Source organism: Indicator indicator, chromosome 14 (assembly GCF_027791375.1).
Source record: "Indicator indicator isolate 239-I01 chromosome 14, UM_Iind_1.1, whole genome shotgun sequence".
In the NCBI taxonomy this organism is placed as follows: Eukaryota; Metazoa; Chordata; class Aves; order Piciformes; family Indicatoridae; genus Indicator; species Indicator indicator.
Genome location: NC_072023.1, coordinates 17,854,448 through 17,920,955, shown reverse-complemented (window position 1 = coordinate 17,920,955; position 66,508 = coordinate 17,854,448). Strand labels below are relative to the sequence as shown.

At 52.6% G+C, this 66,508-nt stretch overlaps 6 protein-coding genes across 10 annotated transcripts; 5 read left to right on the top strand and 1 right to left on the bottom strand.

Moving 5' to 3' along the window:
* The first annotated feature begins 6,788 nt into the window (after positions 1-6,788).
* Positions 6,789-10,033, top strand: GPR162 (G protein-coupled receptor 162). Its single transcript, XM_054386983.1, has 4 exons — positions 6,789-7,628; positions 8,420-8,609; positions 9,186-9,337; positions 9,506-10,033. The coding sequence occupies exons 1-4, from the start codon at positions 6,789-6,791 to the stop codon at positions 10,031-10,033; spliced, it is 1,710 nt and encodes a 569-aa protein (XP_054242958.1).
* A 4,142-nt stretch (positions 10,034-14,175) lies between these two features.
* Positions 14,176-24,414, top strand: P3H3 (prolyl 3-hydroxylase 3). The gene is made up of 15 exons (XM_054386688.1): positions 14,176-14,589; positions 14,932-15,084; positions 16,306-16,492; positions 16,618-16,749; positions 17,611-17,744; positions 18,031-18,120; positions 18,467-18,519; positions 18,713-18,771; positions 19,883-20,007; positions 20,131-20,226; positions 21,843-21,993; positions 22,158-22,275; positions 23,281-23,356; positions 23,768-23,908; positions 24,199-24,414. Exons 1-15 carry the CDS (start codon positions 14,176-14,178, stop codon positions 24,412-24,414), a joined length of 2,145 nt encoding a protein of 714 aa, XP_054242663.1.
* An 8,967-nt stretch (positions 24,415-33,381) lies between these two features.
* Positions 33,382-38,819, top strand: GNB3 (G protein subunit beta 3). Its single transcript, XM_054386485.1, has 9 exons — positions 33,382-33,438; positions 33,961-33,999; positions 34,153-34,259; positions 34,368-34,431; positions 34,527-34,689; positions 34,791-34,857; positions 36,427-36,628; positions 37,686-37,902; positions 38,713-38,819. The coding sequence occupies exons 1-9, from the start codon at positions 33,382-33,384 to the stop codon at positions 38,817-38,819; spliced, it is 1,023 nt and encodes a 340-aa protein (XP_054242460.1).
* A 2,152-nt stretch (positions 38,820-40,971) lies between these two features.
* CDCA3 (cell division cycle associated 3) lies at positions 40,972-43,152 on the bottom strand. The gene is made up of 5 exons (XM_054386486.1): positions 43,039-43,152; positions 42,843-42,972; positions 42,499-42,738; positions 41,477-41,598; positions 40,972-41,109 (listed from the first exon to the last, which is right to left on the bottom strand). The coding sequence occupies exons 1-5, from the start codon at positions 43,150-43,152 to the stop codon at positions 40,972-40,974; spliced, it is 744 nt and encodes a 247-aa protein (XP_054242461.1).
* A 409-nt stretch (positions 43,153-43,561) lies between these two features.
* Positions 43,562-62,184, top strand: USP5 (ubiquitin specific peptidase 5). Of its 5 annotated transcripts, none has more exons than XM_054387126.1 (20): positions 43,562-43,669; positions 45,130-45,255; positions 46,013-46,079; positions 50,138-50,271; positions 50,508-50,653; positions 51,310-51,494; positions 52,529-52,623; positions 53,463-53,656; positions 53,808-53,879; positions 54,910-54,991; positions 55,192-55,317; positions 56,256-56,409; positions 57,245-57,419; positions 58,556-58,644; positions 59,296-59,418; positions 60,033-60,176; positions 60,323-60,468; positions 60,551-60,704; positions 61,359-61,443; positions 61,603-62,184. In XM_054387126.1, exons 1-20 carry the CDS (start codon positions 43,562-43,564, stop codon positions 61,694-61,696), a joined length of 2,499 nt encoding a protein of 832 aa, XP_054243101.1. In that variant the 3' UTR covers positions 61,697-62,184. The 5 variants fall into 5 exon arrangements, with proteins under 5 accessions (XP_054243101.1, XP_054243099.1, XP_054243104.1 ...); XM_054387124.1 differs by having other exon boundaries at positions 59,296-59,487; XM_054387129.1 differs by lacking the exon at positions 45,130-45,255.
* Positions 62,185-62,443: 259 nt separating this feature from the next.
* Positions 62,444-65,405, top strand: TPI1 (triosephosphate isomerase 1). The gene is made up of 7 exons (XM_054386691.1): positions 62,444-62,613; positions 63,432-63,555; positions 63,641-63,725; positions 63,853-63,985; positions 64,237-64,322; positions 64,490-64,577; positions 64,847-65,405. Exons 1-7 carry the CDS (start codon positions 62,502-62,504, stop codon positions 64,963-64,965), a joined length of 747 nt encoding a protein of 248 aa, XP_054242666.1. The 5' UTR covers positions 62,444-62,501; the 3' UTR covers positions 64,966-65,405.
* Positions 65,406-66,508: the final 1,103 nt, after the last annotated feature.

The window sequence follows — 66,508 nt, the reverse complement described above, 5'->3', positions numbered from 1 at the left end:
TTTCAGCTCCTTCCAGGTATCTTACAGAGCCCAGATTAATGATTCAAGAGCTCCTAATTACCCTGTCTGTGCATGAGAACAAACAAGTAGGTGTTCAGTAATCCTGAGAAGTGGCATCATTAAATTCTGGAATGACATTTTTACATCCTTTACTGACTGCAACTCATTGTGCTGGGATATCAGTGAGGCCACAAGGGCAGGAGAGAAGAAAAAGGGGTTGGAGAAAAGCACAAGAGCATTACATTGGATGTCGTGGGGGAAACAGGAGGACACACACAGCTCTGCTGAATGGCATGGAGTGTCCTAACAACCAGATGACTGACAAGCATGCCCTGGGATCACAGAATCACAGAATGTTAGGGGTGGGAAGAGATCTCCAAAGATCATCCAGTCCAATCCCCTGCCAGAGCAGCATCACCTAGGGCAGGTCACACAGGAACACATCCAGGTGGGCTTGCAATGTCTCCAGAGAAGGAGACTCCACAACCTCTCTGGGCAGCCTGCACCAGGGCTCTGGCACCCTCACAATGAAAAACTTTCTCCTTCTGTTCCCATGGAACCTCCTCTGCTCCAGCTTGCACCCACTGCCCCTTGTCCTGTCATTGGACATCCCTGAGCAGAGCCTGGCCCCATCCTCCCCACACTGCCCTTCACATCTTGATCAACATGGATGAGGTCACCCCTCAGGCTCCTCTGCTCTGCCCCAGCTCCCTCAGCCTTTCCTCAGCAGGGAGATCTTCCACTGCCTTCAGCATCTTTGTGGCTCTGTGCTGGACTCTCTCAAGCACTTCCCTGAGGTTCTTCTCGAACTCAGGGACCCAGAACTGGACACAATATTCCAGATGTGGCCTCACCAGGGCAGAGTAGAGGGGCAGGAGAACCTCTCTGGACCTACTCACCACAGCCCTTCTAATCCACCCCAGGATGCCCTTGGCCTTCTTGGCCACAAGGGCACATTGCTGGCTCATGGGCATCCTTCTGTCCACCAGGACCCCCAGGTCCCTTTTCCCAGGGCTGCTCTCTAACAGGTCAGTCCCCAACCTTTCCCAAATGCAGACTCTGCACTTGGCCTTGTTGGATTTCACTCAGATTTCATTCAATTTCTCCTCAGGCAGCTCTCCAGCCTGTCCAGGCCTGGATGAATAGCAGCACAGCCTGAGGGGGTGTCAGCCACTGCTCACAGTTTGATGTCATCAGCAAACTTGCTTCCTTTCCTCAAGGAAAATCTCATACACAAATATTTATGTGACAGAGGAGAAAAAATTGTCTAGAAGGTGCCCAGCTGTGTAAGGAAAAACATCCAGATATAAACAAGCATCCACAAGTTCAAATGCTAGGTCTCACATTGCAAGCCCTTCATATTTCTGCATAGCTCATGACCAGCAGTGGTCCTTTGTCCCCTGATGTAAGCCATTGTCACTTGCCCATTCTGCAGATGAGTTATCTAAGGAATCTCTCTAAATCTTTCCGTCTGCTTCTAGAAATAGAATCCAAGGTTTGGCTATGACAAATCCTCACTGCAGTCACTGCCTCTGCTGAAGGAATGTGCTAACATATATGCTTGGCTGGGTTCTTCTCAGCCATTAACCATACGCTGCTCAGAGAGCTAGGGAAGGATGCCAGGAAGCCTGATTGAAAGCACATCACTGTAGCCTCACAAGAGGATGTGTAAAGTCATGTTGGGGCTCTGAGGCTGGATTTAATTGCATCCATGATCTGTGAGAAACGTGTGAAACCTCCCACAGTCACTACCAAAGTCCTGAGCACAAGCTGCAAACCATCATAGAATGGTTTGGGTTGGAAAAGACCTCCAAAGGTCATCCAGTCCCACCCCCTGCAGGTAGCAGGGACATCCTTCACTAGAGCAGCTTGTTCAGAGACTTGTCCAGCCTGACCTCGAAGACCTCCAAGGATGGGGCCTCAACCACCTCCCTGGGCAACCTGTTGCTGTGTTCCAGCACCCTCATGGTGCAGAACTTGTTCCTAATATCCAATCTCAATCAACTCTTCTCTCATTTCAAACCATTGCCCTTTGTCCTATCACTGGAGGCCTTTACAAACAGTCCCTCTGCAGCCTTCTTGTAGCCTTCCCTCTGTACCCTTCTGTAGCCTTCAGGTACTGGAAGGCTGCTGTTAGGTCTCCCTGGAGCCTTCTCTTCTCCAGGCTGAACAGCCCCAGCTCCCTCAGCCTGTCCTCATAGCAGAGATGCTCCAGCCCCTGTGAAGTGGTTATTCTGTTAATGCTTTGCTTGTAGGTTACTGGTGTTTGTTTCTTGATTAATGAGCTTAAGAATCCAGGGCACCTCTGGGAAGAGCATTTCCCTAGACCTGCAGAGCTGCTGTCCAGAAACAACTGACCCTTATGCAATGAACTTTTCCAGAAAACGTTTCTTACCCTGGCAGTGTAGCAGTGGAATTCCTTTGGGCCTGGGTGCCTAAGGACATTTTAGTGAGCTGCTGATCCTTTAGAAGGCTGGTCAGAGTCTGGCCTGTCTCTGTAGGAATTAAAAATCACTCCCACCTCCTTGAAGCCTTCCAAATGATGAGTCTGTGGGAGGTCTCACATCTAGCTTGGACTTCCTAGATACATGGGAACCCTGCACCATGGAGCTTCAGGATTCCTAGATCCAACCACTGGCACTCCTCTGCATGTGTACTGCAAATATGCAGCACATGCACAGTCGTGACCCAGTTCTCACCAAAACCAGTGAAACCAAGTGTCTAGAAATCAGGCAAATGAAGAGAGTCTTTGAAATCCATTTAGATGAGATGGATGGATGGATGGATGGATGGATGGATGGATGGATGGATGGATGGATGGATGGGCATTTGCCTGGGAGTATGACAGCCCTAGGGTAAAAGCCCTCCTTCCCACAAAGCTCATTCTGCTTCACAGTAAATCCTGTATGTTGTGCTTTCAAACTAAGAACCCAGCCACATCTGCAAACACAAGAAGCCTCCTCAAGATAGGAGGACCTGTCTCCATCCAGCTTTGCTCACCAGCCTCGGTCAGGTGTAGCCCAAACCACGAAGGGGTGCTGGGATGCAGCATGCTCCTACCTGAGCAGAGCTCAGGCAGGCAGGCAGCATGGAAAGTGCAGGAAGCTTGGTTTGCTGTTTCCCTGAGATAACAAAGAGGATTTATTCACCCACGCAGGTAGACTAACAGCTCACATGAAGGAGACTCAACTTCTGAATCAGAAGAGACTGGTAATGTGGAAGTTATCACATCAAGTAACTCATACAAATGACACAATTGGAGCAGTGCAGAAGTTTACATTTGTGGATGCAGACCTTCTCACTTCAAGGCATAAACCTTGTCCACATAGAGATTTTGGCAGACATCAGTTCCTGAAAGGAACAAGGGCAGGGAAGGTATTGGTGCCTTCGTTTCAGTAGCAAGATGGTACCAGCAAAATGAGATGTCTCTTGTAAAGGCATTTGAGCCAGGATTGCTCCAGAGGTGACACAGCTGGAGGTGTAGCTTTACCCCTCTAACACGACCAAGCCATTCCATTGAGAACTACTCCTACTCTGTCTCCTTCTTTCCTTGTTTGTGGGACCATATTGCTAGCTGGTGATGGAAGAGGCCATGACAGCTGCATCAGCCAGCTCTGCTACCACGGCTCACCCTGAGAGCAGGTGTCCTGGACACCCTACTCTCCACACATCCCTGCCGGCCCCTCTGCCAGCACCAACTCTTTGCCTTTCCCCTGCTGTCAGCACCATATTCCCGACACCTTTTACAGCCTGGGCGCCAACTGATAACCTGCTTCCTTTGGGAATGGAGAGCCCAGCACCATCTTTGTTCTGCATCTCCTACTCGCCATGCCACAGGAGGGGATGCACACCGAGGGGCACCGGCCGGGACCCAGAAGCAGCAGCAACGGGAGCCGCGCGTATTCCGAGGGCTGAGGCTGGGGCCGGGGCTGAAGCCGAGGTCGGGGCCGAAACTGGTGCCGGGGTCGGGGCCGTGTTTGGGGCCGGCGCGGCGGCTGCTGCGTCCCTCCGTCCGTCCCGCCCCCTGGCTGCTCGGCCCGGTGGTGCTCCCGCCGCCGTCGCCGTCTCCCGTCGCCGCTCCCCGCCCCTCGCCCCTCACCGTCGCGCCGCCTGACGGATGGCCGGAGCGCGGGGCCGGGGCGGCTGCCTGCGGCGCGGGCTGCGGCGCGGCGGCCGCAGGGGAGCGGGGAGCGGGCAGCAGCGGGGCAGCGGCGCGCACAGCCGCGCGGGGCGCCCGTCGCCATGGCAGCGCCGGCTTCGGCGAGAGGTAAGATGGGTCCCCCCGGGCCCCCGCCGCCACCGCTGCGACGCGGCCGGCCCCCGCCGCCGCCGGGCACGGGGCGCGCCCCGAGCAGCCCCGCGGGTTCCGCGGCCCCCGCCCGACGCAGCCCTGCACCGCCCCGGGCTGCCGAACCGCTTCCCTGCGCTCCGCCGGGCGAGGCTCGGAGCGACCCGGCCCAGCCCGCCGCCGCCCCACCGGCCGCCGCGGGAGCCGCAGCCTTGCCCGGAGAAGCGGCGGCACTCATCTCCGAGGCGGCCGGCGTCCCCATTTTTAATACTCTTGCTCGCGGTGATTCGGGGTCATCGCTCGCTCGGATCCCCCGCCCTTGCCGCCCTGAGGCACCAGCCCCAGGAGTCTCTGGCTGCAGGTGGGGTGGGCGGCAGGATGGAATGGGGGGGCTGTGGCCGGGGAGCAGGGCCAGGTGAGAATGGCTTTTCCCGAACTGGCTGACCTGCATCACCGCCGGGTCTCTCCCATCTCCGAGAGCGGGAGGACCACAGCTCAGAGCAGAATTGGTCCCCAAATCCAGCAGAGGCGGGAGGATCCTTGCCTCATGCAGGGAGCAGCGTGGGCCACCAGAACAAGCTGGGTGGGAAGGGCAGCAGAAGCAGATGCTACAAGGAAAATCGTTCCCATGGGATCATCAGGGCTGGCTAGCTTGGTAACTGTTTCAAAAGGCCACAGGCCTAAGTGTGACAGTGATGGCTCTGGGGTGGCAAAAAAACCCATGAACTAGGGCAGAACGAAGCACTACAATCAAGGAGGAAAAGCTTCAGGTGGCTACAGAGAAGGTGAGAAGAACTGGAGAAGCAGAAGGGGAGGGGTAGGGGTAAGAGTTCAGCCACAAACTCAGCCTAGGGAGGCACTGATCCATCCACAGACAGATTGTTACATCTGCTCCAGTCAAGGTGTGGAGCGGGCATATACCTTCCTGGAATACACTGGTCAAGATCCCCTTCTAAATGAAGAGAGGAGAGGGGGTCTGAGCTGCTAGGACCAGGGGTTGATGGCAAAGGTGAGTAGTCCCAGGACTAGATGAGCAGTCTCGTTCGCTGGGTTTGTAACCATGGGGTGTCTGGATGCCAGAGCTGCTCTAGAAGAAATGTGCCGTGGGTGAGGCACATGACCAGAGCCTGTGGGATGGCAGAGTGTGAGCTGGAGTGGTGGCACACACGTGTGGATGGGGCAGGAGGGCAGCAGCAGGTTATAACTGAGAGCACCAGTGGAGAAAAGCTGAGCCCACAGACTGTCAGAGCTGTGGGAGCTGTAACAGGAGTGAGGGATGTTGGAGCGGGTGTGTGGGGAGGGCAGGACCTGCGTGGCAGGGAGCAATGCAAATCAGGACAGAAATGGCAGTAGTAAGACTTTGGATGGGGAGCACCCAAAGCTCCCTTTGAATGGAAGGATAGAGAGCATGGGGTGTCTCAGCAGCACTGGAGGGAGTTGCTGAGAGCCAGAGTCTGGCCTGAGGCACACAGGGACAGGTGCAAATCTGGCTATTCTGTTGGCTGAAAAACACAGGGAGTCCTCTGCAAAGCCTAAATCATGACAAGGTGTTTGTGTGGGCACGAAGAGGGAGAGATCTAGGGAGACAGAATGATCTGAAATTACTTTTTCTCTTTCTATCTTCTACAGTGAATCTTGTGCCCTGAATTTCCAAGGGAACCTTTGAAAAGGATCTTCCCCTCCCTGACATCTCCTTGTTGTTTGCCAGGTCTGCCCTGTGCTGTTCAGAAAAGCTTGAAGAGCAGGCTGAGCTCTGAAGGACAACACAGTGAGGGTACCGTGAGGTCTTATATAGGGAACCCTTCAGTCTCTGACAGCCTTGGCAGGAACCTCTGCCTGGCCTCAAGCGTGGCATTTGGTGAGAGGGGGATTACACACAGTGTACGCACCACCTTCACTATTCCTTCAGGACCTTTGTCCTGCGTTCCATCTTCTCAGAAACCTTTGGCTATCTCCTCAGTCACTAGGACACGGGGCAGCAGGCATCTGCTACTACCAAACCGTTCAGAGTCCCCAGCAATCCCCATTTGTTTGTGGCCTTCACCAGTCCCAGCAGAAGGTGGTCCCTGAGACAGAGGGTGCCTGGTGTGCACTTGAAGTAAGGAGAGCTTTTTCTTTGGGGGAAGAGTGGACAAGGGGAATGAAATAGATGGGGAGAGAGAAAAAAAGTGAGGCTAAGCAAGTAGGGGAAGAAGCTCTGGCAAGTGTTCATGAGAGAGAAAGAAGGTGGAAGAAAGAAAAAGAAAGAGAACAAGGGATAAAACAGGTGAAAAAGTTAAAACAAGGGGAAAAAATATAAGCAGACAGAGGGGAAAGGGAGGACTGAGACAGTTGATAGCTGTTCCCCCTCGCACCTAGTAGCAATGCCTTGAGGAAATCCAGCGTGCATATACCTTGTGTTGCAGCAGCAGATGAGGAGGGACGTGGCTCCCCCAGTGTGGAGCCCCACTCACAGAACCCAAACCGCAGAGACAGGGAGCAGCCAAGTAGGGGTGGCAGCATGGGGGACTCTGAATCAGAGTCCACCTTGCACAACAACTCACTGTGGTGGCTGGCATGTGGGATGCTAGCCCTGTTGGCCAACTCTTGGATTATCCTCAGCATCACAGCCAAACAACAGAAACACAAGCCCCTGGAGCTGCTGCTGTGCTTCCTTGCCGGGACACACATCCTCATGGCAGCAGTGCCGCTCACCACCTACGCTGTGGTGCAGCTGCGGCGGGAGTCCTCTGACTACGACTGGAATGAAAGCATCTGCAAGGTCTTTGTCTCCACGTACTACACCCTGGCACTGGCCACCTGCTTTACAGTGGCCTCCCTCTCCTACCACCGGATGTGGATGGTGAGGTGGCCGGTCAACTACCGGCTGAGCAATGCCAAGAAGCAGGCTCTGCATGCAGTCATGGGTATCTGGATGGTGTCCTTCATCCTGTCCACGCTGCCCTCCATCGGCTGGCACAACAACGGTGAGCGCTACTACGCCCGTGGCTGCCAGTTCATTGTCAGCAAGATAGGGCTGGGCTTCGGGGTCTGCTTCAGCCTCCTGCTGCTCGGAGGAATCGTCATGGGCTTGGTGTGCGTGGGGATCACTTTCTACCAGACTCTGTGGGCACACAGAAGACTCCAGCGGTGTCGCCATCAGAGAGCAGAGGAAGCATCATCCTGCTCATCATCAGCACATGCCACTTTCAACGTGCCCGCCATCGTGGTGGAGGATGTCCGAGGCAAAAGAAGGTCTTCCCTGGATGGCTCTGAGTCAGCCAAGACCTCCCTGCAGATGACCAACCTTATCAGTGCGATTGTCTTTCTGTATGACACACTCACCGGGGTACCCATCTTGGTAAGCAGTGAGTTCTCCCTTTGCCTTCAGAGCCTACAGTTAAACTTAGATTGACAGTTTGCTAAAGTTTTAGAGAAGAAACTCTGTCATCTGTCTGTCAGCCACAGAGCTGCTGGCTCCAAATCTGTTCTTCTGAGGGCTGGTTTTATGAAGATTGCAGGAGTTGTCTCATCACTCCACAGCAGCATGTTCTTGAGACAAGCCTAAGTCTGGGGAATTCCATACCACATAGCCAGAGCCACTGCAAAAGTTTAAAGTGGATAAGAGGAGAGAAAATCACTCTGCAAAGTTACAGGGAGATCTACCCCTGTAAAAACAATCAGATTTCTGCTTCTCCAGTCTGCTTCTGGAGAACCGATACCCAAGCTTTAAAAGCTGCTGCAGTTTTGCCTTCTGCTTGTATGATTGTAGTCAGCATTTGGATTTTGGCTGGCTGCTTGATTCTCTGCAAAACTGCAGACCTGGGGAGGTTCTCAAATGGAACCATTAAGAGAATAGAGACTTAGTCACAGCCTGGATTTTTTTTTACCTCCCAGTGGCTGCGTCCTTTGTTAGCACCTATTTAGCTCCAGCTCATAATGAGCACTGGGAAGAAGGTCTCATGCTGGAGATAAATCCAGCACACATGGGGCAACACCCCAGGAAGAGTTTTTCAAAGGGACATGGTGTAATTGCTTGGCAAATCCATTGCAGATAGATTCCCTTCTACTACAGAAGTGCCTCCCATTGCCTTTCTCCTTTGATCCCCACTTCTGTCTGTCTTAGCCTCATTTCTCTCTCTTCCCTTAAAGGTCGTGAGTTTTTTCAGCCTGCGCTATGATACAGCCCCCACCTGGATGGTCCTGGCTGTGCTCTGGTGCTCCATGGTGCAGACCCTGCTGCTCCCCTCCTTCATCTGGTCCTGTGAGCGCTACCGAGCAGATCTCCGCACTGTGTGGGAGCAGTGTGTGGCTATCATGTCTGAGGACGATGGGGATGATGGTAAGCTCCTCACCACCCTGCAGGCACCTTTCTTCACTAACACCCCTCGCCAAGAAAGTACAGAGGAAAGAGGAGTCTGCCTTGGGAAGAGGATCTGACAGCACCAGGAGTGGTGTTATGGGTGGCTGGGTAGGATTCATCTTACAGTTAGAAGTCGGGAACCATGAGAAAATTTATTCTGGAAAAGGCTCTGCCACTCATTTGCTGCCTTAGGACTCTCAGCATCCAGGAAAAAATTAGTGCAACATCCTTCACAGTAGATGCAAGAGTAGAGACAATATGAACAGCTGCCAACCCACAGTGAAAGTAGCTTGTTGGGCTTCAGCCTAGCTCACTGATCCAGAGGTCCCAGTTCTGGCAGGGAGCAATTCAAAAACAAGGCAAAAGGAACAGGGCAATCTCTGGGTGCTTTAGCACTGCTGTGAGCAGAAAGATGAGGTCCTTGTTCAGGGGTGAGCCCTGAAGGCTGCAAGTAGGGTGGCAGATATCAGACAAGCGTTAGGATGGCATCCAGGTGCCCTGATAATGCTCCTCTTGTGACTGGCAAGCACTGACTGCCATTCTCTTTCACAACAGATGGTGTGTGTGATGATTATGGCGATGGCAGGATCTGCAAGGTGAGATTTGATGCGAATGGTGCTGCAGCCGTGAGGCGGGACTCCCGGGACATCAAGCTGCTACCCATGCACCACATGCTGTTGCCCCAAGACAAGGTGCATTACCTGCAGGTGAGCCCAGAGCCAGCAGGAGCAGCCTCTTAACCCACTTTCTTCTCTGCTGGTCTCCCACACCTTTGTGTCCTCTTGACTCTCTTCTCTGAGAAAGCTTCAGCTATTCGCCTCCTGTTCCAGCTCTTCAAGTCTTCCATCTGACCTGCCTCCCTCTCTGTTTTCTAGGTCCCTCTCTCTCGGAGAATGTCACATGATGAGACTAACATCTTTGCCACCCACCGCTCTGCTCCATCCTTCCTACACAAGTGGTCCTCATCTGACGACATCCGCATTGCCGCTCCCCGCAAGCCCGGCGGCCCCGGCTTCTTGCCTCCTCAGCTGCATGACTACCAGCAGCGCCGGCGGCCCCCCGAGGATGAACTGACCACTCTTCGGCAGTTCCTGGAGGCGGGGCTGATACCGCGGGCCGCCAGCTCCAGCGCCTGCTTCTTCCGAGATGAGATCACCACCTTCATCGATGAGACGCCGCAGCCCACCCCGGCCTGCAGCCCGCGGCACTCCCGGCTCCCGCTAGCAGCACACCGAGACCGGCGCCTCTCCCTCGGCAGCAGGGAGGAGGAGAATGCTGACTGGCCACGGCGCTGCTCCTTGGCTGCTAGTGAAGCCTGGTACCTCCAGGACGGAGAGCAGGCACCGCATGAAAGGACCCTTGAGGCCTGTGAGGGACAGACCTTCCAGGATCCCAGACTATGAGAGACAGCATCAAAAACGTTCAGTGCCATCACGATTTTTAAATAAAAGTTCCAAGCGTTCCCTTTTGTCCCAGGACCTGATCACTACTTCGCAGTCTCATCTCTCTTGCCAGCAGGAAGGAAGCACCGGGGGGGAGGGGGGGAAAGAAGTGGGACAGACCCGCTGAGGGGCGTGGGAAGGACTGACAACCTGTGCCTGCTCTCAGGTTCCAAACACCCTCTGCTGCCACCACCACTTGGCACCCTCGCCAGTCCTATCCCTTTGTGAGCTCCACCCTCGCCTCCACTCTGCCCTGAGACAATGCAGGCGCAGAATGGTATTAAAATTCTATCTTTGGAGTGTCGATTGTGTGTCTGTTTTTAAAATAATACATTAGTAATAATTTTGTTTCCATAGAAACAGAGTGACTGGCCCAGTGTTTAATGAAGCTTCCCAGGCTCCTGGAAGGGAAACACAGAAACATGCAAGGCTCTTTTCCTCCTTCTTCCACCCCGTTCTTGTGTGTACACCTGGAAAGCAGCAGATGCTTAGCAGCCCAGGGAAGGGAACAAAGCTCACAGAGGAGTTGTCAAGGGAAGTGAAAAGTTTTCCTGTCTATTTCAAGGGAGACTTAGGCTGCCTACAGCTAAGCAGGAGCAGCCCCTGTGCTGCTCTAATATTCTAATATTGCTCCGTAAAAGGCACTGCTCTAAGGCAGCCCCAGCCCTGAAAACAACTCAATTCTCTCCAAAAAGACCCTGACCTATAATATCGCATGTCGGCATCCTCTACATTGAAATCTGTCCACTTCCAGGCTACCTCATACAATCTCCTTGCCTTATTTCATACAATCTAGACAAATTTTTAGGGTTTTCTAGTCCATTTTAAATTCCATACAGAATTAAGTCTTGATACTCCTTTAGACTCTCCAATTCATCAGCTTCATCAGGATTCCATTTCATATCCTCCCTGAGGAGATACAAAATTGAGTACATGCTTCGGAGCCACTTTCTCTGCTGCCTTATCCCAGGCTGTCCATTTTAGCTCAGGAGTAAACAAACTCCAGCCGAGCCCAAGCGAAGACCTTTGCCTAATTAACTGCAAAATGAATACTAAAGTTTACACTCCTAAGTATGATAACAAGTCAAATGGAGCACTTGTTAAATGGCTGTGTTACTCAATCCTCCACCCAGATCATGCCAAACTTCAACTAGAAAGCAGCTGGACCAGAATACAAAAACAACAACAACAAAAAAAACCAAACAAACAAACAAAAAAAACCCCAAACAAATCAAAAGGCTGTGAACATAGCAAAGATGAGGACAATATAGGGGCTGTGGCCATGCCCCTGCCCCTCCTCAGCCTCAGCTAGCATCACTCTTGCTGCCATAAATTAAGCACTACTGCCAAGATTTGTGTCCTTGATTCTGTCAGGTGCTACTCAGGAGTTACCAGCTTGAGCTCATTCTCATTATTAACACGTTTCAGTCTGGTGTTAACAGCTCGCATTATTCACATCCTCACATTATTTAACATTTTGAACACATTAACACTGTCTTGTTTCATGATCATTTCTTAAAGACATCCCAGAGGCAACTTCTTTAAGATACCCCTTAGACGATTGACTGGGCCCCACAGTAAAACAAAATAAACACATGGCATACACACTGCAGTGTCTAAAGAAACAAAGCACACAAATTATAGTTCCAAAACAATACACAATACCTGGCTGGCACTGCAGGGTGTACCTCTAACACTGTGCAATCGAACCTATACCCTAGCAACCCAGAAGGGGACTCTAACCCCTACACCATGGTGACTGAATTGCAAACCCACCTGGGGGACTCAAACTCACTTAACAAGCTAGAAAGGGGGCTCAAACCCCTTTTTAAGTGGAACTCTAACCCACAGCCTTTAAACCTTTAAACCCAGGTGTTCTACAGACTCTCATGCAGTAGGATCAAATTCTTCCTTTCCTGCAGACTGTCCTAGCTCCAACCATGTGAAGCTTTCACCATGACTCACAGACAGGCTTTGCCCTATGAGCTACACACCTCAACCCCATCCCTGTGTGGCTTTCACTGCTCCTTATGGGCAGGATGTCCCTTTAAGAAAAGAAATGCCCTTACCTTTCTGAGGGGTGTTGCTCAGAGCTCTTCAACCCAGGGAGCAGAGGTTCTCCCTGAGAATCCCTCAGTGTTGGCTGGAGGTTCTGTGCTCCTGCTGATCCATCGGAGTTCTGAAGCAGTGTCCCATGTGGGTCACCAAAAACTGTCATCAAAGTCAGGACCCCAGCTCCTCCCTGCTGGGGTTGGCACTAAGGAGCAGCCATTAATTCATTACAGAGCTGTGCAAGTTTGGGTGCTGGGGGCATTCCCACAAATGCAGCACAAGCCAAGAGAAATTTCTGGCAGTTATTTGTACAGTGAGATGTAGTAGCTATACCTCATGGCAAGACCTACTAACCATCCATTGGGCAGTTTCTTACCCCACATTAAAGGTCCTGCTTCTCTTAAATTCACTGGGTCATGCTCAGAGAGTGAGGAGTTTATTTTGGCTTCTGGCTTCTGGCTAGGAGCTGTGGTTTTCAACATTATAAGGAGATTAGTTTAGGATACTGTTCAAGACTAAAGCTGAATATGCTATTTTGTGACACTTTTTAAGTACTTGTCTAGGATATTTCAGCTCTCGAGGACATCCCCATTAGAAGTCCCTTTCTTCATTGTTCCGGTTTGTCCTCTAATTTTAACCCTGAAATAGAGATTCTTTATTAACAGTACCAAAGGGAGGGTGAGTGCTGGGAGATGCTCAGCAGAGGCCTGGATGAAAGGCTTTACTTTCATAGATTCGTAGAATGGTTTAGATTGGAAGGGACCTTAAACATCATCCTGTTCCAACCTCTCTCCCATGGGCAGGGACACCTCCCACTAGCTGAGGTTGCTCAAGGCTTCATCCATCCTGGCCTCGAACACCTCCAGGGAGGGGCATCCACAACCTCCCTGGGCAACCTGTTCCAGTGTCTCACCACCCTCACTGCAAAGAATTTCTTCCTAATCTCCAGTCTAAATCTGCCCTCTTCCAGCTTCAGTCCATTGCCTCTCACCCTGTGACTACAAGTCCTTGTCAAAAGTCCCTTCCCAGCTTTCTTGTAGGCCCCCTCCAGGTACTGGAAGGCTGCTCTAAGGCCTCCCTGGAGCCTTCTATTCTCCAGGCTGAACAGCCCCAATTCTCTCAGCCTGTGCCCATAGGAGAGGTTCTCCAGGCCTCCTCTGGACCTGCTCCAGCAGCTCCATGTCCCTCTTATGCTAGGGGCACCAGAACTGGAGGCAGTGCTGCAGGTGGGGTCTCAGCAGAGCAGAGCAGAGCAGAGGGGCAGAATCCCCTCCCTGTGCTGCTGCTCTCCCTGCTTTGGATGCAGCCCAGCACACAGCTGCCTTCTGGGATGCCAGTGACCAGTGCTGGCTCCTGGGAAGTTTGTCACCATCTGACAGCCCCAAGTCCTTCTCCTCAAGGCTGCTCTTGAGCCACTCCTCACCCAGCCTGGATTTGTGCTTGGGATTGCCCTGACCCAGGTGCAGGACCTTGCACTTGGCCTTGTTGAACTTGATGAGGTTGGCTTGGTCCCACCTCTCCAGCCTGTCCAAGTTGCTCTGGATGGATCCCTTCCCTCCAGTGTGTCAACCACAGCACACAGCTTGGTGTCATCACAGACTTGCTGAGGCTGCCTCAATGACACTGTCCATGTTGATGACAAAGATGTTAAACAGTACTGGTCCCAGTACCGACCCCTGAGGGACACCACTTGTCACTGGTCTCCCACTGGTGTCTATTTGGGCATTGAACCAAAACGATTCTATGATTCTATGGACCATGTCAGAAAACGAGGTGCCAGGATCCTGCTAGAGCAGGATCACCGAGAGTCGATCCCACAGGAACACGTCCAGGCGGGTTTGGAATGCCTCCAGCGAGGGAGTCTCTTCAGTCTCGCTGGGCAGCTTGCGGGACCCCACTGCCCGTCTCCGCTCCGGGCCGCCGATACGGCCGCCCACCGCCGCCCCCGCCCGGCACCGCCTTGCCGGCCCAGCCCCCTGGGTGGGCCTAGCCCGGGGCTCGCCAGGCCGCCAGCGGGACCGCTTTCTGTCCTCCTCCCCGACGGCTCGGCAATGGCCTCCCTCCTCTGCCTTCTCCTCGCCGCCGCCGCCGCCACGTCGCTAGGCCGCCTGGTTCCCTACGATCTGCTGTATGCCGACGGGGTGCGGGCGTACTTCGCTCGGGACTATGAGCGGGCGGCCGAACTGATGCAGCGGGCCCTGCACAGCTACGCGGGGCTCCGGGCTGCCCGCCGGGACTGCCGCGCTGCCTGCGGGCGAGAGGCGTCTTTCCTGGGCGAGCTGCCGGCGGGCGGGCTCTGGGAAGCTGCCCTCTTCGGCCCGGTGCTGCAGCGCGCCGACTGCCTGCAGCACTGCCTGGGGCAGCGCCTGGGCTCGCCGCCCTCCGCGCACCGCGCCAGCCGCGCCAACCGCCGCGACTTCCAGCGGAGGGAGCCCTACAACTACCTACAAGTGGCCTTCTTCCAGGTGGGGACTGGCCCCGGCGGTAGCCAGGGGCATCCCTCCCCCAGGATGGGGTCTCTCCAGGGGGGCTGGGAGTGATCACCCCAAAGGCCTCTGTCAGCCGAGTCAAGGAGAGCCAGCAGTGGGCTGAGGAGATACAATCGTAGGCTCGTTTTAGTTGGGAAGGGCTTTTAAGGGCATCGAGACCAAGCCTTAGCTAACCCTGCGTGGCAGGCAAGGGCTCCCGAGCCTGGGACTCAGGCACCTTGTGGGTGAATCCAGGGCGCAGCTGAGGGGTGAGGGGTGGGCCTTGAAGAGAAGGGGGTCCACAGGAGCATGATGAGCACTGCTGCCTTTTCTCTACAGCTGAAGAAGCTGGATCAGGCCGTGTCTGCTGCTCACACCTTCTTCGTCGCTAACCCTCAGCACCTCCAAATGCAGGACGACATCAAAAAGTACCAGCGCATGGCAGGGGTGAAGTCGGACAGCTTCCGTGACCTGGAGCCTACACCACACTGGGTGAGGGTTCGATGCAGAGCCAGGTGTCAGCAGCTCTTTTCCCATCTGAGGGACTAGGCTGGGCCCCTGATCTGTTCCCACCCATGGGCCATGACTTGAGACAGGTTCCCCATATGTAGAATCACAGAATGGTTTAGATGAGAAGGGACCTTTTAAGATCTAATCCCACCCCCCCACCTCTCCCCTGACAGGCAGGGACATCTTTTACTTGATAGAATTGTAGAATCACAGAATTGTTTGCATTGGAAATTACCTTTAAGGTCATCCAGTCCAACCATTCTCTAACTCGACCGAGTCTGGTGGTGAACCTCAGCACCACATCTCTGCCTCTTTTAAACATCTCCAGGCATGGGGATTCAATCACCTCTCTGAGCAGCCTGTTCCAGTCTTTGAGAACCCTTTCAGTCAAGAAGTTTCTTCTGACGTCCAAACTAAACCTCCCCTGGTGCAACTTGAGGCCACTGCCTCTTGTCCTGTCAGTTGTTGCTAGGGTGAAGAGACCAACCCTGACTTGGCTCCAGCCTCCTTTCAGGGAGTTGTAGAAAGCAGCAAGGTCTCCCCTCAGCCTCTTCTACAGGCTGAACAACCCCAGTCCCCTCAGCTGCTCCTCATCAGACCTGTTCTCCAGACCCTTCACCAGCTTTGTTGCCCTTCTCTGGACCCACTTCAGCGCTTCAGTGTCCTGGTAGTGAGGGCCCCAAAACTGAACCCAGTACTTGAGTTTGTGCAAAGATCATCCTCATCCTGGGGTTGCTCAAAACCCCATCCAGCCTGGCCTTGAACACTTCCAATGACAGGGTGTCCCCAGCTTGTCTGGGAAACTTACTCCCTCATCATAACCAATGTCTTCCTTCAATCCAAATCCACCCTCTCTCAGTTTTAAACAGTTGCCCCTTGTCATTACAGGCCTTGGTCAAAAGGCTCCTTCAGCTCTTTCTTATATTTGAAAGGCTGCAAAAAGGTCTCCCTGAAGCCTTTTCTTCAGGGTGAAGACAAACCATTGCAAGTGTGGCACAGAGACTTTCTGGTGGCAGTTACAGCAGGCTGCAGGACCCTGGGGAAGTCCTTTTGGCTCAAATCAGATCTGCTGTCCATGCGTCACAGGCTGTGCATGATCAGCAGGCCCCTAGATGTCAGCAGTACTTTGTGAGCAACCGAAAGCCTCCAGGCATCCCTCGGTGTCACCCACACTGATAAGGGACCTGTCTCTGTCCTTGGCAGGAAGCCTATGAGGCTGGTCTGCAGCACTCCAATGCAGATGAGTACCTGCAGGCTGTGGTCAGGCTGGAGGAGTCCCTCAAAGGTGCGCTCTCAGCACTGGAAGAGTGTCGTGCCCTGTGCGAAGGGCCTTGGGAGGATGAGGATGACGAGGAGGAGATGCAACCTGGCCTGTATGAAGCCATTTCAGGTAGCATTAAAGGCACAGAGGGTTGGGTGGGAAGGCCACACTCCCCACATTGGCCATGTCCCATTTGCCAGCACTCCTGCCTGGAAGCAGTGTGAACTTGTGGCTTCCTTGCTCCTCTGTTGCAGCCCATTACGTTCAGGTTTTGAAGTGCAGACAGCAGTGCGTCCTTGAAATCGCCACAAAGCCAGGGCGGATCTCTGCCACGGAAGATTTCATACCCTCCCACCTCGATCTGCTGCACTTTGCTTATGATCAAGGTGAGCAGAGCCACAGACCTGTGGGTTGTGCTGTCACAGCCCTGAACTCGCTCTTTGCCTCTGGACCCAGAGGGCTGCGTGTCACAGGGAGAAGTGGCACACTGCCCTCCCCCAACGCTTCCCAGAACTTCTGCACAAGCCTGTGGCCACCTTAGGAGAGGTCCCTTGTGGTCCATTTCAATCTCCTTGTGCAGTTCCTGTAATGCATAGGTCTTCCCACTTCTTTCCTCCAGCTCTCTTCATTTCAGCTATCTGTTGTTTATTTTAGTCTGTCCTTTTCAGTGTGTTGTTCCAGACCAGGTCCCCACTTCCCATCTAGAGCATGCAGGTGCATCTCCTCTCAGCAGTGGTGTTTCTTCTGAGCCAGCTCAGCCTGCCCTCATTGAACTGATGGCCTGTCATGACATTGGTCATTCTGTCACCTTGTCACTATCACACATCCCTCAGCTCCTGGATACTTTTGCTCATTCCCTCACTAACTCACCTGTCTGTCGTCTCATCTTACAGACCATTGGTAAAGCTTGTATGTGACAGAAGCCTCCAGACCCCCCTGTCATGTCTATTGGGTGAGGAAGGTGGGACTGAAGAAGAAAGCTGCAAATACAGACTCGTTTTTTGCCTCAGTCTCCTATGAACAAGTTCCCAATAAGTATTGAGAGTGGGTCCATTTTTCACTGAGCTCACTCCCTCTGTTCTCTGCCCATCATCAGGCAGAGGGCCAGCTAGGCAGGGATTGTTGTGTACTCGGTGTAAGGCCAGATCCTGACCGAGGCATGGGGTGCTGCTGGCTTCTACATATTGGCTGTAAATGTCAAATCTTTCAGAGACACATCTGTTTGTTCTGTTCTGTCCTTCCCCAAGTTGGGAACCAGGCACTAGCTGCTGAATGTGTTGCTTCCTACCTGGTCTTCTACCCCATGGATGAGCCAATGCTGAAGAAGATGAAACAATACCGTGCAGAGCTGGGAAAGGACACACCTGTCACAGCCAGAGAGGTACCTACAACCCTAGCTGTGCTTCTTGGCCCTCCTCTGTCCCATACAAGAGGGTCACAGTCCAGGGGACAAAAAGGGAGATGTGTTTCACTGCAGATGTGTGCCAAGAACAGGCCTGAAGAATTGGAGCCTGAGCTTACTTATAGTCTGTACCAGGCAGGGTCTCTTCAGAACAGAACTGGGCTGGCATGGTGCACAGAAGTGTGTTGGGGTGGGTTTCTGCCCTGGACAGGGATAGGGTTGTCTTTTGTGGGGTGGTTGTTTGACAGCCTCTTTGCTTCCATAGGTTATTCAACATTATGTGCAGAGATCTTTGATGGAGAAGAAGTTGATTTACTATGCAGTGGAGCATCTAGGAGGAACTTTTAATGACCCTGTAAGTAATGATATCATCTTGATCTTCCTGCCCTTATTTTGCCCAGACTGTTGCCAGAATTCACTTCAGTAGCACATGATCCAGGAAAGATCAGATGCTGTTGAAAAGGACCCCACGTCTTTCATGATGTGGATCTTTAAGGCCTTTCCTGTGCTCCAGGACTGAGGTCAGTTTAAAGTTGCTGCTCTAGCCATATGTGTTAGTACAAACTGGCTGTCCTCAGAAGCAGACCTGAACCATGGGTCTGGTACTCACTGGAGAAGCAGGACAAGGAACTGGCTGTTTGACATGATCCAACGTGGGAGAAGTTTGCTGTGTACTGAGACATCTGCATTTGTTCCTACAGGACCTTTGGACTCCAGATGAACTGATTCCTGAAAAGCTAAAGGATAAACACAGGTAAGGTTGGCCAAGTTGACTAGGACAAGTGTTGGGAGCAGGAATGGGACTGAAGATTGGCAAGAAACAGTAGTACCTGCAGAGGAATGGGCAGAACATGAAAAGGAAGGGTGAAATGCTCCTACAGAGGAGGATTAGGCATAGCTTTGTGTACTGACAGCATTGGTCTGTTTTTTTCTCCCTTGCTCCTGAGAGAGGATCAGGAGAAGCAAAAGCAGAAAACACTGGATGTGGAAGAGAGAGTGAAGAGAGGTGAGTAAAAGAGCTTGAAGAGGACTTGGAGATAGTCAGCCAGCTTTAACCAGGCTAAGTGCTGTCTTGTCTTCCATCCTCAGACGTTTGCATGCTGGCTGGAATGGCTCAGCAGGCCTGCTCTTTGTTTCTCTTCTCCCTCTTTGATGCTTCTGTAATCTCGCAAACCACTGCATTTGGCCCTGGGATGGGATCTCAAAGAGCACTGTGGCAGGACAAGGTGAGAGCAGTGGTGCCTGAATACAAGGCAAGCCTGTGGACATGCAATCCCCTGTGCAGTGTGGCAGAACTGTCTACACCAAGCATATTTCATCTCCACCAGCCCAACTTCAAACATTTTTCAGAAGGGGATGAGGAGAGAGGGGGAGGGTCTGGAATCAGACTGCTTGGCTTGGGCAAGCCTTTCCCTGAAGAACACAAGTCCAGATTTGTGGCTGAATGCTACAGGCTGCAGTGCAGAGTCTGTATGCTTGGTGGTCTGTTTTCAAAGCCTCTTGTGGGGCTTTGTCCTGGAGTCGTTGCTTTGAAGTCACCCCAGGTGGTTCTCTGCTATGACACATGGGACAGCAAATCATTCTGAAGGCCTGAGTGTCTTAGCATTCCTGACCATCCAGAGGTTGGACCAGAGGGGAAAAGGCCAAAATCACCAACTAACACCCATTGCTTCTCTTTGGGGCTAAAGAAAGTCAAAGGATTCACTGGAGATAATCCTGGGCTATGATGTGTGATTGAAAGGAGGGTTGATAGAGTTGTTTACTTGCTTCTCTTCTCCAGAGCCTCACTCCAGCAGGCTGGACCTGTTCTGCTGCTGCAGTCTGCAGTGCACTCGGCTTTCCCCAGCTCCTTGCTGCTCTCCCAGCAAGCCCCAAGTTTCTGCTGATATCCTGAGGCACTTGCTGTAGGCCAGCTTCTCCAGCTGATGCTCTGGCTTCCCTGAAGCATGTGAGGGGTGCAGGTGGCACAGGTCTGCAAGGAATGGGGAATGCTGGGGAACTCTCCTGTCTTAGAGAATGTCCAGTGTCTCTCCACTTCCTTACCCAGGCTGGATGTTGGTGTCTGAGGGCTGCTTCTCCAAGCTGGCTCGTGGCTGTGTGTGCTTGCTTCTCACCAGGTTCTGTGCCTTTTGAGGGTGTTGCTGTCACGCTGGATTCGCAGCAGATGAACGGAACGCACAGGGTTGTATTCGACGGAGTGCTGACAAAGGCTGAGTGTAAGGACCTGCTCCGGCTGACGAGGGTGAGGTCTGGCTCTGGTAGGAGCTCCCATCTGTGGTACTTCCCTCCACAGCAGGCAGGGTTGTAGTGTATCCATAGAGAAGAAGGCAACCTGATGGGTGTTGTCATCTGTGTTCTGTTCCAGGCAGCAGGAGAGGCAGGAGATGGCATCAGGGCAAGACGGTCACCTCACACCCCGCACGAGAGATTTGAAGGCTTAACTGTTGGGAAGGCCATGCAGGTAAGTGGCTCTAGGAGCCTGCTGCCTTCTTGACTGCCCAGAAGGAGCGTTTGTACCCAAGTGTTTCTGTCTGTGAGGTGCACTCTGGATGGGGTCATGGGTGTGTGACGGTCACCATCTTCCCAACCCTCTTCCTCCACAGTCACGTTGAGGCACGTAGGAGATGGAGGGTCTGACAAGGGCTTTCTCTCCTGTGAGACAAGGTGTCAGGGCTGCTACTTGTCCCTCTGCAGTAATCCTACAGATAGACTCATCTGAGAATCTGAGAACAAATTAAGGTGTGAGGAGCCTCGGGAGATGACTAATCTGACCCACTGCTTGCTGATTCCAAAGCTAGATGAGGTGCCTCAAGGCTTTGTGCAAGCAAGTCCAAGGGTGGAAATACCTGTTTGGCACCTGTTTCAGTGCTACACCATCTCAGTATCTAGCCAAAATTTTCCTTGCTGCAGCTTTCACTTGTTGCCTCTTGTCTTTCTAGTTTGTCACTTTGAGAAGAGACTGGCTCCATCTCCTCTATAATCCCCTTTTAGGTGACAGGAGACTGCTGAACTTGATGTTCTCTCCTGTAGGCTGAAGAAATCCAACTCTTTCAGATATTTTTATAAGTCACATGCTCCAACACCCTGCTGTCTGCAGACCCTTCACTGAACACTCACTCCAGTTTTCTGGAGTCATTTTTGTACTGGGGGTCCCATGGACCAGTAGAGGTTAGGGACTCACCTGTTGGACAGCAGCTCTGGGGAAAAGGACTTGGGGGTCCTGGTGGACAGAAGGATGTCCATGAGCCAACAATGTGCCCTTGTGGCCAAGAAGGCCAAGGGCATCCTGGGGTGGATTAGAAGGGCTGTGGTTGAGAGAGGTTCTACTCGCCCTCTGCTCTGGTGAGGCCACATCTGGAATATTGTGTCCAGTTCTGGGCCCCTCAGGTCAAGAAGGTCCTCAGGGAACTGCTTGAGAGAGACCAGTGCAGAGCCACAAAGATGCTGAAGGCAGTGGAAGATCTCCCTGCTGAGGAAAGGCTGAGGGAGCTGGGGCTCTTTACCTTGGAGCAGAGGAGCCTGAGGGCTGACCTCATTCATGTTGATCAAGATGTGAAGGGCATTGTGGGGAGGATGGAGCCAGGCTCTGCTCAGGGATGTCCAATGACAGGACAAGGGGCAGTGGGTGCAAGCTGGAGCAGAGGAGGTTCCATGGGAACAGAAGGAGAAAGTTTTTCCCTGTGAGGGTGCCAGAGCCCTGGAGCAGGCTGCCCAGAGAGGTTGTGGAGTCTCCTTCTCTGGAGACATTGCAAACCCACCTGGATGTGTTCCTGTGTGACCTGCCCTAGGTGATGCTGCTCTGGCAGGGGGGTTGGCCTAGATGATCTTTGGAGGTCCCTTCCAACCCTTACATTCTGTGATTCTGTGACCCAAAATGCTGCTGCCTTCCAGATGTGGCTTCCTGCAGTAAGCAGGACAGAACTGCTGGGTGGTGCAGGTGTGCTCTTCAGAACACAGATCCACTTCTAACCTGTGACCGCAGCACTTCACGCAGGCCTCTCCTGCCCTGCGTACGTGTGCATTTCTCAGAGTGCCTGTGTCTGTAAGTGTTCTAACAGGCTTGTTCATCACTTGTAGCTGGCCCAGAGTGGGGATGTGGACTGGAGAGATGCCAAATTGCTTCTGCAGGCCAGTGAGAAGTCGGGGAAAATCATCGAGTCCTATTTCAGCCCTGCAAGGAAGCTGCACGTCTCCTTCACACACCTGGTGTGCCGCACAGCTGTGGATGGTAAAGGATCTTTCCCTCTGTTAGTCCCTGTCTCCTGGGCTCTCCTTGGTCTCAGCTCTTAGGAGACACTTTTCCCTTTATTCTCACTGTGCCCCTTTCTCTTTACCTTACTGTTTCTGGAACCTGGAGATTGCCACATTCCTTCTCATAACTTCCCTTTCCAGAGGAGCAGGAAGGTCGCATGGATCTTAGTCATCCTGTCCATGCTGACAATTGTCTGTTGGATCCTGAGGGGCAGGAGTGCTGGAGAGAACCACCTGCCTACGTGTACAGGGACTACAGGTAAGAGAGGAAGATCAAGCAGAGATCACAGTGTCTCCTCAGCCCTGTCAGGGGACGATCTTAGCTTACAGAAACCAGCGGATGGGTTGCTGGCTCAAAGCCAGCCAGGTCTGTAGCATCAGGCAGAAGGCTTCATGAGGTGTGAAACACCTTTGCTAGGCTGGGAAGATTTGCCCTTCCTCCTTCTCCTTTCTCCTTCCTCCTTTCTCCTTCCTCCTTCCTCCTCCTTCCTCCTTCCTCCTTCCTCCTTCCTCCTTCCTCCTTCCTCCTCCTCCTCCTCCTCCTTCTCCTTCCTCCTCCTCCTTCCTCCTTCCTCCTTCCTCCTCCTCCTTCCTCCTCCTCCTTCCTCCACCTCCTTCCTCCTCCTTCTCCTTCCTCCTTCTCCTTCCTCCTTCTCCTTCCTCCTTCTCCTTCCTCCTTCTCCTTCCTCCTTTCTCCTTCCTCCTTCCTCTTTCCTCCCAGCCAGCATTAACAGAGAGCAGAGGGAGGCTGGGAGGCTGCAGGTACTAGAACCACAATATCAAGTTGTTGTCTTGTGGGTCTACCACAGTACTCTGGCCCACCTCTAGCCCATTTGCAGGTTGTTTCTTGTCATCGAGTTCCATCTTGTGCAGTACAGGAGAGGGAGATTTCCTAGAACAGTCATTGTGTTTTGCTGTTTCTCCATTCATCTCTCTACAGATTCATTGCCAGTACTTTGTGTCAGGTTTTTTTTCATTCCATGTGAGAGGCTTTCTCCAGCCTCTGGCAGGTTTTGTTACTCTGCTACAGAAGAACCAGAACAGGACAAGTGTGCAGAGCCAGCTTCCTGGCATCCTCCTCTAGCCTCCTGTGGCCTGCAGCTCAGGAATTCCCTGACCTAGGCACTGCTGCCTTTAACACCCATGGATGGATTCTCCTTTAACTGCTCTGTTTGCTTTCTGAACACCTGGTGTCCATAGCCTCCTGTGCCAGGGAGCGTGGGGAGGCACTAGGGAGGAACCGACCCTCTCTGTTTGTTTGCAGTGGCATTCTCTACCTCAATGATGACTTCCAAGGTGGGGGCCTCTTCTTCACTGAAATGGACACTGTGACTGTCACAGTAAGTCTGGGACTGAGCAAAAGAAGGAGAGGGGACTGAGGGTGAGACTCTGTGTGGGAGGGAAGTGGTTGGGTATTGGCTGTCCCTGCTCCAAAAGCAGTGTAATGCTGGTGGTGTGACAGATTCAAATGGGGGCAGCTAAATGCAAACTGAGGCAAATAACAGACACAGGAAAGGTTAACTACTTCTTAGCTGAGATGTAGCAGGCTCTTCCAGTCTGTGGGCGTCTGTGACCTGTGTTGTCCCTCTGTCCTTCCTCAAGGATACCTTGTTTCTGCCTTGCTCATAGACTGGCAAGTGGAGGCTTAGTGGCTCTCTGCTGTTCCACACTGCCAGAGGCAGTGTTACCTCTGTAGAAAGATCATGTGCCCCAGAGGGCTTCTGGCTTCGCTCTGTCTTCTCTCATGGCAGGCTGAGGTGCATCCCAAGTGTGGGAGGCTGGTGGCCTTCAGCTCTGGCAAGGAGAACCCTCACGGCGTGTGGGCGGTGAGGCGTGGGAGGCGCTGTGCTGTGGCTCTCTGGTACACACACTCCCGGCAGCACGCTGAGCAGGTAAAGCACCCTGTCAGAGGAGCACCTCTGAGTGCCCCCAGCCACATCACAGCCCCCTGGGCAATGCCCTCTGGGCTTTCCTATGGGGCAGGGCCTAGCAGGCAGCTGGCAGTTTTCTTCTGCCGCAGTACCTGGTGGAGGGGCCAGCCTGCAATGTGTCCAAAAGAGAAAAGGCTGTGGGAGGTTTGGGTAGCTGTGGCCAAGACAAGATGTGTCCTGTTAGCCCCTGCCAGCACAGCCAAGGCCCCAGCAGGGAGCAGTTCACATCTTCTCTCTCACCATGGCTGCAGGAACAGCTGAAGGCAGAGGAGCTGATAGAGCAGAGGGATGTGAATCAGGACAAGGCTGATGGAGAAGAATGTCAGAGGACTGATGGCAGTAGCAGATCCTGCTCAAATCCTCCTCCTATTGCCAACAGTGGAGCCAGGTCAGCAAGATGGAGACACAAGCCTGGCTCAGAAAGGACACAGCAGCCCAAGAAACTGCGGACCAGAGATGAGTTCTGACTACACAGGCCCCAGGAGCAGGACTGGCACACACCGTGTCCTGGTAGGTCACAGTAGCACCAGGATCACAGAGGCCTGGAGCAGTGTCTTAGCATGCTAGAGCCATAGTGATGGGGAGGGATGCAGCTTTCTTCTCTATGACATCCCAGCAGCTGAAAAAAGGAGAGCAGGGACAGAGGATTCAAATCAGTGATAATCAGGAACTCTCTTCACTGCCTCACCAGCACGTTTGTGTCACTAAGAAGTAAGAAGGCAGAGTCTCCTCACCCTGCTCCTCTAGGTGCCAGCTTCTTGGTCGTCCAGGGTCAAATCTGAGGAGGAGGAGCCTGAGGTCTTTCAGCAAGGGCTGTCTTACATTCAGGAACTCAAAACAGAAGCCTCTAAATTTTCTGGGTGCCTGCAAATTCCATGACCTCTCAGCTGCTCTGAGGGAAGGAAGGTGAGGGATTGGGAATGTATGGAATAAAGGGAAAATGCTGGACACAGATGTTGGTGGAAGTGTGAGTTTATACACCAGGAGGGAGATGGACATGCTGATGGAAACGTAATTAAAACACAATGGAAGGAGATTGAACCCTCGGGGAAAGAAAACAAAGCATTAGCCCAGATGCCAGCAAGTTCCTCTAAGGGAGAGCAGGAGAGCAACTCAGCTCTCCCTGACCAAACCCTGGGGAGGGTGGGAAGTTCCTCTAAGGAAAATGTGCTGTATGCTCACCTTTGCCTGCTGCAAGGCCTCGCTTTTCCTTGTTTTGGTTTTCTTCTCTGTGCACCACATTGCCTGTGAAAGCAGAGGAGATGCTTTGTTTGTCATTTTCCACCCTGGTACAAAGACAATCTGCTGTCACTGCCCAGGGGATTAGTGTCCCGAGATGGGATTATATTGTAGCCAAAGAGGAATTGAATGGGGTGGATATGGAGCATCAAAAAGAGCAATGACCCTTTTCCTGGGAAGCTTGGAGCCAGAGATCAATCTGTGGTCATGACATACTCGGGCCTCGATGGGAACTGTGCATGGAGACTCCAAGTGCAGTTGAAATGGAAGTAAGTACCTACCCAAGGGTGCTCCAGGAGCTGGCAGATGTGCTCACCAAGCCACTCTCTGTTATTTATCAACAGTCCTGGCTAACCAGGGAGGTCCCAGTTGACTGGAGGCCAGCAAATGTGACACCTGTCAACAAGAAGGGGTGGAAGGATGATGCAGGAAACTAAGGTCTGTCAGTCTGACCTGGGTGCCAGGGAAGGGCATGGAGCAGGGCATCCTGAGTGCCATCACACAACACACACAAGACAACCAGGTGATCAGGCCCAATCCCCATGGGTTTATGCAAGGCAGGTCCTGCCTGACTGCTCTGATGTCCTTCTGCAACAAGGTGACCTGCCTAGTGCATGAGGGAAGGGCCATGAACGTTGTCTACCTGGACATTAGTAAAGCCCTTGACATTGTCTCCCACAGCATTCTTCAGAAACTCCTGGCACAGGATCAGTACCCTCTGCACTGCATAAAAAAAATGGTTGATGCCTGGGACCAAAGAATGGTGGTGAATGGAGCTAAATCTGGTGGCACCCATGCACCGGTGGTGTCCCCCAGGGTTAAGTGCTGGGGCTTGTCCTCTTTAGTGTCTCTATCAATGATCTGGATGAGGGGATTGAGTGCACCATCAGTAGGTCTGCAGATGACACCAAGCTGGGTGGCTGTGGTGGTCTCGTCGAGGGTAGGGAAGCTTTACAGTGGGATCTGGACAGGTGAGACCAAAGGGTCAAAGCTCATTGTATGAAGTTCAACAAGGTCAAGGTCCTGCACCTGGGTCATAACAACCTCGTGCTGAGCTACAGACTTGGAGATCTGTGTTTGGAAAGCTGCAACTTGGAGAGGGACCTGGGGGTATTGGTTGGCAGTCAACTGCACATGAGTCAGCAGAGTGCCCAGGTGGCCAAGAAAGCCAAGGGCATCCTGGCTTGTGTTAGAAACAGTGTGGCCAGCAGGGACAGGGAGGTGATCATCTCCCTGTGCTCAGCACTGGTGAGGCCACACCTCCAGTGTTGTGTTCAGTTCTGGGCCCCTCACTACAGGAAGGACATTGAGGTGCTGGAGCATGTCCAGAGAAGGGCAACGAGGCTGGTGAAGGGCCTGGAGCACCTGGGCTGTGAGGAGCATCTGAGGGAGCTGGGGGTGTTCAGTCTGGAGAAGAGGAGGCTGAGGGGAGACCTCATTGCTCTCTACAGCTACCTGAAGGGAGGGGGCAGCCTCTTCTCCTTGGTGACAAGTGACAGGACCAGAGGAATGGTTTCAATCTGCACCAGGGGAGGTTCAGGCTGAATGTTAGGAAATAGTTCTTCACTGAAAGGGTTCTCAAACATTGGAATGGTCAGCCCAGGGCAGTGGTGGAGTCACCATCCCTGGGAGTGCTTAAGCAGCATGTGGACTTGGTGCTTAGGGACATGGTTTAATGGTGGCCTTTCAGTGATGGGTTGAAGGTTGGGCTGGATGATCTTGGAGGTCTCTCCCAACCAGATCTATTCTGTGTGACTCTGTGTGCTGGTAGGGCCAGAGCTAGTGGTGTCAGAGGTGGGTGTGTGATCACATCATCACTCTTGGCACAGGGCCCCTGCTCCATGGAAAGGGAAGTCTTTCCTTAAGCTGAATCCTGACACACAAATTTGGAAAGCCTGCATCAGCAGCACTTTGTGCCTCCTGTCCTCCCTAGGGTCACGGAAAAGAGATGATTCCCTCTCCCTGCTGCGGAGTCCATCACCTCCCCACACTCCTGTGTCCCTTTTAGTGATTCATGTAGGGGAGCTGGATGGTTCCTGCTTGATGAGGATGTGTGGAGGAATGAGGGGCCAGTGTCCACATCTCTGGGTTGCTTTGCCCAGCGGTGGCTGGGGTGATTAGACTGATGGCCTCCTGACGTCAGCTGCGATCCGTTAAAAGGTATTTATCTCGGGCTTGGGCCAAAGCCACGGGAGAGATTAAAAGAGATTGAGGCCAAGATAATCTCCTTGCAGCATCCCACTAAAGTGGCTGCCAAAAGGCACACCACCAAATCTTCCGCCACCCCTGGCCCCTGTGCCCAGTTCTGGTTTCCCCTATGCAGAACCCAGTTTGCTGCCCAGGGAGGGTGTGACTCCAGCCCTGCCGTGTGTTTTTGCTTGGCAGGGCCGCCGTGGGTGGCACCATCCCTCCTCCCGCCCCGTCCCAGGCCACGAGTGGTCCGATGTCCCCGGAAAACAGGAATTCCTGTGGACCTTCCCGAATGGCTGATAATCCCAGCCTGTTCTGGCTAATCTTCACTTTATTAGTTGCTTGCTGATATGGAGGGAGGCAGCCCGACCCGCCTACCAGGGTCTCTTTCCCTCAGGAGCCGCCTGCTACTCTCTCTTTGCAGCCCTCCCCATCCACCTGCTTTGCATTACATCCCAATCCGATTTCCCCAAGTCGCTGGTGTCTGATTTAATTTGCCTGACGCTGCTCCTGGAATCAGCCCTCCCACAACCCCTCCCGTCCACAGCCTTCCAGCTCCCCATGGGGAGATCAGTCCTGGGAGAGGCTGAGGAGCAGAGAGGGAACAAGGGACTTGCTGGGTGGCTGGGCACAACTGACTGGCAACTGCACAGGGACGAGGGGCTCCTGAGCAGCGGGGAGCCACTGGCAGCAGGGGAGGCAGTGCTGTAAGGCTCCCAGCCAGGGGGGACTGCAACCCACCTCACTCTACAGCTCCTGGTAAGGATACTGCCTTGTGATGCCTGAGGTCACCTTGGTGAGTGGAACCTGGGACTCCGAGGTTCTTGGTGCGGTTCTGTGAGGAGGCTTTTTGCAAGGGCTAGGCATCAGAGGGTGTGGGAGGGAAGATCATGGTGGGAAAGGAATTGGGGTTAGGACTGTGATGTCTTTGTAATGCTGAGGGGCTGGGATAGGGTTGCTCCTTCTCCCTTTGGCAGGTAAATCTCAGCGGTTTCCAGGCTGGGACAGGAGGGTGATGCCTCCGTTGAAGAACCAGGCACTCACTACCCATACACAGTCCTGCATTCCTGGTGCTCCCCTGTGCACACCTCTGTGCAGCTGGCTACTTCTCTGGATGGAGAAGAAGCCCTCAGAAAGCAAGGGGCAGAGCAGGGTAATTTTACCCTGGCCTTTGATCTCCAGCACAGGAGAGGGAAGATCATCTCTGTATCCGGCTCTGCAAGGAGCCCAGGGTCACCAGGGCAAGCATGCAAGGCCAGCCAGGGATTACACAGAGACCCGGGGATGCTACCTCCTAATACTCAGTCCCTCCTGCACCTTTCCCTTTTCTATTTACAGCCCTCCCCCAGTATCCCACAGAGGGACCCCCTCCTTGCCCAGTGGGGTTCACCTCCCCTTTCTTTTCACCCATCACTGGTGCACTGAGCCCCAGAAGGGAGTGATGCAAGTGGCTCAGCAGGACATCCCCTGGGGTGCAGGCAGGGCCCCTGCTGCAGCATGGTTCAAGGGATGTAGCCACTGCCCTGAAAAGTCCTGAGGAAAAAGGCAGATGATTCCACACCCCACCTCAGCCTCACAGGAGAGGCATTTGCTCTGCTATGAACAGACACCCAGGGGCTCAGAATGAGTCTGGTTGCCCACAAACAGGAGCACTGCAGCTGGTGCCTCCAGCAGATTTGTCAGAAAAAGCAGGAGGGGAAGGAATGGGCACATTGGAGAGCAAAAAAAAAGAAATATGGTCTCAAAACCCAAGAACTGTGAACTAGATGAACAGAGCCAAGGCAGAGCTCAGAAGAAGGCCAGTGTGAACCAAGCCAAGATTCTGTTTGGTGGTGCCATGCTCCTTAGTGTTGCCTGTAAGAAGCACAACTCTGGACCAGTGCTGGTGCCACGATTCTCTTTGTAGTGCTGGGCTGGCAGTGGGTGCTTTGATTTTTTTTAAGGTACCTCAGGATTTGGTTTCCTCTACTGCCTAGCAGCCACCTGAAAGAGTCCTTCTGGAAAGCACTGAGCATGCACCATTAGGAACCTTTCCCATTAACACCAGGCTGGGCTGCTGCCTGATCCACAAGAAATATGTGTCCCATGGTCTCAGCTGCCTTGGCCAAGCTCCAAACTCCATTCCCCTTTCCTCTGTTCTTCTCCCATTTGGTTCCCTGTTTCCTGTCCTAAATTTGCATGACCATGACTCTTTTGCACACCTACCCTTGGGCCTCCAGGAAGGCAGCTGCCCTCCCCTGGGGATCAGGTAACTCACTGTCCACAGACTGCACTGGGACGCAATGGGAGGAGGTGGCAGGTGAAGCTGGAGCTATTATTATCACTCATCTGTGGATCCTTGTCCTCTGAAGCTGAGAACAATTCCCAGCTTCATTTAGTGTTCCCTCAGAGGGATTTAAAGGTTTGGACAGAGGCCTGAACCTGAGTTGCACCTTCTCTATATTTAGTCCTTTTTATCCGTCCTCTGCCCTTTGATCTCCTTCGAAAGCCCCTCAGCTGCTTGTGCAGCTTCAAAGGGTGGGCACCTGCAAGCTGGCACTCCTGTGCTAGTGCAACAGTGGGGAAAGCAACACCCAGGGAAGGGAAGAGAACAGAAAAAAAGCAGGAGAGATGCAAGGAAAACTGTGGATCTGCTGGCTAATGAGGAGCACATGTGCAGCCATCTTCACCTGGGGCAGAAACTGGAAGGCAGAACAAGGTGCTCGACTCCATGCAGGTCTGGGTGGGCAAAACCAGAAGTCCACAAAGACAGATTAGGGTAGGTGGATGGATGGTGATATCAGATGGCCAAAGGTGTGTGAAATAACAGCCTGGACAGCTTGGGGACCAAGCAGAGAAGATTGGAAGGAGAGAGTCAGAGCAAAGAGGTAGCCCAGCAGGAAAAGGCAATCCAACACTTAGGATGGGTGGAGGGGAGGTAGGAGCAGCTCTAGGGAGAACTGAGAAAGAGTGGTGTAGACTGAAAGAGCAGGGCTGGTTTCTGCAGGGTGGCTGGAATGTCAGGTTTGATACTTGATGTGCTGGTGGGCAACATCCAGAGCCAGACACAGTCTTTGCTGAGGAGTAAATGCCACAAGATCGGAAGGACCTGCAGCCTCCTGCTGGAAGCTGCAAGGCTTTGCCCAGCCTCTTCCTAAGGGAGGAGAAGTGAGAAGTGCATGCAGTGGGCTTTCAGACAAAAGAGCCACAAAGATACTGAGGGGACTGCAGCTTCTCTCTGATGAGGAGAGGCTGGGAGACCTGGAGTTGTTCAGCCTGCAGAAGAGAAGACCAAGAGAGATCTTATCAATACTTACCAATACCTACAGGTTGTTGTCAAGAGGATGGGGCCAGGCTCTTTTCAGTGGTGCCCAATGATAGGACAAGGGGCAATGGGCATGAACTGGAACACAGGAGGTTTCACTTGAACATAAGGAAAAACTTCTCCATTTTGAAGGTGCCACAGCCCTGGCCTAGGCTGCCCAGAGAGGTCATGGAATCTCCTACTCTGGAGACTTTCAAAACCCACCTGGATATGCTCCTGTGCTGCCTGATCTGGGTGAACTTGCTTCAGCAGGAGGGTTGGACTGGATGATCTCTGGGTCCAATTCCTGCCATTCTGTGATTTTGTTTCATGGCCAACATCATTCAACCAAGCTGCAGCTCTGCATCCTTACTGGGAGGAGCCCCCTCCCCAATGTTCCATCAAACTGGGAGAAGAGAAAAGCAGTAGGAAGGGCCCAGCTCAGGTGATAGCCTATCCCCATCCTTGGTGTAGCTGAAGCTGGCAGCCCCAGGCTGCTGCTGTGGCAGGTGCCTTCAGGCTCTGACAGTGCTGCCCCCAGCTCCTCTCCTGCTCTCTCCCTGGGTGCTGGAGCCAGCAGACCAGGTCAGCAGCCATGTCTGGTGTGTGGGCAGAGAGAGGAAGAGGCAAGCAGGGCTGTGGTTCTGTTCATCTTTGCAGGTAGCAACTGCAAATCTCTCCCTGCAAAGTACAGCCCGAAATAGCCTCCCTCTGGGATAAGCTTGTGCCTCCCAGGAGCTACAAGAAAATTCTGTCTCCCTGTCTTTGCTACACTGAAACCTGTGCTGCAGGAGTCATTAACCAAGCAGAACCTCACTCTGCCTGGAGGACCAAAGGAAAGCCAAGGAGACATTCAGGGCAAGGGGTTCTGGAGGGAAATCCAAAGAGCTCCAGGAAGCAGCAAGCAAAAGGACTTGGAAGCTATGTCTTGCCCACAGCAAGAGAGCAGCCTAGCATGGAAAAAAACAAAGCCCTGTTGGCTGGAAGAGACAAGGCCTGCAGTCAACAGGCCAGAGGGAGATGGAGGTGATGTGACCCACAAGGACTAGCAGAAATTCTGCAGGTGCTACTGGAGCATTTGTGGGACTTGGGGCAAAGCACTGCTTCTGATAATGAACAGCTGGAGCACATCTGGACACTCACCTACCCGGAAGAAAGACTGAAACAACTGAAGGCCAGATTTGTCCACAAGAGTCCACAGTTCTAGAACCACTGGTGAAGTCTGCAGTGCAGGTAACAAGAAAGAGAACAAGCCAGAGATGCTGTGTGGTCACATGTACCTGGACTGCCTCGCTGCTCTCACTGCAAAAGCATCTCATCTAAAAGCTGGGCATAACTGACAAGGGCTTGGAGACCAGCAACAGAGTTCATGGGATGTGACTCTTGACACAGGAGGAATCACAGAATGGTGGGGAGTGGAAGGGACCTCTGAAGATTATCTAGTCCAACCTCCTTGCTAGAGCAGGATCACCAAGTGTGCTCTACAGGATGACTGCTCCACTCTGGTGAGACCTCACTGGCAGTGCTGTGTCCAGCTCTGGAACCCTCAGCACAGGAAGGAGATGGATCTGATGGAGTAGGTGCAGAGGAGAGCTACCAAGATGATCAAGGAGCTGGAGCACCTCTGCTATGAGGACAAGCTGAGGGAGCTGGGGTTGTTCAACCTGGAGAAGTGAAGGCTCCAGGCAGACCTAATTGCAGCCTTCCAGTACCTGAAGGGCTACAAGAAGGCTGCAGAGGGACTGTTTGCAAAGGCCTGCAGGGATAGGACAAGGGGCAATGGTTTGAAATGAGAGGAGAGCAGATTTAGACTGGATGTTAGGAACAAGTTGTCCACCATGAGGGTACTGGAACACTGCAACAGGTTGCCCAGGGAGATGGTTGAGGCCCCATCCCTGGAGATATTCAAGGTGAGGCTGGACAAGGCTCTGAGCAAGGTGATCTAGTGGGGGATGTCCCTGCTGACTGCAGGGTATTGGACTGGATGACCTTTGGAGGTCTTTTCCAACCCAAACCATTGTGTGATTCTGTGACAAAGTGTTCCCTTCAGTCTTCAGAAGAGATGGATGAAAATGAACATGACTAAGCTGCACAGCTCATCACTGTGACATACTGAAGATGCCAAACCTTGACATGGGCACAAAAAATGGGTGGGCAGATGCACAGAAGAAAAGTCCATCAAGAACTTGCATGCTGCCTCTATGGACATCAAGGGAAAGTTGGGAAAGTAGGAGAAATACTTTTATCTGCTTATGGTATTCTGAGATCCTTTCCTAGGCATCCACCTTTTCATTTTTTGGGAAAGGAAACTTGAAGGGAACCCTGAGAGTGCACCTCAACAGCCCCCAGATTTCTTTGTGATCAAAGAGCTGGTGGGCATTACCTGGTGATGCTGTGCCTAAAACAATCAGGAAATACCCACTGGGCTTCCCCCATCAAGCTTCATCCTCCTAGAGCTGAGTTGCACAGCTTGGTCATGGACAGTGACCAGCTGATGAAAAGGATCCAGGACTTGGTAGGGCTTGAAAAGGAGAGGTTAAAAATAGAGGCGAGAGGACAAATTTGGGCAAGAAATGGTTGCTAAGCCTTTAAGAGGAGTGCCTGCCTGTGCATAACTGAGCAGTCCTATCAGTGCCCTTTCTACCTCACACCTCTCTCCTTGCATTTGTCTCCCCAGAATCAAGGCTGCCTCAGGTGGAGAAGCCACCCCTAGGTCACAAAGATGGGGGAAATGGAACAGATGAAGCAGGAGGCCGAGCAGCTGAAGAAGCAGATTGCGGTAATGCTGGCGATGGTCATGACACTGCTGAGAGAGCCTCTGACCCCTGCCTCCCACTTCTCCTGTCACAACCTGGTTGTGGAGCTTTCTCCTCCTATATCCTCTGAGCCCTCTGCAGTCCTGCACAGCTAATGGAGCTCTTCAGAGCATGGTGGGGGGAAAAGGGGAAGGGAAAGAGAACACCATGAGAAGTAGTCACTGGCATTGTTTCTGTGGGGGGCCAAAGATCGTAGTGTGTCCCTAGAACCTCTTCTACCTGGGAGGCAGCTAGTGTTCTGACAGGCAGGAGGATCCATGGAAAGTGGGTAGCATAGGGAACTGGATGCTGAACAGCTTTTGTCTCACCCTCCTGACGTTTGACTGGCTCTGAGGTGCCCCAGTCACAGCCCAGGATCCCACTGTGGTGGCCACAATCCAACCACAGCACAGCCATAATTCCTCCTGGCTATGCTCTTGAGTTTCTCTTGCCATTGCTTGCATCACATAGCTTTGTTCTGTCTCGTTTGCTCCTCTCTTCCCCAGGATGCCCGGAAAGCCTGTGCAGACACAACGCTTGCTCAGGTAAGGGACAGGGCTGACTGGGCAGGGGAGTGTATGGGGAATCAGCCAGCAGCACTCCAAAGGGGACTCTCTCCAGTTGGGAAGTAGTCAGGAGGCAGTAAAGCTCCTACCAGCTCAAGATTAATTCCTTCTCTCCCCTCATCCTTTCCTCAGATTGTGTCTGGAGTGGAGGTTGTTGGCCGCATCCAGATGCGGACCCGAAGGACCCTGCGTGGGCATCTGGCCAAGATCTATGCCATGCACTGGTCCACAGACTCCAAGTGAGAAATGCTGCTGACCTGCTGGGGGCAGGGCAGCACACGGGTGTGGAGGGCAAGAGGTTCTCCTGGAAAGAGAGCTCTTAACGTGATCTTCTTCCTCTCCCACAGACTTCTGGTGAGTGCCTCACAAGATGGGAAGCTGATTGTGTGGGACACGTACACAACCAACAAGGTAGGAGTCCCCCAGCTCTGGCACGCTGGGGGCTCAGCGTGAGTCCCCTCACCCTGCTGCCTCTGCAGTCTCAACATCGGTTCTTGTCCTGCCAGGTTCATGCCATCCCTTTGCGTTCTTCCTGGGTCATGACCTGTGCCTATGCCCCCTCAGGCAATTTTGTGGCCTGTGGGGGCCTCGACAACATGTGCTCCATCTACAACCTCAAGACTCGTGAAGGCAACGTCAAAGTGAGCAGGGAGCTCTCAGCCCATACAGGTGTGTGTGATGCCTACCTGCAGCCTGGGTGCCCCCTGCTTCCAAACCCCACTCTCCCAGCCCTGATTTGTTGCTCATATTTGCTTGTCCCTGCCTCCAAGGTTACCTGTCCTGCTGCCGATTCCTTGATGACAACAACATTGTGACTAGCTCTGGAGACACCACATGGTGAGTTACCTTTTGCATCCTGAGGGCATCCACTAAAGACAAATTGCTCCTGCATGGGGAGGCCATGCAGAGCACCTTAGGAAGCCAGAGCTCCCTTGGAGGAACAGGTGTTCTTTTCCCAGCTGAAGTCAGGTCAAGATGCGAGTCTCTTGGTGAAGCTGTAGGAGCTATGCTGTCTGCTCTCACAATGTCATTTATCCCAGGACAGAAAACATCATAACTGCACGTGGGGCCCACAGAGATGCTCCACTTCTCAAGTCTTGCCCACTGCAAGAGACACCTGCAAAGCCAGTGCCTGGATCCTTGGTCCCCAGCTCTCAAGTCTCACCGTGCTAGGACTTTGAGCACTGCTGAGCCTTTATTCATCCTCACCCCATCCCAATACCTCCTTTGGAAAAACCTCCTGTGTGAGGACAAGACAGGATGCTTAATTTGATTGGACTGAATGACCTCTAGCATCTTTTCCAACCAAAACTCATCCTATGATTCCCATCAGGTTGATTTGCCTGGCTGTAATTTGGGGTCCCAGTGAACATGGGCTGTGCATCCCACCAGTGTGTGGACACAGCAGTGTGGGTCCCTGTTACCTCATAGAATCATGGAATGGTTTGGAAGAGACCTCCAAAGGTCATCTAGTCCAACTCGCTGCAGTCAGCAAGGACATCCTCCACTAGATCAGCTTGCTCAGAGCCTTGTCCAGCCTCTCCTTGAATATCTCCAGGGATGGGGCCACAACCATAGTCTGGGCAACCTGTTGCAGTGTTCCAGCACCCTCATGGTAAAGAACTTGTTCCTAACATCCAATCTTAATCTGCTTTTCTCTCATTTCAAACCATTTCCCCTTGTCCTGTCACTGCAGGCCTTTGCACATAATCCCTTTGCAGCCTTCTTGTAGCCCCCCTTCAGCTACTGCAAGGTGTCCCTGCAGCCTTCTCCAGGCTAAACAACCCCAGCTCCCTCAGTCTGTCCTCATAGCAGAGGTGCTCCAGCCCTCTGATCATCTTGGTGGTCCTCCTCTAGACCTACTCCATCAGGTCCATGTCCTTCCTGTGCTGGGGGTACCAGAGCTGTACACAGCACTGCAGGTGAGGTCTCCCCAGAGCAGAGGCAGAATCACCTCTCTCCATCTCTGGCCACACTGCTTTTAATGCTGCCCAGACTGCCATTGGCCTTCTGGGCTGCAAGTGCTCATGTCCAGCTTCTCATGCAGCAGCACCCCTAAGTCCTTTTCTGTAGGGCTGTTCTCAATCTCATCATCCCCCAGCCTGGACTGATCCCCAGGGTTGCCTTCTGTCAGTATTCCCTTCAGCTGTTGCAGTGATGAGAACAAGGTCCAACCTCACTCCCTCCCAGTCTTAGCTTTCCTCTGCTTTGGCAAAGGTATGAGCAGCACAGCTGTCAAGAGAGATCCTGTTGTGTGCAGCTGATTCTAGGGGTACCTTCCACCCATTTCCTCATGCTGTAGCCAGGTCCATGGCTTCCTTCCTACGCGTTGTGAGTGGGGCAGCCTCAGTGCTGTAGGTCTGTTCTGCTTGGCTTGGCTCTGAGAAGTCCTCTCCCCTCCCACAGTGCGCTCTGGGACATTGAGACGGGGCAACAGAAGACTGTGTTCATAGGTCACACTGGAGACTGTATGAGCTTGGCTGTCTCCCCAGACTTCAAACTCTTCATCTCTGGGGCTTGTGATGCTACTGCCAAACTGTGGGACGTGCGGGAGGGCTCCTGCCGCCAGACCTTCTCAGGGCACGAGTCCGACATCAACGCCATCTGCGTACGTATGCTCCAGGGGCAGAGGGGGGGAAGGACTAGCTCTGAAACAGGGGCCTGGGACAAGATTGAAAAAAGCTGTCGCAGTCATGTGGGGAATGAGAGTTTCAGGAGACCATGGCCCCATGATCCAGCCTGAAGCAGGGAGGGCCTGAGTTCACTGAAGTTCACAGACGGCTCTTTCCTGACACTGGGGCACCAAAGCATCTAGGTCTAACTCCAAACACTGCTTGAACTCAGCACTCTGGTCTCTGGAGCTCATCAGCCTAATGCAGATGTTGGTTCAGCTCTGCCCACAGCAGCTTTTGGGAACCATGGGTCAGTCATGTTCTGGGAGCCTTGGCACAAGATGAGGTAGGAATACTTAACTCAACTGAGGGTCTCAGCTCCAGAGAGCAGAGATGGGAGCTTGGGATCACAGGGAGATCTTATGAAAGGAAATCTTCACAGAAGACAGCACAGACGTTCAGGGGCAACTATTCCCCTCAGAGTCACGGGGGCAAAACAGAGTCCTAGAGATGGCAGGTCAAGAAACACATCAGTGTAATTCCAAGTAGCTACCCAAATGTGTGCCAGCTTCCTGCAGTATCTGCTGCTTGAACCCCCCTCCACTGGCTTCAACTAGTACAGCTATTCTCACCTGTCCCATAGCTGCTCTACCAATCATGATATTTTGCCACACACAGGAGCTCTTTTTAGCACCTCAGAGCAAGGACACAGCAAAGTCTGGGTGTGAGAGTCAGACAAAGGCTCTTGTGGCTCTGAATCACGCCAGACCCCCTCTGAGGGATAATGGATGGACACTTGTCAACCCCTAAACTCACAGCACTGGGATGTCTTGCAATAGCCCAGTCATTGCTTTCTTGAGGTGGAAGGGGTTTCCTAGGTCTCAGAAGAAGCACCAGTTGTCCCCTTCAGCAGACTCCACTTTCACAACCCAGTGTCGTGTCCCACTGGCTTGTCACACCTCTGCGGTTTCCTGGCGCTTAGCAGGGAGGTAAAGGAGTTGAGGCAACCTGCAAAGCACAGGCTGCTCACAGTCTGGTGTGTGCCCTCCCCAGTTCTTCCCCAACGGTGAGGCCATCTGCACGGGTTCGGACGATGCCACCTGCCGCCTGTTTGACCTGCGGGCGGACCAGGAGCTCCTTGTGTACTCCCACGAGAGCATCATCTGTGGGATCACCTCCGTCGCCTTCTCCCGCAGCGGCCGCCTCCTGCTCGCTGGCTACGACGACTTCAACTGCAACATCTGGGACTCTCTGAAAGCAGAGCGTGTGGGTGAGTGGCTCCTGGACATCTCTGTCGTTCCCTACAAGGTCTTCTGTCCCTTACCAAGGCAAGGAAAAGCCTTTTCTTTCTGCTAAAAGGGACACGTCCTGTGCTGACTGAAACCCAGTGGAACTTCCTTGCACATAAGCAGCACACTACAGCCAGTACAACTCTTTGGTGCAGAGCTAGTGTTGGTAATGTAAGGAAGTCAGGACAGTTTCAAGGAGGGAAAGAACATTCAGGTTCCTGTTAGCTACAACTCTTTGTAAGCACCAGCAGTATTTCCTACTTTATCCAAGCCTTTGCTGATTGCCAGCTCCAGCTACTCACCATGCCACCTTGTTGGCCAGACAGCAACCTGAGCATGGACCTGGGCTTCCATCCAACATCTTTGGATACTCTGTGATTCTGCTTACACACAGAATGCACCCAAGTGCCATTTTTCTTCCAGATGCAGCCCCTGGCTTCCAAAAGTGTGTAGTGCAGCCCTCCAGCAGCATTGCTCTTCCTCAGCCTTGTCAGTGACACCATCCTTTCTTAGTCCTACCATTGCTCCCCTGTTGAAGCAATTGCACAGAGATTCAGCTAGACAGACCTTCCCAAGAATGTTCTTTGGCTTGTCCATGGGTAGTGGCTGTATGTGCCATGCATAAATGCTCTTGTTCTTACTAGCCACAGACTGACTGCCATGTTGTGCAGGAGCAGACAGCACACAGGGGTGCAGGCACACAGCCTACAATCCATGTCCTCAGTGTGCTCTACACCTTTCTCTCTCCCAGGCCCTGGTTCTTTTCCTGACCTCTCTTTCCACCCTCATAGGAATCCTTTCTGGCCATGACAACAGAGTGAGCTGCCTGGGAGTGACAGCAGATGGTATGGCTGTTGCCACTGGCTCCTGGGACAGCTTCCTCAAGATCTGGAATTGAGGACAGCAGCGGAGAGGGGAAGCACAGCAGGAGCACAGCCTGAGTCCATGCGAGCAGCATCGCCAGCTGAGCACAAACGAAATGCCCACCCACCACTCCCACTTGTCTCTAGACACTTGTAGGGGTCTCCCAGAGTGAAAAGGATAGGTTGGGGATGGGGAGCAGGGGGAACAGGAGCTGAGGAGCGGGAGCACACACACTGGCCCTTCTCTCCACCTCTAAACAGGCCCAGGAGTTTCCAGCCTCATGCAGGCTCAAAGACCTGCATGATAAGGTTCACTGTCTCAGGACTTTACAGTACATTTCAGACACCCTGCATCTTCCTTCAAACACCTTTACCCACGTTGAAATCTGTCCCTCCATGGACCTCTCATCCAACAAGTCTGTCCCTGATTTAACTCTACCTAGCTTCTCTGGAAGGCTGTCCTCCATCCCTCCAGACAGCCCCAGAGATGTGCTGGATTTGAGATACCGATCATACAACCTTGACCCAAAACACTGGGCTCATTTTCCGCTGGGGAAGACTTAGTTCCAGTCTGACTATGCATAGATGGGGGAAAGGAAACCCTCAGACCTGCAAGAGTACCAGGGAATGTTATATTGATTCTTATTTATTGTATGCTTCTTGCTGTTCCTTCTCTTTTTGCCTCACTCCTGCATTGTGTGGTGGCCCTGTCTACCCAATAGTCAACAACCCCTGTTTTCAAGTCTGTTCTAGATCTTCATAGCTCTGACAAATAAAGCAAGCTCACATAAGCACTGCAGGCTGTCTTCTTTCTAGCATTGCAATGAGCAACTGCAAATATGACTCTCCTCTGAACACTGCCTGCTGACCCCATCCAGAGAACATCTCATCCACTGGCCTTGCTCTGCCTCAGTCTCCAGGGGTGAGTGTTCCTCATCTCTGGGTTAGCTGGGAAGAAGCTGTAAGTCCTGAGGCTTGCTACCCTGCAGCTGAAAACCCATCCTTGCAAAGCTGATACTTAAGCTTAATTACATCACACTCAGCCCCTGTTACACTTGGTGGCTTTCTGAGGTCCTGGGGAAAAGTTGAAGGTCAGCAAGGTATAGAGACTTAAGAGGTGGTCAAGCTGCTAATGTACAATCCTATCTCATCCTATTTGGTATTTACCCTCAATGGCAGACCCTTGCAGTAGGCTACAATCCTGTGTGTAGTTTAAGACCACTGTAGGTACACCAGAAGTAACACAAGATGCACCAGCCTCCTGCAGAGCTGCAGCTTCCCAGCCCACTCTGTAGTACATGGGCCCAAGGTCAGACCCTTCCCAGCCCAGCCACAACAATGGCAAGTCACAAACAGGGGACAGGGCTGAGTGGTAGGGTTAATGAAAGACTGAACTATGTGTAACTAAATCCTTGTCTTCAAAGAATGGCTTGAAGTGGAAGGGACCTTAAAGATCACCCAGTACCCACACCCCTCTCACTGGACCACATTGCTCAAGGCCTCATCGAACCTGGTCTTAAACACTTCCATGGATGAGGTGTCCACAGCTCCTCCTGGCAGCCCCTTTCAGTGTTCCACCACCCTCCTAGTAAAGAGCTTCTTCCTAATGTCCAATCTAAGTCTACCCTGCTCTAGTTTAAAACCATTGCTCCTTGTCCTGTTACCACAGACCTATAGTACACCCCCTCCAGGTACTAGAAGGCTGTTCTAACGTCTCCCTGGAGCCTTCTCTTCTCCAGGCTGAACAGACCTAGCTCCCTGAGCCTGTCCTGATAGAAGAGGTGCTCCAGCCCTCTGGTCTTTGTGGCCCTCCTCTGGACCCATTCCCCCAGATCCATGTCTTTCTTGTGTTGGGGTCCCCGGAACTGGACACAGGTGGGGTAAAATGAAAACACTGCACTGGACAAGCAGGCTGTAGATACAGTCAGAAATTTAATAAAAATTTGCTACAGGTAAGAAATCTACAATAAGTCAACACAGGTGATACACAACAGAAGAGCCAAAGTCTGTGCTGTACACAGAACAGGTGAAACTGGGGGAGGGACTATGCTCTCCCCTTGCCCCAGCAGGGTGAGATAAGAAGAGTGACCACAAGTCTGGAGTTTCAGTCTATTGCAGGATTTCTCCCCTCAGAAGATTCTCAAAACATAAAAGCAAAGTTCAGCAAGATCCCAGAAAAGGAAATCCCTAGTTCTCCACAAACGGGCACTGTTGGTTCTCTTTGTTCAAGTCATTCCAAGTGTAGTTCCCAGATTTGAGGCTCCTGCTTGGGTCCACTGTTACTTCTTTCTCCCCAAGGTTCTCTCCCAACACATGCCTCTTACCCTAGAGAAATTAAGAAAAAAAGTTAATTGAGGGTTAGTTAATTCTCAGTGGAACACGCAGCCCATTTTCAGGCCATCCATCTTTGGCTCTCCTGTGACAATGTATAAGAGTGATGGACTTCTTTCCACATCCTAAAGAGAAAGGATGCACAGGAATGGGCAATAGCACAAGGCCAAAAATACAGACATTCAACAAGACTTGGAGGCGTACAGGAACAAGACTGACCTATAGAAAAATACTGTGAAGCCTCTACAGCTATAGGAGGCCACAACTCCAAATTGAGACCCTACAAAATATAGAAACTGGAGAACTGTGGGGTTTTTTTCAGCCCATTCTCCCTCCCACAGTACCATTCATTAAGCTTTACCTGGCGAGGGGCAGGAGCACTGGGGGAATTATCATCTTGTAGGATGCTGAGGGGAGAGCGGCCAGCTCCACCAGCTGTTGCCAGGACTTTGGTGGTGGTCTTGCGTCTCATGGGCTTACTCCCTAGTGACAGAAGGAAAAAAGTGCCACAACAAGGCTAGAAGCTCCTGCTCTTTATGATCTAGCTTGTTTGCCTGCACAGCAAACTGCTACCCAAGCACTTCCAGGTAAATTGATCGCAGAAAGGTTGAAGTTGGAAGGGAGCTCTGAAGGATGTCTGCTCTGCCAGCCCTGCTTTAGCAGGGCTACATAGCCCAGGACCATGTCCAGATGGCTTTTGGGTATATCCAAGAACAGAGACTCTGTAACCTCTCTGGGCAGCCTGCTTCAGTACATGGTCACCCTCACAGTGAAAAAGTGCTCCCTGGTGTTCAGATGGAGCCTCCTGTGCTCTAGTTTGTACCCATTGTCTCTGGTAGCATCCCTTGGCACCTGGCTCTCCCCTTCATATACTCTCTCTTCAGATCCCCCTGAGCCTTCTCTTCTCCACACTGAACAGTCCCCATTTCCAGTCCCTCCTTATAGAAGGGATGCTCCCAGAGAGCCTTCTGAAGCAGTCTAAAGACTCCCAGAACCACTCGCTCCCCCGGCTCATCCCAAAGCAGAAACTCCAAAGCCTCCACAATTCCACTCCTGTGTTCTCAGGAGGGTGAAGAGCTGTCACTTACCTCTTTGAACTACCAACAATAACAAAAAAGTAATTTTCCAACTTCTGACAGAAATCAGTCGCATAAACGATTCTCAAAGGGGTGTCCCCAGTACCAGCTAGAGAGCCACAAAGCCAAGCTATCCCAGGTGGTGGGAGACAGCTGACCTGGGGTGGGAGGACACGCACATGGTCTGTGCAAGCAAGCAAGCCCGAAAACAGGCACCGGAGGGTGCTGACCTGTTTGTACCACGGGCAGCGCTTCTCCCCAGGCTCAGGGAGTCTCAGTCGTGCCACCCTCCATCCCCAGCACTTACCCGAAGAGAAGCCATGCCCGGCAACACGGGCTGGCCAAGCCGGGGCCGCGCAGGGAGAGGGTGGCGTCGCCACCTTCTCCTCCGAGACGGCAGTGGCCGCTCCTGGGCCTCCCGGGGGCAGAGAGCTCCGCCGGGCCAGCTCCTCGGCGGGGCAGGCTGCGTCTGGCGGCGCCGGCTCTTGCGCCGCGGCCTCATCACCGAGGATCTCACCGAGCTGCTTCACCAGGTGATCCACACTGTCTGACAGGGAAGGAGGAAGGGACGGAGGGCAGCGTGAGCCGCCCAGCTCTGGCCGGTTGCCTTTCCGGGAAGGGAGGAAAGGGAACGAACGACATCCCACTTACCGCTCCACACGGCACTCGTGGGCGTGCGGAAGATACCGGGCGTTGGCGAGCGCGGGTCCCGGTCCTGACTGATACCCACCGCCGGCTCGGCGGGGCCAGGCTGAGGACTGCCCATCGGGGAGCTCACCACCTGCGGAGTGGGCAGGCGTGAGAACCAGGGAAGCGGCATAGCGGTTGAGGGCGGGAAGGTGCCTACCTCAATGGGGGTGCGCGGGATGCCGGCGCTCGGGGAGCGGGGGTCGCTAACATGAGCCAGGTGCTTGTTGCGGAGGACGGCGGGGGTAGCCGGGGTACTGGCGGAGACCCCCATGGCAACGGGCACCGAACCACTCTTCCCTGTGCCCCGCCCGCTGCCACCATTCAAATCTCCCGCGCGCTGCGCAGCGCCCCCCGCATTGGTCCCCCTCCTGCAGAGGCGGGGCGTGCCTTGACCCGCCCCCGCCCGCCCGTTTCCCGCAGCCTCCGCCCGACACGCAAGGGCCCGGCCCGGCCACCTGTCCATCTCTGGCTAGCGCCTGCCCCTGCGCTGCTCTGCTCCTCTCAGGGAACCCGGCACCGCCTCCTGGGCCGATGAAAGGTGGCTGCGATTGGGCGAGCCGACCCCACAGTCTTGCTGCCGGCGCGTCCCCCAGGCCCGGCACTGGCCAGAAACTGCCTGACGACGCCGGCCGCGATTGGCTAGGGAGGGGCGGTGGGTGGTGCTGCACCGAGCCGCTGTCATGGCGGAGCTGAGCGAGGCGCTGCTTTCAGTGTTGTCGTCCATCCGGGTGCCCAAGGCCGGCGACCGGGTCCACAAGGACGAGTGTGCCTTTTCCTTTGACACGCCGGTAAGCGCTCCCCGCCGCCTCTGGCCCGCCCGCCCGCCTCGCCGGGCTGCACCCCCCCCCCAGCTCCGGCCCGTTCCCAGCCCCACCGCCCAGCGCGTCGGCGCCCGCGCAGAGTGCTATGGGACTTGTGGTTCTCAGGTGGCCGGAGTGGGACGTGGCCGGGCGGAGTGCCGCGTCCCCCGGGACTACAGCGCCCAGCCTGCCCCGCGACGCGCCCCTCCCGGCCGCGGCGAGCTGGGGGCTGTAGTTCTGGGGCCTAGAGTGGGCGTGGGCAGGTCGTTAGGCGGCGACCCGGCCCCACTCACCTGGGCACAGGCTGCCCTCTTCCTCCGTTGGCAGAGTCTTGCCGGGAGTTTTAGTCCTGCCGAGGGGGCGGCGCCCCGTGCCTGGCCTTTGGCAGCGTGGGGCGGGCCGGTGGTCCCGCCTTGCCCCGGTCTGAGCTGCCCCTCTGGCCTTATGGCGGGGCCTGGCCTGGCAGGCGGAAAATGAATCTGTGCTGTGTCATTAAGATGGCAGTGGTCTCTTCTCTAGCCGTCTCCATCTCGCAGCTATCCCTTCTTTTCCTTCCCTCCCTATCTTTAGCCTAAGCAAAGCTGTGGAGGCCCAGGCGGCAGGGAGGGTGAGGTCGACCCCTTGGCCTCCTCAGCAGGCGATTGTCTGGGGTCGTGCTCCAGCCCACCGGGAGAAATATGCAGCGGCTGGAAGCTACGGATCCTTCGAGGCAGCAGCACACGGCAGCCTGGCCCTCTGTCCCTTCCTGAGCCTTATGGTGATACCTGACTCTGTGCACCCTGCTCTGACTCACAGAATGCAAGGGGTTGGAAGGGACCTCCAGAGATCCTGTCCCACCTGTTTAATGTTGGGAAGCAGACTGAAAGCTTCTTAGTGGTTTCTCTCATTTGCAGCTACTGCCTTTGGGTCCCTTGCTCCTTCAGTTCAGTGTCTCTGCTGAGTGAGCATGGTGTTTCCACGTGCTTGCAGTATAAGGAGGGCTCATTCTGTGTCCATGTCAGAGTTTCTCACAAGCTTTTGAACGCAGCAGCAAAGATACACAGTGGTCTGCTAATTTGCCTTTCTTTAGTTTGGCAAAGTTCCCTGTGGCACTGGGAATTCTCTTTTGGTCAGAGTGGTAACGATGGTGTGAACTGTGTGTGCTAAGGACATTTTGTGAGATGAGTTTCAGAGGACTCCTGCTTAGGCTTTGCTGATTTGGTAGCATCCTGCCATAAAGGACAAGGCAAAGAGTTTTTTTTAATGCATCATCTTGGCAGCAGTACCTGTTCTTCTGGGGCAGCCAGGCTGGCTGAGGCTTGCCTTCTTATTTCTGCCTAGCTACTCAGTATGTAGGAAGGAGCTAATTAATAATAAGCAGTGTTCCTAGAGGTAAGCCTGTGCTTATCCTAGCAGCTGGAATGGCATTCTCTACCACCTCCCTTCACTTTACATCTCCTTCCTTCCAGGAATCAGATGGGGGTTTGTATATCTGCATGAACACGTTCCTGGGCTTTGGGAAGCAGTATGTGGAGAAGCACTATCAGAAAACAGGCCAGCGGGTCTACCTGCACCTCAAGAGGACACGTAAACTGGTGAGAAATCAGACCACAGACAGCCCAACTGGCTCTGAACTTGAGAGCTGTGTCAGTCAGATACAGAATTTCCTCTCCTCAAGCCTAGTTGATGTTTCCCTTGGTGAGCTGAGCTCTACCAGTTCTTCAGCTCTGCTTGGTTTATAGAGTGCTGCTGCTGCTGCTGGCCTCTTTCTGTTTCCAGAGTAGCTTCATTTCAGTGATGGAATCGCAGAATTGTTTTGGTTGGAGAAGACCTCTAAGGTCATCAAGTCCAACTGTCAACCTAAGACTTCCATGGTCATTAAAAGGTGACCCCAAGTGCCATGTTCATGCATTTCTTGAACGCCTCCAGGGACTCCATCACCTCCCAGGGCAGCCTGTTCCAATCCCTGGCAATCTTGCAGCAAAGAATTTTTTTCTAATCTCCAACCTAACCCTCTCCTGGCACAATTTCAGGCCATTTCCTCTCATCCTATCACCTGATGCTAGGGGGAAGAGACCAACCCTCACTTTACTCCAACCTCCTTTCAGGGAGTTGTAGAGAGCAATGAAGTCTCAGCCTCCTCCCCTCCAGACTAAGCAACCCCAGGTCCCTCAGCAGTTTTCCCATGACTTGGAAACTGGCGTGCCACGGCAAAACTAAAGCTCTTACCACACCAAGAACCTGGTACATCCACCACACATCCACAGAATCACAGACAGCTGGGGTTAGAGGGCTTGCCGCAGCTTTCCTGTCCCCCTAACTCTTTTTCTCTATTTCTTCTCAATGGAATAGAAGGAAGAAGACACCAGCTCCAGTGCTGGAGACCCCCCAAGAAAGAAACCAACTCGCTTGGCTATTGGTAAGAAAACATTTGTGTCCTTTATTGTCCTTGTGGCTTTGAACCAGTCGTCTGCAGGTGCCTGGCTTTGTGGCAAACTCACAGCTAGTATCCCAGACTGAATCAATGTCATGTGTTCTGGTGTGCCTCAGGTGGGCACTGTCTGGAAGGCCCTTGCTGAGGTGGTGGTTTTGTTCTGTTCTGTGTTCAAAGTTGTGTTGTATTTTCTGTAGATGTTTTGCATCCTCCTAACTCCGTTTGCCTGACTCAGCTTGGTGTGGGTATTTGTGAAATGTTGGAGAGCAGCTCTGGGGAAAGTAAGCTGGGAGTCCTGGTGGGCAGAAGGATGCCCATGAGCCAGCAATGTGCCCTTGTGGCCAAGAAGGCCAAGGGCATCCTGGGGTGGGTTAGAAGGGCTGTGGTGAGTAGGTCCAGAGAGGTTCTCCTGCCCCTCTGTTCTACCCTGGTGAGGTCACATCTGGAATATTGTGTCCAGTTCTGGGCCCCTTGGTTCAATAAGGACCTCAGAGAAGTGCTTGAGAGAGTCCAGCACAGAGCCACAAAGATGCTGAAGGCAGTGGAAGATCTCCCTGCTGAGGAAAGGCTGAGGGAGCTGGGGCTCTTTAGCTTGGAGCAGAGGAGCCTGAGGGCTGACCTCATCCATGTTTATCAAGATGTTAAAGTGTTGGGAGGATGGAGCCAGGCTCTGCTCAGTGATGCAGAGTTGGGTGGGGAGAAACCTAATGAAATCCAACAAGGCCAAATGTGGAGTCCTGCATCTGGAAAAGAACAGCCCCATGGACTGGGAAGGGTTGGGGACTGACCTGTTGGAGAACAGCTTTGAGGAAAAGGACCCAGGGTTCCTGCTGGACAGAAGGATGCTCATGAACCAGCAATGTGTCCTTGTGACCAAGAAGGCCAAGGGCATCCAGGGGTGGATTAGAAGTGGTGAGTAGGTTGAGAGGGGTTCTCCTGCCTCCTTACTCTGCCTTGGTGAGGCCAAGTCTGGAATGCAGCATCCAGTTCTGGGCTCCCCAGAAGGACAAGAAACTGCTGGAGGGAGTCCAGAGGAGAGCCACAGAGATACTGAGGGGACTGGAACACCTTATGAGGAGAGGCTGAGAGAGCTGGGGCTGTTTGGGCTGTTTGGGCTGGAGAAGAGCAGCATCTGTTCAATGATGATTAATACCTAAAGAGTGAGTGTCAGGAGGATGAAGCCAGACTCTTCTCAGTGGTGTCCAGTGACAGGACAAGGAGCAGTGGGCACAAACTGGAGCGCAGGAGGTTCCACATGAACATAATAAAAACTTCTTCCTTTTGATGGTGCCAGAGCCTGGAGCAGGCTGCCCAGAGAGGCTGTGGAGTCTCCTTCTCTGGGGGCATTCCAAACCCTCCTGGATGCATTCCTGTGTGATTGGCTCTGGGTGATCCTGCTTTAGCAGAGGGATTTGCATGGGTGATCATCAGAGGTCCCTTCTAACCTCTACCATTCTGTGAATGTTCCACTGGCCAGTCTGGGTCTGTTGCTCCTGGCTGTGCTCCCTCCCAGCTTCTGCTGCACCTGCACACTTGCAAGATGTGGGAAGTGGAAAAGGCCTCGATTTCTTGGCACCAGCTGAGAACATCGGCATTCTTCTTACGGCCATTTCCATGCTGAACTCAACATCTGGCACTATTCTAGCTCCTGAGAAGGAAAGCCAGCTCTTTGTCAGCCCAAAGCAGGACTCAGCCTGAAGCCCTTGGCTTGCTGGGAGCTGACCACTAGAGGGGAGTCAGACCCCGGCCCCTGCTCGGCTGCGCTGCGCTGGCTGCCGCCTGGCTGTGCCGTTCTGAGCAGACACCCAAAGACTCCTCTGGCTGCCCCAGCACCAACGCCAGCACTGACTGCCCACTGCTGCTTGCTTGTCTGGGGAGGTGAATGGAGGCGTAAAGGTTTCTTGTAGCAAAACTGAGACTAGAATCTGTGTTTGCTCAGGCAGCCAGTGCCCTCTACATGATTATGCTGGGTTTGGAGAGATGAGGCCAAGTCTGCAATTTTTGAGTTATTTCTGCTTCCTCAGTTCTACAAAGGTCTTGAAACAAGAGTTGTCACTGAGTCAGGAAACAGCTGCCTGAAATAACAGCTTAGTGACCTGGATGGAGTGGGAGAGTAGGAAAGAATTGCCCCATCAGGAAGTGGTCTGAGATCTAGAAGATTCTATTCCCCCATCTTCTTTTAGCCAGACTGTGGTGCTTTGGCTAATCCTGACATAGAAGAATTTTTTTTTAAGTATAAGAAACGTTCAGGAGCAAAATGTCATTGGCTGCAAAATCACAGAAGAGAATTAGTTTGGTTGGGAAAGACCAGAGAGTCCAACCATTCTCTAACTGTGCCAAGGCTGGTGCTAAACCATGGCCCTCAGCACCACATCTCTGCCTCTTCTAAACACCTCCAGGCATGGGGATTCAACCACCTCCCTGGGCAGCCTGTGCCAGTCTTTGAGAACCCTTTCAGTCAAGAAGTTTCTTCTAATATCCAACCTAGACCTCCACTGGGGCAACTTGAGGCCATTTCCTATTGTCCCATCACTTGCTGCTAAGGAGACCAACCTCACTCCATCTTCCTTTCAGGGAGTTGTAGAGAGCAATGAGGTCTCCCCTCTGTCTCCTTTTCTCCAGACTAAACAAGGCCAGTTCCCTCAGCTGCTTCTCATAAGACCTGTTCTTCAGACCCTCCACCAGCTTCGTGGTCCTTCTCTGGACCCTTTGGTCTCTTTGTATCTCAGCTTCCCACTTCATGGAAAACAAATCTCTAGTACTAGCCTCTTAAGTGTTGGTTGAACAAAGTTTGTGGTGCCTCCTGGCAAGCTCCTGACTACACATGGAGGAAAAAGAGCTGGGAAACAGTCTGCTAGTTGAAGACCCTCTTCCTCATCCTCAGAAGGTTCACAGAACCACCCAGAAGGACTTCATCAGTCTGTTTTAATTTGTTTGGTGTTCAGAAGCTGTGTAACACCCTCAGGGACTGGGCATTGCTAAACTGTGTGAAGTGGTGCCAGGAGATCTCCCTGGGATGTGCTGAAGAGGCACAGAAGAGGATTATCTGGGTGTGTTGTTGCAGGATGCTGGTGACTAGTTTTAAGTATTTCTAAAGCCACTCAGGCTGGCAGCAATTGCATTCACAGGATCACAGAATGTGAGGGGTTGGAAGGGACCTCCAAACATCATCCAGTCCAACCCCCCTGCCAGAACAGCATCACCTAGGGCAGGTCACACAGGAACACATCCAGGTGAGTTTAGAAAGTCTCCAGAGCAGGAGACTCCACAACCTCTCTGGGCAGCCTGCTCCAGGGCTCTGACACCATCACAGTGATAAAAGCTTGTCCTTATGTTGAACCTCTGCTCCAGCTTGCACCCATTGCCCCTTGTCCTGTCATTGGACATCCCTGAGCAGAGCCTGGCTCCATCCTCCCCACACTGCCCTTCACATCTTGATCAACATGAATGAGGTCAGCCCTCAGGCTCCTCTGCTCTGCCCCAGCTCCCCCAGCCTTTGCTCAGCAGGGAGATCTTCCACTGCCTTCAGCATCTTTGTGGCTCTGCACTGCACTCTTTCAAGCAGTTCCCTGAGGACCTTCTTGAACTGAGGGGCCCAGAACTGGGCACAATATTCCAGATGTGACCTCACCAGGGCAGAGCAGAGGGGCAGGAGAACCACTCTGGACCTACTAACCACACTCCTCCTAATCCACCCCAGGATGCCCTTAGCCTTCTTGGCCAATGTACTGTGAAGGATGAACAGTGCTGCTGTGCTTTGTCATGGCACTCTTCTGGCCATTGTCTAGAGCAGGTGTTATTTTTCTGGCTGTAGTCAGGGTCTGAGGATTCCTAAACACCTCTGGAAAGAGATGGGCAAAGCCAACTTGTTGTCGGTAGGCTTGTCTTTGCTCCTGTGCAGGTCACACCCCCCAGCAGAAACACTGGGATCCAGAAATGGAAGGAAGGTTGTGGGTCATTGATCTAAAGCTTTGCTTGTTTTGTGTAAGCATGGGCAAAGAAGCTTTGCAGGCTGTTCCCACAATGGTTTTTTCTTCCTCTAGGTGTAGAAGGTGGATTTGACATCACAGAAGAAAAGTTTGAATACGATGAAGATGTAAAAATAGTAATTTTCCCAGAGCACTTGGACATTCCTCACGATGGGCTGGAGGGGCTGCCAGATGTGGTCAGAGACCGGGTGTGTATGCACGGGGAGATGTCTTTGCTTTGGTGGAGGAGGGGCTGCTGCCCTGGGTCTGGGGTCTTGTAGAGCTGCTGCCACCTCTCAGCCTGCAGGAAGCAGGACTGAGGCTCCTGAATGCTGCCCCAGGACTTGCTTCTCTGAGCCCGTGCGTGGAGTGTTGTGGCACTAGAAGCTGCTATCCTTCTTCCCTTCCGCCCCTAACGCTCCCTTGGCTGCTGTCCTGGTTGCAGATCGCCAGTGCTGTGGAGGCCATTCTGACAGCAGACTCGGCGTCGCGCAAGCAGGAGGTGCAGGCCTGGGACGGGGAGGTGCGCCGCGTTTCCAAACATGCTTTCTCCTTGCACCAGCTCCAGAACGATGTCCGCATCCCACCCTGGTGAGCATGCTGCTGGAACACCTGTGCTGCTCTGCGTTAGAGATGGCTCAGACCCCATCAGGTCTTTTCCCATCAGAACAATTCTATGATTCGATATCTCAGACCCCATCAGGTCTTTTCCCATCAGAACAATTCTATGATTCGATATCCCAGAGCCACCCCCATCACCTTCTGTCCTGGACTGCAGCAGCAAGTCACCCTTTTTGTGAGTCTCTGAGTGCTGAGAAATTCAGGAGAAATGGCAAATTGAGATTCATAGAATAGTTTGGTTTGGAAGGGACCTTAAAGACCATCCAGTTTTCTCTCCTTGCCATGGGCAGGGACACCTTCCACTAGCCCACGTTGCTCAAGGCCTCATCCAAACTGGCCTTGAACACCTCCAGGGAGGAGGCATCCACAACCTCCCTAGGCAGCGTGTTCCAGTGTCTCACCACCCTCACTGGAAAGAATTTCTTCCTAATCTCCAGTCTCAACCTGCCCTCCTCAAGCCTCAATCCATTCCCTCTCATCCTGTCACTACAAGCCCTTGGATGCTCAAAGTTCTGAAGTAAAGGAGAAGGGCGATTGCTTATACTGTGGGCACCAGGTACTCATGGAGAGAATTAGAACCCAACCGTTTTCACCCTAATCTATTTTTCTCTGTTCCTTGAACGTAGTGGCTGGAAGTGCAGCAAGTGTGACATGAAGGAGAACTTGTGGCTGAACATGACAGATGGAGCCATCCTCTGCGGCCGGCGCTATTTCGATGGCAGTGGTGGCAACAACCATGCGGTGGAGCATTACCGGGAGACTGGCTACCCACTGGCTGTGAAGCTGGGAACCATCACTCCTGATGGAGCTGGTGAGAAGGGCAGACCTCTGAGGGCTACAGGCATGCCAGGCACCACTCATGTCAGGCTGACTGCAGTCTGACAACAGAAGTCAGGGAGGGTTTCCAGACTGTTGCTGTCCGTCATGATGGAACGGGTCCAGAGGAGGCCATCAAGATGATCAGAGGTCTGGAGCACCTCTGCTGTGGGGACAGGCTGAGAGAATTTGGGCTGTTCAGCCTGGAGAAGAGAAGGCTCCAGGGAGACCTAATAGAGGCATTTCAACATCTGAAATGGACCTATGGGGAGGCTGGAGAGGGACTGTTTAGAAGGGCTTGTAGGACCAGGGACAATGGGGTTTGAAACTGGGGCAGGGTAGATTCAGGCTGGATATGAGCAGGAAGTTCTGCACAATGAGAGTGGGGAAATACTGGAACAGGCTGCCCAGGGATGTGGTTGAGGCCTTGTCCCTGGAGACATTCAAGATCAGACTGGATGTGGCCCTGGGCAGCCTGATCTAGTGGGAGGTGTCCCTGCTGAGTGCAGAGGGGTTGGACAAGATGACCTTTGAGGGTCCCTTCCTACCCAATGCAATCTGAGAATCTGGAAACCTGGAGCATTCAGTCCCATGTACCTTCCCACTCTGAACTGCTTCTTATGGCAGACAAAGAACCAGCTGGTAAAACCCTGCCTTCTTCCTCCCCTCTCTTTGTCCTTGGAAGGGTTTCAGAGCAGTTCTCCAGGCTGATGGCTTGTTTTCTCTGGTGGGATGTTTATCAAGTAGTTTTGCATCCTGAGCAGACGGTACCTGGCACAGTAACCCCTTTCCTCACTCCAGACACACAGATGCCTCTGTACCTTGGTCAGTGATGAAATTGTTTGCCTTGGCACATGTTTTGAAGGAACCTCAATATTCCATCTGTTGTGCTACTCTCTAGAGAAAGGAAAGAACCCCCAGCTGCTCAGCTTGTCAAAGCCCCCAGTTCTGAGCACTCTTTTCATCCAGCAGTGAACCTTAGATCACAGCTGCTGTAAGTCCCTCCTTTTCCTCTGTGTTTCTGCACAGATGTCTATTCCTACGACGAGGATGACATGGTGTTGGACCCTAACCTAGCAGAACACCTTGCTCACTTTGGGATTGACATGCTGAAGATGCAGAAGGTGAGTTCAGGGGAGTAGGAGTGTCCTCCATAGGTTCACAGTGGAAGAGAAACAACTTTGACGTGTCTTAATTGGATCCCAGCTTTCTGTGCCTGTGTAGAACAATTCCTGGTCAAAAAAACGTGGGGATTTTTTTTATCTCATCTCCCCCTCTACTTTCATTGCCTTTTGTGCCCTCCTTTCCTGTCTCCATTGGTTTATTTGCTTGGATTTCTATGTTAGTAGTTTGAGCAGGAAAGTGCCCAAGCTCCCAGTGTTGCTCCCTTGACTCAGTGTTAATCTGTGATTTCCATGCCCCTTCATAGGGGATGGTTCAGATTTCTCCTGTATTTCACAATATTCCACCTTCTGTCCCAGGTATTTGGACATTTGAGAACAACTCTTGAGTTTTCCTTTTCTTCTTGTTTAATAAACCAGAATGGGCTCAAGCCATTATGGTTCTCCACAGCATAGGAGCCATCCAGTACCTGAAGGAGGCTACAAGAAGGCTGCAGAGGGACTGTTTGCAAAGGCCTGCAGGGATAGGATGAGGGACAATGGTTTGAAATGAGAGAAGAGCATACTTAGATTGGATGTTAGGAATAAATTATGCACCTTGAGGGTGCTGTAACACTCCAACAGGTTGCCCAGGGAGGGGGTTGAGGCCCCAGGCCTACAGATATTCAAGGTCAGGCTAGCTAAGGCTCTGAGCAAGCTGATGTAGTGGATGATGTCCCTGCTGACTGCAGGGGGGTTGGACTGGATGAGCTTTGGAGGTCCCTTCCAACCCAAACTACTGTGTGATTGCCCTTTTCACATCTCTGATGTTTCCTTGAGGGTTTTTCCTGTTCTCTCTACAGACAGACAAGACAATGACAGAACTGGAGATTGACATGAACCAGCGCATTGGGGAGTGGGAGCTCATCCAGGAGTCTGGTGTGCAGCTCAAGCCCCTCTATGGGCCTGGCTACACTGGTATCCGTAACCTGGGCAACAGTTGCTACCTCAACTCTGTGATGCAGGTGCTGTTCAGTATCCCAGACTTCCAGAGAAAGTAAGTGAGCTAAGGACTCCTTTCCATTAGCCTAGGATCCCCTGGGATCAGTACAAAGGTTTCTTTTTGCTGGGAGCTCCTGTCACATTAAGCTGGCTCAGAGCTGTGCACAGTTCTGCTGGCTGAGCTCCCCTGTCCCTTTGCTCTGCAGGTATGTGGACAAGCTGGAGAAGATATTCCAAAGTGCACCTTCAGACCCCACACAGGACTTCAGCACCCAAGTGTACGTAGAGTTTGGTGAGAGGAGGGAGGCTGAGGCTGCCTGGCTGTGTCCCCTCCAGCTATCTGCACTGTGCTCTACTACAGATTCCTCCCTCAGGCCTTGCCTCTTTGTTTCTGTGTCCATCACCAGAGACACTGATCCTCTGTGGTCAGTAAGGATCTAAGCCAAGAAAGTTCAGCTGAGTGCCCTAGATGGAGAGGGCAGAGTGCAGCCCAGTGGTCATGAGAGGCTTTTAGTGTAGTCTGTGGAGAATGCAGTGCCACCTGGTACCAGGGGACATTTCTTGTAGGCACGTTCCAGCTGCCTAACAGCAAAATTAGAAGAGCTGGCTGGGGGCAAAGAAACAGAGACTGAGGCAACTTTATTGTCAGTGAATAATTCATAGAGAGAGTCATGGAACTGTTCTGGTTGGGAAAGCCATGAAAGATCATCCAGTTCAACCCTTACCCAAGTGTGCCAAGGCTGGTGCTAAACCATGGCAGCAGTAATGGAGAAGGACCGAAGTGGAGAAATAGGAAAGTCTGAGCATAGGAGAAAATCACTGGATGTTGTCCTTTAAGTGCTTCATGCAGGCATTCTTGATCTTTCCCCTGGGAAAACATGATCAGTCTGCTCACAGCAGTGCTATTTCTGGCTCAGACAGCTCCACTCTGCCCTGTTGTCTCCTGCACAGTCAATCACAGACACTGCTACACCCATGGCAGGCTGCAGCTTCATTTGCCTGTCACTTGCCTGCTGCGTGGCTCAGCAGCAGCTGCACTTCTTTGGGGAAGAGGAAGCTCTTCCTTTGTGTTCTATGCATGTGCAAGCAATGGTTGAGAGTGGTGCATGGAAGTCCTAGTAGCTTTCAAGTCTCGTGGAACCAGAGAGCAGACCAAGATAAGATCATCCTTGCCTGTGCAGCAGAGAAGCTGATCTCTGAGATTCACAGTCCATGACAGTGTTCAAGCTGGGTGGGTTGGTGGTGGCTTCTGGAGTATATGAGATTGAAGAAAACATTTTGATGCTAATGTTGACTTCATCATTCCAGAGCCAAACTGGGACATGGGCTGCTTTCTGGGGAGTATTCAAAGCCAGCTCCTGCAGATGGGGATCAGCTGCCCGATCAGAAGGTGAGACTCGCCTGTGGCATCCTTGTGCAGTGTGTTGCATGAGGTGTGTGCAATACATGGTCAAGGAGGGAGAACCCTTTCTGAAGACACATCCTGGGGCTGGTTCCAGGGCCCTGTCACCTGAAGAAAAGCAGTGCTAGAAGTAGAGTGCTGCATGCATGACAAATCCTCACCACCACCTTCTCCCTTGTTACTTGCAGGGAGTGCAAAATGGCATTGTTCCACGAATGTTTAAGTCCCTCATTGGAAAGGGGCACCCAGAATTTTCCACTAACCGACAGCAGGATGCCCAGGAATTCTTTCTGCACTTCATCAACATGGTAGAGGTAATGGTTGAGTCTCACCTGTCAAATGATGGCAAAGCCCAGCTTTGTTTTTCTGCCCACATGTGGTGGGTTGAAATTGCCCCCCAACATAAAATTGCCAGACCAGCTGACTTGAAAGCAAGTAAAGCTGTATTTACAAGCAAAACTACAATCTAAAATATGAAATATAATGAATATGTACAAAATATACAATATTTACATACATACACAATTTGTAAACAACACAAGAACCCCTCTGGACAAAACCAGGGGGTTACCATCTGCTTCCTCCTCTTCTCCCCCTTCCACCCACCTGTACACAGTAAAAGAGAAAGAGAAGAGCAGAGAGTTGCTGTTAGTACTTAACCACAACAAAGAACACAGCCAAGGTCAGCAAAGCCAGCAGAAGCCAGCTAGTATCTGCCAGAGTGAAGGAAGACAAAAACAGAGTTAGTTTACCAAACTAACTTTATGTTGGTAATCAGACCAATGGGATTATTTAGACCTTACCATTCTTTTCTTTTTTATATCCAATAGTAATTTATTTACATTCTATCACTTGCTGTTCAAGATCTGTGGAAAATTTCCTAGGCACAGCCTAAAACTGCAACACCACAGCAGGAAGTGAGGAGTGAAGGTGAGAGCAGAGAGGGGGAGAGAGCCCAGGGAAATGAGCTAGCCCTGTGGAAGCAGGAAAGGAGAGCTGCTTGGCCATGTTTGCAGGGCTGATTTCTTGGAGGGATCTTTCAGGAGTAGCACAGCTGGAGATGTAAATTTTCTGGCATGGGTGCCTGGGGTAGAGAAGCTGGCTGTAGTTTACTCTCTGCTGATTTTTCAGGTGGCCTGAGTACAGAAGTGAACAGCCATTAGCCATGTCCTGTGTGGAAGCACTGCTGCTGCAAGTAGTTCTTTCTGCCACCTCGCTGTCACATCTGTCCTGCTAATCTCTCCTCCTGCAGAGGAACTGCCGCAGCTCGGAGAACCCTAACGAGGTGTTCCGTTTCCTGGTGGAGGAGAAGCTGAAGTGCCTGGCCACAGAGAAGGTGAAATACACCCAGCGTGTGGACTACATCATGCAGCTGCCTGTGCCCATGGATGCTGCCCTCAACAAAGGTCAGTGGTGTGCCAAGGCCAGAGCAGCAGCAAAGGTGATGTTTGAATGTTGTCCTTGGAGTGCATGAGGAAGGCGCTTCCTGGCTTTGCCATTTCTTTGCCAATTAATATGAGTGTGGTGGGTTGAAATTGCCCCCCAACATAAAATTGCTTTCGCCTGAGGTGGTCTGGCAAATGAAGCTGTATTTACAAGCAAAACTACAATCCAGAAATAGGGAATGCAATGAATATGTACAAAACATACAATATTTACATATATTTACAATTTATAAACAACACAAGAACCCCCCTGGACAAAACCAGGGGGCTACCAACAGCTTCTCCCTCCCTGCTCCCTTCCCTCCCCCGTGTACACAGGACAAGAGAAAAGAGGAGAAAAGCAGAGAGTCGCTTGCTAGTACTTAACCACAACAAAGGAACACATCCAAGGTCAGCAAAGTCAGCAGAAGCACCAGTTAGTATCTGCTAGAGTGAAGGAGTCAAAAAGAGAGAAACTTAGTTTACAAAACTAACTTTGTTAGTTATCTGACCAATGGGATTATTTAGACCTTATCATTATTTTCCCTTGTACATCCAATGGTAATTTATTCTACCACTTTCTGTTCAAGATCTGTAGAAAATTTTTCTAGGCACAGCCTAAAACTGCCACACCCTCTAGAACCTTTCCGTCTGACACTACAACAGCAACACAGGAGCTCAGCAGCAGAGCAGTGCTCTGGAAGATGTCTGCTCTTGTGCACCATTGCAGATGGAGTTCTGCCTCTGGGTGTAGCTGTCACCAGTTGCTTTGCAGATGCCTAGATGTGGTCTTTGACTCTTGTGCTTGGTTCTCTAGATGAGCTGCTGGAATATGAGGAGAAGAAGCGGCAGGCAGAGGAGGAGAAGCAGCCACTACCTGAGCTGGTGCGAGCCAAGGTGCCTTTCAGCTCCTGCCTAGAGGCCTATGGAGCTCCAGAGCAGGTGGATGATTTCTGGAGCACAGCCTTGCAGGCCAAGTCTGTGGCTCTCAAGTGAGTGTGTAGGAGTTACCAGCTGGGCTGTGGCAAACTGGCCATAGCTGCACACTGTTGGAGAATTATGTTAGTTGTTTGGGGAAGAAGTGTTACCGAAGTTTTGCAGTCCTGCACACCCTGGGCCCAGGGGACACTGAAGCAGAGGGGGAAACCGGTTGTCAGTGCTGGAGCAATTGTTCCTCACCTGGAATACTGCATCCAGCTCTGGGACCGTCCACAGGAAGGACAGTTGAGGGCCATGTCCCTGGAGATAATCAAGGTCAGCACTGAATTAACAGCTAAATTTGGAATTTAGAATGAAAAGTGGAGAGTTTTCTGGAATATGATTGGATTTTCCTTGCCCCATAGCCATTGAAATCTGATGAGGAGGATTCACAAGCACTGCTGTTCTGCCCTCTGTAACCATAGAATGGTTTGGGTTGGAAGGGACCTCCAAAGCTCATCCAGTCCAAACCTCCTGCAGTCAGCAGGGACATGTTCCACTAAATCAGCTTGCTCAGAGCCTTAGCTAGCCTGACCTTGAATATCTCCAGGAACTGGGCCTCAACTACCTCCCTGGGCAACCTGTTGCAGTGTTCCAGCACCCTCATGGTGCAGAACTTGTTCCTAACATCCAATCTAAATCTGCTCTTCTGTCATTTCAAACCATTGCCCCTTGTCCTATCCCTGCAGGCCTTTGCAAACAGTCCCTCTGCAGCCTTCTTGTAGTCCCCTTCAGCTACTGGAAGGCTGCTCTAAGGCTTGAGAAAGTGCTCTTGCATTTGAGAGCTTGTTATTTCCTGCAGCTGGATGTGTCAGTCTAAAAAAAATTATTTCCTTTAATTTCTCAAAGGTTAGACTTCTAATTGCATCCTAAAATCTGAGAAGGCTTGGAAAATAGAAGCCTAGCAGGCAGCTGATGTGTTCTATTTTTCCTCTATCCCCTAGATTTTGTGGATGTTGCATTCTGCCTTATCTTGGCAGAGCATCTGCTTTGGAAATGGTTGTGTTTGAAGAGATTTGAGCTCAGCACAAGAGAGCTGCACAAATCTGCGTATCCCCCTCTGAGGACATGGCTCTACCCTGCTCACTGATTTCTTGAGCCAACTAGATGCCCTCAATCAAGTATTTAAAGCCTTGTGTATCTCTTTCAGAACAACCCGGTTCGCCTCTTTCCCAGATTATCTCGTGATCCAGATCAAGAAATTCACCTTCGGCCTGGACTGGGTGCCCAAGAAGCTGGGTAAGAAGGATGAGAGGTGCAGAGCATAAAGGTGTTGGGGGTCATAGAGGGGTGCTGTGGTCATTACCGCAAAGAGGAAAGTAACTACCCCAAAAAGGAGCTACTGTGCGCAGCAAGTCCAGAGGAGGTGACCAAGGTGATCAGAGGGCAGGGGAACCTCTCCTCTGGGGACAGGTTGGAAGAATTGGGACTGTCCAGCCTGAAGAAGAGAAGGCTACAGGGGAGACCTTAGAGCTGCATTTCAGTATCTGAAGGGGACCTACAGGAAGGCTGTGGAAGGGCTGTTTAGAAGGGTTTGTGGTGATAGAATGAGGAGCAATGGTTTGAAACTGGAGCAGGGCAGATTTAGGTTGTACACAGGGAGGAAGCTCTGCACAATGAGAGTGGTAAAATACTGGAACAGCAGTTGAGGCCCCATCTCTGGAGACATTCAATCAGACTGGATGTGGCCTTGGGCATTCTGATCTAGTTGGAGGTGTCCCTGCTGAGTGCAGGGGGTTTGGACAAGATGACCTTTGAAGGTCCGCTCCAACCCAATGCAGTCTGTGAACGCGAGCCGCAGTCTGTGAATGCGAGCTGCAGCATGCTGCACCCAGCACAGTGCTCTGCCTGTGCCGCCGTGGGCAGGCTGAGCAGGACGGTGTCTTGCAGATGTCTCCATCGAGATGCCAGAGGAGTTGGATATCTCTGCGCTGCAGGGCACGGGGCTGCAGGATGGGGAAGAAGAGATGCCAGACATCGCACCTCCGCTGGTGACACCAGATGAGCCCAAAGGTAGCCTGGGGTTCTATGGCAACGAGGACGACGACTCCTTCTGCTCCCCTCACTTCTCCTCTCCGACATGTTAGTGATTCTCCTCCTCTCTTCCTGATGCCTGACTCCTCTCCTTGCTCTCCTTGTCTTGTCTCTCACGCTAGCCGTTCCCACCTGCACAGACTGTCCCTGTCCCTGCTGTCAGTGCATGCTGGCTGCCTCCCTTGCATGACTGTTATGCAAGGGTGTTATGCAAGGGAGTTTGAGGTTTGCTGTTGTGTGGAAGATAAGGAGGGGACGTGTCTGGTCCACTGAGAGAGGGACGAGCTGGGGTTTATACTGGATTTAGCTGGTCGAGGTTTTATCTTTGCCAAGCACAGGAGGGGATTGGGTTTGGAGGGTAGGGAAGAGCCAGTGCTCCTGAGCTCCAGATGAGTCCTTTTGTTCCACTGGGGAGCCTGCCTGTGAGACCAGCTGGTGAAGAAGGAAAGTAGCAAAGGGAGCGGGGACACAGCACCTGAGCAAAACGAAGCCAGGAAATGGTGGCTTGAGCGAAATTTATGTGACACTGCATCAAAAAGAGAGCAGGCAGGGCTGGGTGGGAGTGGGTGGCTCTAATCTCTGTCTTCCCACAGCACCCATGCTGGATGAGTCAGTGATTATCCAGCTCGTGGAGATGGGTTTTCCCATGGACGCCTGCCGCAAAGCCGTGTACTACACAGGGAACAGCGGGGTTGAGGCTGCCATGAACTGGGTCATGTCACATATGGATGATCCAGGTATGAAGCCACATGGCCATGGGGAAGCATGTTGCATCTGAGCCGTTGCACCTCTCGTCCTACTGCTGCAGTGGAAAACTGAAGTAGTTTGGACCTCTGGCAGTATCCCTTTGTTGCTCTGAGCTGTATTCTGTTTCCTGCTGCAGACTTTGCTAACCCGTTAGTTCTCCCTGGATCCAGTGGACCAGGGTCAACTATCGCCTGCCCAGACCCTCCTTCAGAAGACAGTGTGGCCACCATTGTCTCCATGGGCTTCTCCCGGGACCAGGCTATGAAAGCACTTAGGGCCACGGTGAGAGGCATGGGTGATGTCAGAGTGAAAGGAGGGTGTCAGGAACAGGCACTTCCAACCTCACAGTCGTCTCTCCTTCTAGAACAACAGTCTGGAGCGTGCTGTGGATTGGATCTTCAGTCACATTGATGACCTCGATGCAGAAGCTGCCATGGATATCTCAGAAGGGCGCTCAGCAGCAGAGTCCATCTCTGAATCTGTCCCTGTTGGTCCTAAAGTGCGTGACGGGCCTGGAAGTGAGTTCCAAGCAGTGGGAATGTGGATTTGAGAATGCAAACTCAACGTGGCTTTATCCTCCCTAATCCACACAGTACCACAGGTTTCAGTAAGCAGTAGCTGCCACAGAGCTGGTCTGGTTGTTGAGGTGAGAAGCAGGGAGGAAAGGGAGGATGGCAAAGCAGGGTCTAGACCCTTCAGGCTGGGAATTACCTGGAAGCCAGTAAGAGAAAGGCAGAGGAAGCATCATCAGGTGGAAGACATGAAGTGCTGTGCTGCTTTTTCCATGGTCTTCCTGGGAGGCTTCTGTTGTTCAGCCTCCCCTTGAAAAACCAGGGTCCAGTATCTGGGATTGGTGCCAGTGCTGCTATACTACTGGGTGCTGTAGGGAGGGGGAATCTCTGCCATTAGCCACGTGGCACCCACAGGTGCCAAATAAAGAGTCAGAAGAGAGAAGGCTGAGTGACAGGGTGGCAGTTACTATCTCCTGTTCCCCTACACGTTTGGCCTTCAGACCAAATCCTTACAGACAGACTTGACAGAGATCCACTTCTAAATTTTTACCCAGCAGACCTTCCTTCAGGGATCCTTTTTTAGAGGGCCTCACACAGGGTGTTTCAGGGTGTAAGATGCCTTTCCTTCTCTGATCACTCCTCTTCCCTCCTCCTCTCAAGAGTATCAGCTGTTTGCCTTCATCAGTCACATGGGCACTTCAACTATGTGTGGACACTACGTTTGTCATATCAAGAAAGATGGCAGGTAAGAGGCATTTGCACAGCCTAGGGGGGGACTGTGAGGTATAGCTTTAAATCAGCTGTCATCTCCAGTTTCTTTTGAAGCTTTGGGAGCTCAGGGATGAGAGCAGGCGTGGGGGAATGAGGGAATGGCATCCCTGAGCTCCCCTTCTGCCTCTTGCAGGTGGGTGATCTACAACGACCAGAAAGTCTGTGCTTCTGAGAAGCCCCCCAAGGACCTGGGCTACATCTACTTCTATCAGCGGATTCCCAGCTAGAACATCCTCTTGCTGTGTATGGTGGGGGGAAGGAGCAGGCTGAAGGCGTGGTGGGGAAAGGGGTATGGACAGTGAGGATGAGAGCAGCTGCCTTTACTCCCCTGCTCCTCTTTCTCCACTCCTCCCTTCATGGCCTCTCTACACAGACACAGGAGAAGACCAGAGTTCTCTAACTAATAAAGTGGGGGCTGGAGCCCCCGTGGACATGAGCAAAGGGGGAGGGGGGTGGGAGGGAATGGGAATGTCTGTTTCGATAGAGTGACCTTGCTCTCCCCACCCCCATGTGACACAGCCCTTGTGCTTTGCTGCTTGAGGGGATGATGCTGCCACCTCCTTGGTGTCTGGACGAGGAGGAGGGGTTTGTGTGTATGTGTGGCTTGGGTGGGGAGATCCAGCCTGGAAGGCACGGACCGTGGGCAGCAAGGTGGGCCACGAGCAGCATCCCCCACCCCTCCTCCCCTTTACATGCCAAAATACACGAGGAACAAAATAAAGGTCGAAATAGCCCCGCTGGTTTCTGCCTGCCCTCTGCGTTGCTAAGGGTCCTACGGGAGCCGGAACGCGCCTGTACGTGCGGCCTCTTCCCTGGCCCGGGCTGCCGGTGCCGGCTGCAGGGCAGCACGGGGGTGCTGAGGGAGGCCGGGGCGGGGTGCGGCGGGGCAGGGCCGGATGAAGGAGGCGGTGCTTCGGGCGGGCTGCGCCATAAAAGCAGGCGCGGGGGATCGTACGCTCCCGCTGCTGCCGGCGTCCACCGGTCCACGACCTTGGCCTCTCCTCCGGGTATCGGTACTTATCTTCTCCCGTCATGGCGCCCAGGAAGTTTTTCGTGGGGGGCAACTGGAAGATGAATGGCGACAAGAAGAGCCTGGGCGAGCTCATCCAGACGCTGAACGGCGCCAAGCTCTCCGCCGACACCGGTGAGGAGAGCGGCCGCACGTAGCGCACGTCCCGCCCGCCAGCGCCTTGGGGGCCGGGTCCCGGGCCGGGGAGCAGCAAAATGTCAGAGGGCGGCGGGAGCCTAAATATAAACTCTGCCGATGGGACTAAAAATACCTGCGGAGCCGGAGTGCGGGCCCGGCCCACACGTGCGGCCATACACTGAGGCGCCTCCGGCTGCATCCCCGAGTGGCAGGGCCCCGGCAGAAGGCCTCCCCGCCCCGGCAGGCCCCGGTAGGAGCGGGTGGCCCGGTGTCGCCGTTGCCGAGCTCCCGCCCAGCCACCCTTCTCCATGGGCCCCGCACCTCTCCCGAGGCCTTCTCCCGCACCCCTGGTCCCGTGTGTCGGCAGGGACCGTGCGGTGACTGAGCTGTGTTCGGGCTGGGCTGCGCTGCCCCGGCAGGCTGCGGGACCGTGACCCTGCCTCGCCGCCTCCTCGTTCCAACCCTTGGCGTGACCCGATGCAGCCCTCTCCCGCTCCCGACCCGGCCAGGCCTGCGCAGCAAGGCGGATTCTCGCCCAGTTTTTCAGTTGGCTATTTTCCAAGGGACCTGTGAGTTGGCCGAAGGTCTTGGCCGTCGGCTTGAGGGGATCTATAGGGCCATCGGAAAGGGCTTCCTTCCTGCTGTTGAGTCATCAGGCAGCAGAGCGATTCCTGCTGCAGAGGGCCCTTCAAACATAAGCAAGGAGCAGGGAGGAGAGAGAGGGATGAGGTTTTGGGGCTAGGATTTGAGGTCGGTGCCCAGGTGCAGTATGACCTTCACTTGTTTCAAGTATAAACACCCTCCTTGCCTTCCAGAGGTGGTTTGTGGAGCCCCTTCCATCTATCTTGACTTTGCCCGTCAGAAGCTTGATGCAAAGATTGCAGTTGCAGCCCAGAACTGTTACAAGGTACCAAAGGGTGCTTTCACAGGAGAGATCAGGTGAGCCCACAGAGAAGAGTAAAGCCAGAGTACCTCTGGGACATGAATTTCCACCAGAGGTGTAAGTCCTCTTCTTTCTCCCCAGCCCTGCAATGGTCAAAGACATTGGAGCCACATGGGTGATCCTGGGTCACTCAGAACGAAGGCATGTGTTTGGGGAGTCTGATGAGGTGAGTGGCTCTGGGATGGAGAGATGGTCCTGCTCAGATGTGCTTATAAAGGCTAGAGAGAAGAGCAGTTCAAGTATGACTACAAAATTAGGTCTGATCTATTGATTGTCTTCTTTTCCATTCCCAGTTGATTGGGCAGAAGGTGGCTCATGCTCTAGCTGAGGGCCTTGGTGTCATTGCCTGCATTGGAGAGAAGTTGGATGAAAGAGAAGCTGGCATAACAGAGAAGGTGGTCTTTGAACAGACCAAGGCCATTGCTGGTAAGGGAGGACGCTTGAGCATGCATTGCTGTCTTGGCCATTTGGGAAATGTTGCCCTGATCTTCTCTGGCAGGTCACAATGGCCACCCTGCCTTCTTTGTAAGGCTCACAGATAGGTTGTTGCAGGTTTTTACAGTTAGTATTAACATGATCACATAAATAAAAGGTCTGCATGTTCCAGAAAGTTTTCTAGCTCTGCCCTTCCCAGTATGAGGTGCTGTGCTTATGGTTTTCTTCTCCCTCCTCCCCAGATAACGTGAAGGACTGGAGTAAGGTGGTTCTTGCTTATGAGCCAGTTTGGGCTATTGGAACTGGTAAAACTGCAACTCCTCAACAGGTAGGAACAGGGGAGAGGCAGCTAAGTGGCCAACTGATTGTTCCCATTCATGATTATTCACGTAGAGATCTTCTTGAATATGCTGTCTACAGACTAGAGATTCTTTCTCCTCTTTGAAAACAGGTTGCATGCAGAGTGGCTCAGCCTTCTTTCTAATTCCATTGCAGGCTCAGGAAGTTCATGAGAAGCTGAGGGGGTGGCTGAAAAGCCATGTGTCTGATGCTGTTGCTCAGTCAACTAGGATCATCTATGGAGGTAAATGTGCTTGGAGCCCCTTTCCTGTGTAGGAAGTGATCAGTTTCTCAGCTTGTTGCTGTGGTTGTCCAGCAACCACAAGTTGCTCTGCTAGTGAGGAAACCTGAGGTTCTCAGAGCGTGAAGAACCATGTACTAGTTGGGTAAATGGAAAGCAGGCTTACTGTCTGCATAGTAAGAAGTGACTAGTACCTTGCAAGTTTTACTTTTACCTGACCCTGTTTTCCAGAGCTGGTGACATCTGACCTTGAAACACTGCTTCCTCCTTAGGTTCAGTCACTGGCAGCAACTGTAAGGAGCTGGCCTCTCAGCATGATGTGGATGGCTTCCTAGTTGGTGGAGCTTCTCTCAAGCCAGAGTTTGTGGATATTATCAATGCCAAACACTGAAGCAGTCTGTGAGGAGCAGTTCCTTGTGGTTCAGAGCAAGAAACAGAAGCAAGAAGGGACCTTTCGTTGCACACATCTCGGTACAGAGACCTCCTCTGAGGCTTTCCCTTCCACAGTCATTGTTATAGGTGTGCTGCTAACCCCCACCACCGTGTTGGAGTCTTGTTGGTAGGAACCTGTCTCAGCAGTCTTGACAGCCCCCTCTCTGAATTGTCAAAATTCTTTGTTGCCTGTTGACCTGTAACAGCCCACAGTCAACCTGGCCAATGCCTCCCTCTTTCTCTGCAGTGCTGCAGAGACAGGGGGACACTGGTGCTGGGAAAGGAGGAAGGAACTAGAATCTCACATCCTTCAGCTCTATCAGCAGGGAGCCTGTCAGCTTAGACCCTTGTCTTGCCTCACTTGTGTCCCATACTGAACAATAAATGAAAAAAAGGAAAAGCAAAGCTGTGTCCTGATCTTCTTCAGAAGCAGCTGGGGGCAGCTGGTGTACAGGATTTACTACTGGAGGCAGCTGGTTGCAGAGAGGGTAGTTTCAGGTTTGTGGGCTATTAAATTCTTGAAGGGATCACCATTGCTCCAGTGGGCCTGGCACAGGTTCAACATGCATCTTGCTACATCCTAGGTTTCATCTTCAGGATGTCCTGAGCATCTTGCTCCCCTCCTGTGATAGCTCCTCTTTTGGCCCATGGTGATTTCCTCTTTTCCACTTGTGTCTCTGCTTCATAGCTACTGGACCCCCTGGTTGTCTCACTAGTGAGCTCATGTTTCCAGGCAGCCTTGGTAACATGCTTATCTCTACTCATTGCCTATGAGGACTGGTAATTGACTTTGCTGGTCATTAAATGCAGAATGCTGAGGCTCTCTATCCAGGGAAGGTTTTTAACCATGTGCTGAGGCTTTGCTTGCTGCCTGATCTCAGCTTTGTAGTAAGTAAGAAAGCAGCTCTAGATGTTATTTCCCAGGTGCTGCACCAGCTAGGAGGTTTTTAGGTAATGCTAAGGGTAATGGAAGTGCCTCAGAAGCTTAGCTGTGAGGCAGTATGGCCTTGGGGGCACTGCCCTGGTCTGGAGCTGGCATGCAGAGTGGCACTCAAGTCTGGAAATGCACAACTGAGAGATCCTCTTCCACTGCATGTTTCTGGTCTGCAGTGTTTTTTGCAGTTGTAGCATGTTCCTTCCCTGATGCTCCAGCTGCCAGGGTATTGGCCTGCCAGCATCACCTGAGGGGTGACAGGCAGATAGGGAGGGACCAAGGAGAAAAGTATTAGGAAACACACTAACGCTGCTGGTCACAGAATCCTCACATTGTTTTGGTTGGAAAAAAATGTTAAGATCAGCAAATCCAACCATCCTGTAACTTGACTAAGTCTGGTGCTAAACCATGTCCCTCGGCACCACATCTCTATCTCTTTCAAACACCTTCAGGCATGGAGATTCAACCACCTCCCTGGGCTGCCTGTGCCAGCCTTTGAGAACCCTTTCAGCCGAGAAATTTTTTCTACTATCCAACCTGAACCTCCCCTGAGGAAATTTGAGGCCAT

Bases quoted from the DNA above. Each gene is read 5' to 3' on its own strand.
- GPR162 (XM_054386983.1), top strand. From the start codon at position 6,789: ATGGGGGACTCTGAATCAGAGTCCACCTTGCACAACAACTCACTGTGG. The intron at 8,610-9,185 runs GTAAGCTCCTCA...CTTTCACAACAG, and splicing joins TGAGGACGATGGGGATGATG to ATGGTGTGTGTGATGATTAT. The intron at 9,338-9,505 runs GTGAGCCCAGAG...TCTGTTTTCTAG, and splicing joins ACAAGGTGCATTACCTGCAG to GTCCCTCTCTCTCGGAGAAT.
- P3H3 (XM_054386688.1), top strand. From the start codon at position 14,176: ATGGCCTCCCTCCTCTGCCTTCTCCTCGCCGCCGCCGCCGCCACGTCG. The intron at 16,493-16,617 runs GTAGCATTAAAG...CCTCTGTTGCAG, and splicing joins CCTGTATGAAGCCATTTCAG to CCCATTACGTTCAGGTTTTG. The intron at 17,745-18,030 runs GTACCTACAACC...TTGCTTCCATAG, and splicing joins CACCTGTCACAGCCAGAGAG to GTTATTCAACATTATGTGCA.
- GNB3 (XM_054386485.1), top strand. From the start codon at position 33,382: ATGGGGGAAATGGAACAGATGAAGCAGGAGGCCGAGCAGCTGAAGAAG. The intron at 36,629-37,685 runs GTACGTATGCTC...TGCCCTCCCCAG, and splicing joins CCGACATCAACGCCATCTGC to TTCTTCCCCAACGGTGAGGC. The intron at 37,903-38,712 runs GTGAGTGGCTCC...CCACCCTCATAG, and splicing joins TCTGAAAGCAGAGCGTGTGG to GAATCCTTTCTGGCCATGAC.
- CDCA3 (XM_054386486.1), bottom strand. From the start codon at position 43,152: ATGGGGGTCTCCGCCAGTACCCCGGCTACCCCCGCCGTCCTCCGCAAC. The intron at 41,599-42,498 runs GTAAGTGCTGGG...TTCTGTCACTAG, and splicing joins CGGGCATGGCTTCTCTTCGG to GGAGTAAGCCCATGAGACGC. The intron at 41,110-41,476 runs GTAAAGCTTAAT...TAATTTCTCTAG, and splicing joins GTGCTCCTGCCCCTCGCCAG to GGTAAGAGGCATGTGTTGGG.
- USP5 (XM_054387124.1), top strand. From the start codon at position 43,562: ATGGCGGAGCTGAGCGAGGCGCTGCTTTCAGTGTTGTCGTCCATCCGG. The intron at 53,657-53,807 runs GTAAGTGAGCTA...TTTGCTCTGCAG, and splicing joins ATCCCAGACTTCCAGAGAAA to GTATGTGGACAAGCTGGAGA. The intron at 57,420-58,555 runs GTGAGTGTGTAG...TATCTCTTTCAG, and splicing joins GCCAAGTCTGTGGCTCTCAA to AACAACCCGGTTCGCCTCTT.
- TPI1 (XM_054386691.1), top strand. From the start codon at position 62,502: ATGGCGCCCAGGAAGTTTTTCGTGGGGGGCAACTGGAAGATGAATGGC. The intron at 63,556-63,640 runs GTGAGCCCACAG...CTTTCTCCCCAG, and splicing joins GCTTTCACAGGAGAGATCAG to CCCTGCAATGGTCAAAGACA. The intron at 64,323-64,489 runs GTAGGAACAGGG...ATTCCATTGCAG, and splicing joins AAACTGCAACTCCTCAACAG to GCTCAGGAAGTTCATGAGAA.